The following is a 72,089-nucleotide window of genomic DNA, read 5'->3' as shown; positions in this document are numbered from 1 at the left end:
ATGGATATAATTGGTAAAGGGATGGAGCATTTCAGGAGAGAAAAGGAAATTAAGAAAAAAATCAAATGGAAACCAGACTGAAAAAAATATAATAGCTCTTATAAAACATGTATTGAATGGACATAAGAGCAGATTCAATATTACAGAGGAAATGATTCATGGACTTGAAAATGGTTAATAAAAACTATATATACTAACATTGGAAAAAAATGAAAAAAACTAATAGAGCATCAGTGACCTGTAGGAGAATATCAAAAAGTCTTACACACCTATAATTGAAATATCAGGAGAAATAAAATAAAATAGGGAAGAAAAAGAATATTTGAAGAACTAATGGCTGAATATGTTCCAAATTGGATGATAAACATCCTCCCACATATCCAAGAAGCTGAGAATCCCAAGCAGAATAAGTATAAAGAAAACCACACCAAGGCCCATCAGAATCAAACTACAGAAAACCAAACATAAAGAGGAAATTTTAAAATAGAGGAAAAAAGGCACATTACATACCAGGGATCAGTAATAAGTGACAACTGACCTCTCACCAGAAATGATGCAAGCCAACATATAATGGAATGAGATTTTTAAAGTGCTCAAAGAAAAAAAATCTAGAATTTTATTTCCAGAAAAAATACGCTTCAAAAATGAAGTAAAAATAGACATCATTTGTTGCCAGCAGAACTGCACTATAAGAAATGCTAAAGGAAGTTCTTCAGACTGAAAGCAAATGACACCGGATGTAAACTAGGATAGAGAGAAAGGAAGAACACCAAAAACGGTAAGTGTGTGTGTAAATATAACACACACTTTTCCTATTCTCTTACTTTGTTTAAAACTTATTTGAGCCCTTCCCATTTTCCCTTCCTGTTTCACTTCCCATCACATGGCAGTGAGTGGATGAGGGAAACCCAGCAGAGGCGCATCACTGGTCTGCTAGAGAGAGGGCATCTGTATGGAGGTATCAGCATGAATCTACCAACACCGGAGGATCCAGCAGGAGGCCCACTGCACTGTGGTGACAAAGATGGGAGGCCCAGCAGAGGAGCTTCACGGGTGTGCCTGAGGACTCAGGGTATTGGAAGCAGCAGGGGAGAGTTGCATGGGAGTTCATCAGCATGTGTCCTCCAACACCTGAAAATAAAGAGCACCATACAATTAATCCAAAAGAAGGCAGGAAAGAGAAACAAAGAACAGATAGGACAAATGGAAAACAAATTACAAGATGGTGAACTTGAACTCAAATGTATCAATAATTACTTGAAATGTAAATGGACTAAATAAACACTCCAAATAAAAGAAAAAGATTATCAGACTGGAGAAAAGAATAAGACCCAACTATAGGATGCTTATAAGAGACACAATTATAAAGGTACTAATAAGTTAAAAGTAAAATAAAAGACATATTGCACAAGCATTAACTGTAAGAAAACTAGTGTAGTTATGTTAATATTAAAGTAGACTTCAGGATAGAGGCTATTGCTAGAGATAAAGAGGGATATTTCATAACGATAGGAAGGTCAAGTCATCAAGAAAACATAATAATCCTAAATGTGTATATATTTAACAATACAGCTTGAAAATACCTAAAGCAAAAATTGACAGAAATAAAAGGAGAAATAGACAAATCCATAATTAGGGTTGGAGGTTTTCACATGCCTCTCAATAATTGACTGAACAATCAGTCAGGCTATAGAAGACATGAACATACTATCAATTGAGTTAAACTAATTGACACTGGACATTCCACCCAACAACATATTCTTTCTAATGCACATGGAATATTCCTTCAGGTACATCACGTGCTGGACCATAAAAAAAGTCCCAAAGGACTAAAATGATAAGGAAATGTTCTGATCACGATAGAATAAAATTAGAATTTAATAACAAAAAGATATCTAGAGAAATCCTCACCTCAAATATTTGGTAATTAAGCAACATGCTTCAACATAATACAGAGGTCAAAGAAGAAAACACAATGAAAATCAGAAAATATTTTGGACTTAATCATAATGAAAACAAAACATACCAAAAAATATTTGGGACACAGTACTTAAGACGAAAATTTATAGCTTTACACAGATCCTGGGCACTTAGTTTTAGACAGGATCCAGCCATGTAAAAATGGCTCTTTCCATTCAAGATACGCATTGGGGCACATAGTTAGTTCACTGGTTTAATGATTAGCCATACCATGTTGGCAATCTAACTAGAAGATATAACTCCAGCTCAGTCAGTCAATTTGATATGTAAAGTTGTTTTTGGGGGGGGCGGTTGGCAGCTGGCCAGTGCAGGGACCAAACCCTTGACTTTGGTGTTACCAGCATCACGCTCTAACCAACTGAGCTAACTGGCCAGACTGATAAATAAAGTTGTTAACCTCATGAATTACTTTCGAGGATGATTAGATGTTGAATGTCATCCAGATTTACAATTAGTGGTGTGCTGGTAAATCAATTCTCTAGAAAAACAGATCCCTAATTTTTAGTTATTTACTAACATCTGTGTTGTAAATATTCCCACCATGGCTGATTTCCGGCTATGAACGGTTTAACAACTGGTTAGCATAATTTCTCAATATTTAACAATTGGTTTTGTAAACTGTTATGAGCTGGCTCTGATGCTTTACTGGTAGTTTTAAAAAAATGATTAATTTCCAGCCAAACACAAGATTTGCATTCTACATGCTACATAGGTTATCATCCCTAGCAAAATCAGTATTTTGGTTTTGAAACAAATATCTCAATGCAACAATACAAAAGTCATAGGTACCTTTTCTTCAACCATCACGTTGATCCATTAATAGGAATCAACTAGTTACTAATTATTATATTTAAATAGAAAAAGCTCAAAACATTGGCCAAATAGCAGAATGGATTCAGTAGAAGAGGACATTTGCAGTCTGAATTACCAAACTAAGGGCCTGGGCAAGAATAAAGATAAAAAGAAGTAAAATATATTAAAGAAAATTTTAAAACTTGGAAGATAGGTCCAGGAAGTATTTCAGAACTAGAGAAGATGGAAAGTAAAGGAGAGAAAATCAGTGAAACAAAAAACCCCAATAAAGTTCTCCAAAATTGGAGGCAGACAAAAGCCTTCAAACTGAAGACAATAAAGACCATAAATAAAAAATTCTATGTCCAGACTCATCAATGTGAAATTGAAGAACATCAAGGATACAGAGAAAAACCCCAAGCTTCATAATAAAAGAAAAAAATAAAAAAATTAGACATATATGCTATTTCATTTATTAAAAGCTTAATGTTGAAGGCAACACCTATCACCTATATAAAGACCAATTTTTTAAAAAGTTTTTTTATGGCTAAAACAGTGATTTTCCCTCTAAGGAACTGGTCAGCTTTTAACGTATGTTTCTTTTTCCTTTAACTTTGCTTTTAACATATGAACAATATGAATAATGTAACTGTTTTCTGTGTTTATTAAGCTGATTGGACTATCAAAAGCAAAATCAGCTCCACTTTAATAAATATGTAAGATCCTATAGTTCTTCTAATCATGCACAATTTTTAAGAACCGTTATTACCCATCTAGTTTCACCCAGATCTTGATCTTACATTGAAAAAATACATTTATCCACAGTTTTGATTTTTAAATATATTTTTTAAATTTTCACTAAGAAAGATTTTAATAGCCTTTCTCTAAAATCAATGAAAAATTAAAGATCTAAATGGAAAGACATCCCATGTTCATGGACTGGAAGACTTAATATTGTTAAGAGGGCAAAATTCTCTAAATTGACTACAGATTCAATTCAATCCCTATGAAAATACCAGCTTGCTTTGTTACAGAAATGGACAAGCTGGTCCTAAAATTCATAGGGAAATGCAAGGTACCCAGGATGGCCAAAACAATCTTGAAAAAGAAAACAAAGTTGGAAGACTCACACTTCCTAATTGAAAAAGTTACTACAAAGCTACAGTAATCAAGACAGTATGGTACTGGCTTAAGAATAGAAATATAAATCAATGGGATAAAATTAAAGTCCAGAAATAAATGCTACATTATGGTCAACTGATTTTTGACAAGGGTGATAATAAAATTCAATGGAGAAGGACTAGTCTTTTCAACAAATAGTGCTGTGATAACTGGATATTGGTATGCAAAAGAATAAAGTAGGACCTCTACCTCATACCATATCCAAAAATTAACTCAAAATGGATCATAGACTTAAATGTAAGACCTAAAACTATAAAATCCTTAGAAGAAAATACCAGCATAAATTTTCAAAACCTTGAATTAGGAAACTGTTTTTTAGAGGTGGAGTATACTAACATTTATAAAGCAAATGTATTTCACAGAGCCTAGCTTCCAAAGCCCTGTAGTTTCAGGTATTACCTAACTTTTTAAAATTACATATAGAAATGTTAAGCTTGCAAAAGACAGGAAACTTTCCCCAGTCTAAAGTCTTTGTTGTACATAAAGAATCGTAGCACAGCAAAATTGCTGGCTCAACGACAGACGTCCTTGGTACAGGTTAACCTAAGTTACTTGATGGTTATGTAAACATACTGAGGAAACTGCTGTAGGAAAAGACAGTATTTGCTAAGAACAAGCTTTTGTTGGTGGATTGACTTAACCTTTTGCAAATTGCATTATGGAATGTCACTTTGTTATTTCCCTGATGTTATCAGCTTCTATTGTTAAACTATACTTAGCCATAACTCCACTTATGTTCCTTTTCTGTAACTTTCTGGCCTGGAGAATAAATACTGAGACAGAACCCCAGTTCAGGGTTATTTTTCCAAGGAGGAATGCTTCTCTCTTGAGGGTTCCTGGAAAATTAACCACTTCAGGGCTTCTCACTGCTCAGAAGACGTAGGCTTTGAGTAATCCTTTGCATCTCCGTCACCCAGGGGGAGAGAGGTGAAAAGGAGAGTGCAAAACTTAGGTATGACACCAAAATCACCATCAACAAAGAAAACACAGATAAATTGGACTTATCAAAATTAAAAATGTTTCACAGTCAAAAAAGTGAAAAGACAACTCACAGAATTGGAGAACATATTTGCAAATCATATATTTTACATAAGAGACCCTTATCAGATATACGAACTCTTATAATTCAATAATAAAATACAAAAAACCCAACTAAAAAATAACCCAATTAAAAATGAGCAAAGAATTTGAGTAAACATTTCTTCAAAGAATATATACAATAGCCAATAAGCACATGAAAGGATGTTCAACATCATCAGTCATTAGGGAAGTGCAAATCAAAATACAAATCAAAACCACAATGGAGGGCCGGCCCTGTGGCTCACTCAGGGGAGTGCAGCGCTGTTAGCGCTGAGGCCGTGGGTTCGGATCCTACATAGAGATGGCCAGTGCACTCATTGGCTGGGCGTGGTGCAGACCACACCATGCCAAGGGTTGTGATTCCCTCACCGGTCAAAAAAAAAAAAAACCACAATGGATATTACATAGCCACTAGGATGGCTGTAATTAAAGAGACAGGCAATAACAAGGGTTGACGAGGATGCAGAGAAATTAGAACCCTCATATATTGCTGTTAGGACTATTAAATTGAGGAGCCACATTGGAAAATAGTTTTGTCAATTCTTTGAAATGTTAAATATAGTTACCATCTGACCCAGCAATGCCACTCCTAGGTACATAAAAAAAAAAAAAAAAAGGAAAATAATACACAAATGTTCATAGCAGCATTATCTATAACAGCTAAAACGTGGAAATAATCCACATGTGTAGCAACTGATGAATGAATATACAAAATGTGGCATATTCATCAATGAAATATTATTCCACAATAAAAAAGAATAAAGTATTGATACACACTACAACATGGATGAGTCTTGAAAATATGCTACATGAAAGAAACCATTCACAAAAGACCACATGTGGTATGATTCCACATATTTGAAATGTGTAGAATGGGCAAATCCACAGAGATGGTATATTGGTGGTTGCCTAGAGCTGGGGGACAGGGAGAATAGTGAGGAGAGAGGAATGGGGGGATGCCTGCTAACAAGTATGAGTTTTCTTTTGGAGAAGATAAAAATATTCTAAAATTAGATTGTGATGATGGTTGCATAACCCTGTAAAACATTACTAGAAAACATTAAATTGTCCACTCTAAATGGATGAATTGTATGGAATGCCAAGTAAGGAAAAAAATAAATAATTCATCTAGGACTTGGTCATTTTCTGCTGCTTTTGCAAAATGGTTCTGCTCTGTCCTGAGAATCTTCTGGACTCTGTTTTAATTCTCAAGTTAGAGAGGGATGAATCTTTGGTCCTGGGACCTCTTCTTTATCTCAATAAGCCAATTACTTCATGGGAGCTGGAATCTGCTGCATCAGTGGCAAATTCTCTTTAGTTGAGGCATTTTCCTTGGCTACTAAATCTCCCTTTCTTGCTGGAAACTAACTTTCATTAAAAACCCAAAGTAGACTGTCTATAGACTCTAAACAGGTAACAAGGGCCCAAAATACTGACATATACACAAGGAACTCCACAGCATGAATAACAGTGTTTAAACCAAGCACTCTGCAAAAACAACAACCCCCCCCCCCACTCCCGTTAATTCCATGATCATACCTCAATAGCTCTTCTATAAATATCTCTTCAAAAATTAAAAAAAATAATAATAATTTTTAAAAAATCTCCTCGAAATCCCTTGGTACAAAACACTTCGGTGCTTGGGAGTAAAACATGTTTCAGGAAAAGAACACAGGATATGGAACAAAGCAAATGAGGTTCAGTTTGAGCTTGTTCAATTGCTGGTCATGTGATTTAAAGCAAGGCACTCCACTCTACTGAGCCCGATGTTTTGTTTGTGGTTGTTTATTGGCAGGTGGCTGGTATGGGGATTGGAACCCCTGACTTTGGTGTTATAACACCACCCTCTAAGCAAGTGAGCAGCTAACTGGCCAGCCCTTGTTTATTTTTTTTAATGGTGATGGAAACATGGACCATATGGAGTGCTCATAAGGACTAAAGGAGATATAGAAATGAAAGTGCCTACTAAAGACTCTTAAAATAAGAAGCGGAAAATAGAATGAATAAAAGAAGGGTTTATCAGAATACTGCCTTGTTACCAGAGTCCCCATCAACTCTTCAATCTGAAGGGACCCACATCCCCATCTTTCTGTGCTTGGAGGCATTAGGGTCCCCCTGGCCAGGCATTATGTGGGAGCAGAAGAAAAGGGGGACAATCCAAACACAGAACCACTTGTGTGGAATGATGGGGATGAGTGCAAGTGTGCAAAATCTGTGATAAGCCTGCCACTAAATTCCAGAATCCTTGTCTCACATAAGCTTCCACTGCGCATGACTCTGGAAGGTCTGAAAACTCTCTACCTGATTATCTTGGTGGCAAGGGTAGATGGCCTGGAAAACTGGGTATTATTCCATCATTCTCTCTGAAAGTAAGTTAGGAAGACAGAGAGACATGTATGCCCGTGTGTGTGTGCATATGTGTGTGAATGTAATATACAGCAAACAGGAAATGAGAACATCAATTTCACTTTTAAATACAGGCATGAATGAAAGAGGAAATAGAACCCAACAATTTATTAAGTAACTAATTCAGCAGAGTTCCTCCCCAATATACAAGAAACAAAATGTTCTTAGGAGTTCTAAATTAGTTAATACATGTAAAGAGCTTAGAACTGTGACTGGCACATAAATATTTAGTAAGTGCTAGTTATTGTTCTTATTACATATGATTATAGAAAATCAGAAAATGCATACAAGCTAAAGAAACAACTACTATCCACAAGGCCACTACTTCAAAGATACCTCCCTCACAAAAACCATGCTGACATTATTACAAAAATGTGATCCTGTAGTCTTTTTAAATTTTTGAATTGATTTTCATGCCAGTGAACATATTTTCAGAGCATTCAATACACTCACAGATTCGTTATCCTATGATATCATAGGCCACCCAATCAGTTCTCAATCACTGGCCCCCAAGCAACCCTTAACTCCTCACCCCATCACCTCTACCGATCCTCAATCATCAACTCTCACAGGGTCTCCTTAGATGTGAATCGCAGAGGCTCCTCAATGACTCATGCCTAGGTACCTCCAGTCCTTTTCTCCACAGTCCACTCAGTAACCCCACAGACCAACCACACCTGATATCCAGGCGCCCTAGTCCCTAGTGGCTGACCCGGAGCCCCCTCAAAGACCTGCCAATCAATTCCACAGCTCCCTAATCAATGCCCTTTCATCACATACTCCCATGAACCCTGCAGTTCCCAATCACTAAGACCCACTTTGCCTCATCACTAACTCTCACACAACCCTATCACTTATACCCACAGTTCCCATCACCGACCCTCAAAATTATTAACCCCACAGAATTCCTAATGACTCATCTTATTGTCCCCAAAATTTCCCCAATTGTACCAAATCCACCATGTCCCCAATACAACATTCCCATAGCCCAACTACTCACTACCAAATGTCACCAATCTCTGAATCAAATCATTCATTCTATAGTTCTCCAATCACTTACTCTCCTATGATTAATACCCAGGCCTCCTTAATCACTCAGCCTCATAAGACTCCCCAATCAATCATACTTAATGGTTCCTAGTGCCTTACCCTTCAGGCATCCTAATCACTGATTTCAACACCCCAGTCATTCATGTAAACTGCCATCCTCACTCATTTCCCCCATGAGCCTCTAATTACTGACACACACAGCAAACCCTCATCACCCAGTCCCACAGGCCTCCCAAATCACTCATCCCTAAAACACAGTAATAAATGAGAAAAACCCTCCCTCCAATAAGGAAATCCACAGTCTGCCCATCCACTGAACTCTCACAGTCCCCACCAATCCTCAAACCATACAAAACGCCAATCATCCACCCCACAAACATTAAACTTTAAGGTCCCTCCAAAAAGCGAATTCCACAGTAGCCCTTCACTGACCCAATCAAGCACCCAATTTCTGCTCCACACACAAACCCCAATCACTGACACCCTCAAGGCACCTCATGTCCAAATCTTCACACCTCCAAATCACTGACACCTTGGGAACCAACTCGGACCCACAGCTCCACTCATTCACTCCCTTCAGGATCTCCGAAGCACTAATACTGAGCATCTCCCCACTCCTTTCCCCTAAAGCTGTCAGATCAGGGTCTGCAGACACCTCACCGCCGACCCATGGACCCCCAACACTGGCCCTACAGACCCCCGGCCACTCCTCTCCACAAACTGTTAACCACGTGGCCCCGCCCAAGCCGTGGAGCTCGATCAAATCCACAGTCCCTGTCCGCTGTGCGGCTCCCCACACAGGTCCCCAAGGCTGAATCGCCCAGTTCCCAGGTCCCCAGGCACGCGGCCACGCCTCGAGCTCCACGTCTGACTACTCCCAACCCCCGCCCCCCGCAGGCCGCCACCCCGCCGGCCGAGGACGCGCGCATGCGCCGTGGACTTTCCTCGGACCTGGTTCAGGCGTGCAGAACAGCCGTCCCGGGACCCCAGCGGGCACGAGGGTCGCCCCCGTCCCACAGACCCTTACCCCTCCGGCCAGCAGCGCCAAGGCCGACGCCACCCGACTGCGGCAGCATCCGCGCAGAACTACACTTCCCAGAGTCCCACTCGCGCCGAACTACATTTCCCAGAGCACTCTGCCGCGTGTCTACCCTCCAAGCCCACGTGGGCGGTAACCCGGAGGAGCCGTAGTCTTGCCCTGTGGTTACTGATGTGGGAAACTAGATCCCGTGGTGGAAACTGGATTCCCCAACTACCATAACATAACAAAAAATAATGGAAATCAATGAGTTAGTCATTAAATTAAGGAAATTGGGAGAAAACAAAATACAACTCCGGGAAGAGGAATAAATTCAACATATAGCAGAAGTTAAAGAATCAAAAATGGGAATGACTAAAACCAAGTAAATACAGTTCTTTGAAATTTTATGTAGATAATCATTACAAATCCAAGTCAAGGAAAAGGTGAAAAGTGCACAAATAAATACACAATATTGGGAATGAGAAAATGGAATTTTAAAAGACTCGGAGCACACTCCTTTTTGCCTAACTCGATTCCAATAAATTTGGAATTAACATGAAATGAATTATTTCCAAGTAATACTTAGATAACCATAAATAAGAGATAGAAAACCTTACAGAACAATAGCCGTTGATAAAGTGGAAAACTTTTTCAGACATGCCATTCCAAAAGCACGTTCTAACTGGTTAGTGTTTTCAAATCTTTAATAGGAGGTAATTCTAATAATAAATTGCTGCACTTAATGTAGAAATAGAAATAATGTAGAAATTCCGCTTCATATTACAAAGCTAGAATATCTCAGATATAATTCTTAACAAAGATAACATTAAAAAAACCAACAACCAACAAACCACCTATAGATACCTATGCAAAAATAAGAGAAAATACTGAAAAACTGAACTGGAGTATTCATTAAAAATACACCATGACTAAGTAGGGACGTCTCCAGGAATTCAAGAATTTTTCAAACTTAGGAAAACTATTAATAAATTCACCATATTAATATATTCACCATATTAATATTAATATCATCCCTATAAATGGCTGAATATACATTTGATAGATTATAATGTACAGCTAGATTTTTTAAAGCCTTAAAATTGGAATTCTTATATGTTAGCTTAACATGATAAAAAATAAACATTAATCTCATAATGGAGGGGGATGCAAGCATTATCACTATATCAGGAACAAAACACTATTGCCACTATTTTCTGTTTAATTTGTAAACACTTCTTAAATCCACAAAAGAAATGAGAGTAATGTAGAGACTCCCAAGTATCTATTACTTCCAAATTATTAAAAAATTATACTGGCTCATATTTGCTTTTAGATATTTTAATAAAAGAAAGAAAACATTATGTTATCAGCTGTTCATTAGCTTCATACATCTGTCCCACGTATCAGTCCCATCCTCTTTAGCCATCTACCCTCCTCCCCAGCTCAAGGAGAGATGGTGTCCTTCTATTCAAGGTAAAGTTATGTATAGCTTTACTATATAAAGATTATAGGTAGTAATTTTTTCTGTTTTATTTTTAATTTACACGAATGGTAGGTGAGATGTATCATTGTTCTAATCATTTTTTTTTTTAACTCAACATTAGGGTCCAAGACTTGCTTGTATGGATGAATATAGATATAGTTCATTCATTTTAACTATTGCATAGTGTTCCATTTTAGGGATACACTATAATTTACCTGTACTCTTATTGTTGGATATTTAGTGTTTTTTGTTGGTTTTTAGTTTTTAGTTTTGTTTTGTTTTTGCAATAACCTAGCCCAGTCAGCCCAGGCACCACCATGGACAAACCTGCAATTCAACAAAGTTGACTTGTTGCAATGAGGGAGGCTGAACACCAGAGGAACCATGGGGCATATCATTAAACTAAGGAAAAATTTAATTTTAAGATTTAGGTGAAAGGTGGGATTTGGGTGAAATTTAAATTAAGCAGTGTTTTGATAACAAAACAAGGCTGTGCATAAACGGATCAACATCAGGTCAGATTCTTCAACCCCTCCAAGGATTTCATTTATCTATTATTTAATTTATTTTTTTATTGAACATAGTTGGTTGTACATATCTGTGGAGTACAGAGTTGAATATCAATACCTACGTGTAATATGTGATGCTCAAATCAGGATAAGTTGTATATTAAACATTATACAATGTAATCATAGTACATGGGCCTTTACCAAATCCTTCCTACCCACCTCTTCCTTCCCATTTCCCACCTTTGGTTACCTCAGTACTGTTCTCTAGTATTAAAAGTTCAATGAGGGGCTGGCCAGTTAGTTCAGCTGGTTAGAGCAAAGTATTGTAAAACCAAGATCAATGGTTTGGATCCCCATACTGGCCAGCCATCAGAAACAAGAAAAGTCCAATCATATATTATTGTAATTGTTGTCCTTCCTTCCTTCCTTCCTTTCTCCTCTCTCTCTCTTATTTATTTTTTAGTTCCCACTTATGAGTGAGGGCATGTGGTATTTCTCTTTCTGTTCCTGGCTTATTTCACTCAACACGATTTTCTTTAAGTGCATCCACATTGCTGCAAATGGCAGTATTTCATTCTTTTTTATGGCAGAGTAGTATTCCATTGTGTATATATATCACATTTTCCTTATCCAGTCATCTGATGACAGACATTTATGTTGGTTCCAACTCTTGGCTATTGTAAATAGAGCTGAATAGAGGGTTTGTTGTATATGGCTTTTACTGTGTTGAGATACTTTCCTTCTATACCTAATTTGCTGAGAATCCTTATCATGAAGCAATGTTGAATTTTGTGAAATGCTTTTTTGCATCTATTGAGATAATCACATGGTTTTGTCCTTGATTTTGTTGATATGGTGTATCACATTTATTGACTTGTGTATGTTGAACCATCCTTGCATCCTGGGATGAGTTCTACTTGATTATGGTGTATAATTTTTTTGACGTGTTGCTGTATTCTATTTGCTAATATTTTATTGTTTTTTTTTTTGCATCTATCTTCATCAAAGATTTTGGCTTATGGTTTTCTTTTTTTATTGTATCTTTATCTGGTTTTGGTACCAGGGTGATGCTGGCCTTATAGGAAGAGTTTGTGAGAATGGCCTCTGTTTCAATTTTTTGGAATAGTTTGAAGAGAACTGGTATTAATTACTCTTTAAAGTTTTGGTAGAATTCAGCAGTAAAGCCATCTGGTCCCAGGCTTTTCTTTGTTGGGAGACTGCTGATTACTGATTCAATCTCATTGCTTGCTATTGGTGTGTTCAGGTTTTCTATTTCTTCTGGTTCAGCCTTGGTAGTTTGTCAAGTCACCTATAAGGGGTCCCCATCAGACTAACAGCAGACTTCTCAACAGAAACTCTATAGGCCAGAAGAGAATGGGATGATATATTCAAAATACTCAAAGAAAAAAACTGCTGGCTAAGAATACTATACCCAGCAAGGATATTCTTCAGAAATAGAGAACTAGTGTATTTCCCAGACAAAAATAAACCTGCGAGAGTTCACCACCACACAACCAGCCCTGCAAGAAATCCTCAAGGGAATCCTGCATCTGGAATCAGAAAAATGATAATCACTACCACAAATATACAAGAAAGAACAAAACTTACTGGTAGAACAAAAATACAAATGAAAAAGAGAAACTAAATCTTACCACCTAAAAAAACCAACAAACATAGAAGACAAACAGTAGAAGGGGAAGAAAGGAACAAAAGATACTTAAAACTTCCAAACAAAAATAGATAAAATGCCAGGAATAAGACAATATCTTTCAACAACAATGCTATATGTAAACAGATTAATCTCCTCACTCAAAATGGCTGATTGGATTAAAAAGCTAGACTCAACTAAATACTGTCTACAAGAGACTCACCTGCATGTAAACACACACGGATTTAGTGTAAAGGGATGGAAAAAGGTATACACAAATGGAGCAGGAGTAACTATTCTTATATTGGATAAAATAGACTTTAAACCAAAAACTCTAAAAAGAGACAAGGCCACTATATAATGATAAAGTGATCTATCCAGCAAGAAGACATACAATCATAACTACATATGCACCCAACATCAGAGCACCTGGATATATAAAGCAAACACTATAGACCTAAGGAAAGAGATAGACCCAAATACAATAATAGTTAGGGACCTGAACACCCCTCTTGCAACACTGGACAGATCGTCTAGGCAACAAAACAACAGAGAAACACACAATTTAAACCACACCTTAAACCAACTGGACTTGGCAGATATCTACGGAACATGTCATCAAGGAAGGGGATCCTCAGACCTACAGGATCAAAGAGCCTTCCCAGGCAGGGGAGTTTGTTATGGCCAGTCTGTCTGCTGTCTCCATTGCCTCTGGTCAGGGGCGGTGCTTTCGAGGCCTGGCTGCTTGCTGTTGTGGCCCCCGTTCCACCAGTTCTTGCCACCTGCTTCCCTCTTGGTGGAGGAAGATGTCTCAAGACAACCTGCAGGGAACAAAGACTTCCCAGATTGTGCTGCTTTCTGAAGCTGGACTCCTCTTGCCAGTTTCACCCACCCCTTTCTCTGCCCCTTCACAGAGTCTCTCTTAGTGGGGGAGGGAGGTCCTGGTCCTGACAGGAAGCAGAGCTCTCAACTTGGACTCTGGTGGACCCCCCTTGCCAGTCATGCTGGGTGGCCTGACCTGTCAGAGGGACTTACATTTAGTCATGGACAGCCTTTGGCTACTAGGTTTGGGCCGCTTGGTGGGCTGGGGTGTGTGCACAGGAGCATGTGTGTGCGTGCCTGCGCTTGCTGGGCAGGACAGCCTTGTGTCCAGCAGGTGTTGCTCCTCCAGGCCTGGGCTCCCATACAGGTTCTCGCCACCTCTCAACATTTTCCTTTGGGTGTGTCTTAAATTCGTTCCAGGGTCAACAGTTGTGCTCAGTGAGGAGAAGCAGGGAGAAGTGGCCTATGCCTCCCTTCTGGACTGGAACTCCCTTTATCTGTTTACTGGGAATTTGAATGAGGGTGGTGTCCCCACCTCGTTCCCAACCCTGGAGACAAAGCCTGAAATCTTCCACCATTAGCTGTGGAAGCTCTAGGCGTTTCTGAGTGCCCCTCATCAGACTGAGGGAGTTCACTTCTAAAACGAATTCATTGAGAGCTTTTATTACGAATGGACGTTAAATGTTATATGCTTTTCCTGCATCTATTGAGGTGATCTTACAGTTCTTTAGTCCGTTAATAAGGCGATTTAAAGGGACTGTTTTTAAAATCAGCATTACATTTCACAGACCACTATTTGTTTCGATATATTACCTTTTTTGATAGAATGCTGGAACCCTTTTGACTACTGTTTGAGACATTTTTTGTGTATGTTCATGCAATCTTTCATTTTCTTTTCTTGTATTTGGTCCTGGTATTAGGGTAATACTGGTCTCAAATGAGTTGAAAAGTGTTTTCACCAATTCTATTTTCTGTAAAAGATTGTGTAGAATTGGTACCATTTCTTCCTTAAATGTTTGGTAGAAATCATCAGTGACAAAATCTGGGACTGGAGTTTTTGTTGTTGGAAGATTTTGAACTATAAATTCACTTTCTTCAGCAAATATAGAACAATTTAAGTAATGTACTTTTTCTTGGGGTAAGCTTTGATAGTTTTTGTCTTTCAGGGAATTGGTCCATTTAATCTAAGTTGTTGAATTTATAAGCCTAGGATTAATTGTAGTATTAATATTACTTTCCTTTCCTTTTTTCTTTTTCTTTTTTTGGCTGCTGGTCGGTACAGGGATCGAACTCCGGGCCTTGGAGTTATTGGCACCACGCTCTAACCAACTGAGCTACCTTAGCTACCAACTCAGCACTACCTTACTGTCCTTCTAATTTAGTACTATCCATAGTGATATCTATTCTGCCACTCCTAGAATTGTTAATGTGTGTCTTCTCTTTTTTTTTAGTCATTCTGGCTAGAAATTGATAATTTTATAAAGCTCTTAAAAGAATCAGCTTCTTATCTCTTTGATTTTCTGCACTGTCTTTCTATTTTTTATTTCATTAATTTCTGCTATTTTATTATTATTATTATTTCCTTTCTTTCCTTTGCTTTGAGTTTAACTTCTTTTTTTATAGTTTTTAAGGTAGGCCCTTTTCATTTTTAATGCAAGTATTTAATGCTATGGGATCCTCTAAGTACTGCTTTAGCTACAGTTCATAAATTTTGATTTTTTTTTTTCATTTGCATTCAGTTCAAAATATTTTCTAATTTCCCTTGTAACAACCACTTTGATCCATGCAATACTTATACAAGTAGTATTCAGTTTCCAAGTGTTTGAAAATTTTCCTGTTATTTTTCTGTTACTGAATTCTAGTCTTTAGTGGCCAGAGAACATAGTTGATATGATTTCAATTCTTTGTGAAGGTTTGTTTTATGGCCCAGGATATGGTCTGTCTTTATCAATGTTCCACACGCACTTGAAAAGAATGTGAATTGTGGTCTTAAATGTTCTACAACTATCAAGTTGACTGAGAGTGTTGATCAGGTTTTTAATTTCCTTGCTAATTTTCTATTTGTTCTATCAGTTACAGGAGAGGACTATATCCAAGAATAATTAATTGTATCCAAGTATAATTAATTGTATATTTTAAAAATTTTCCTTTCAGTTATATCTCCTTCAGGCTCTCTTTTAGGTGCATACATACTTAGGATTGTTATGCTCTCTGTGTAAAGTGACTCTTTTATCATAATGAAATGACCCTCTTTATCACTGGTAATATTATGTTTTCTGAAATATATTTTATTTGGTATTTGATTACTGCTGCCTGGTATGTCTTTTTCCATCCTTTTAAACAGTCTATCATTGCATTTAAAGAGTTTCTTATGGACAGGATATAATTGGATCTTGCTTTTTTATCCAGTGTGACAATCTTTTTTTATTTTTTATTTTTAAAAAATTTTTGTGACAATCTCTTTTAGTTGATATGTTTAGACCATCCACATTTACATAATTACTCATATTATTATATTTGACCTACTATTTTATTAAATGTTCTATATTTGTCCCTGTAATTTTTGTTTGTATTTTGCCTTTCCTGCATTCTCTTGAATCATTTTGTCTTCTGAGTGCATCTCTTTGTGTAAAATCGTACTGTAAAAATTGAGCAAAGGGGAATATTGAAGTATTTCTCCTGATTTCTGGTAGAAACTGTATTTAGGAATTACCAAATGATACTAGTTGATGAGGAAAAGCTCTTCTTTATAGAAAAATGCCCACTACTAAATATAGAAGAAATTATACAACCATTTCTCTACACCTGATGAAACTACTGATTCACTCACATACACAAATAGATGCTGTAATCATAAGGTAAAAGGATCATGGGGAACTGGATATTTAGTGAATGCTACATCATAACTCCACAGACTGTTTGCTGATCATAAGGACAAAAACACAACTTTATGATGTAGATATTAGGATTTTATAACCTGACCCCTCTGGTTAGTCTTAACCCACCCAAAATCTGTCCAATTAGAAATCATGTGTTCCTAAACACAATCCAATGTGAAGTACCTATTACCCCTTAGGGAGTATTCTAGCAAATGAAAAAAAAAAAAGTTTGCAAATCTTGAATCTAATTAAGAGGAAATATCAGACGACCTCAAGTGAGGAACATTCTATTAAAAGGCAGGGAGTGACAACAGTCTTCAAAAATGTCAATGTGAAAAAGCAAGTCTGTGGAAATGTTTAAGATTATATAAGACTCAAAAGACATGAAATCTAAATGCAATACTTAATCTCAGATTGAATACAGTTCTCTGGGGGGGGGGAATTCTTTTTAAAAAGGACATTACGGGCCGACCCCGTGGCACACTCGGGAGAGTACGGCGCTGGGAGTGCAGCGGTGCTTCGCCGCGGGTTCGGATGGCCGGTGCGCTCACTGGCTGAGCGCAGTGCAGACGACACCAAGCCAAGGGTTGCAATCCCCTTACCGGTCACAGAAAAGACAAAAAAAAAAAAGGACATTACTAGGTCATTTGACAAAATTGTAATATGGACAATAGACTAAATAATAGAACTGTATCACTATTAAATTAGTTGATAATTATACTAGGGTTATGTAGGAAAATAGCCTTTTCTTAGGAAATACGTACTTGAGTATTTAGGGGTAAAGGTCTATGATACATGCAATTCTCAACACCATACATACACATACACATAAGGAGAGAGAGGAAGTGGAGGGCGGGGGACAGAAAGAACATACAAATAAAGCAAGTGGGGCTGAATTGTTTACAACAGGTAAATCTGGTAAAAGGTATTCAGGTGTTCTATGTACTATTCTTATTCCTGAAATGTTTCTGTAAGTTTGAAATTATTTCCAAATGTGTTTTTTTTTTCCAAAAAAGAAATAAAATGGTCAAAACAAATGCATGTCATTGAGAAATATCAGAATGCTGGGGACAAAAACAAAACCTAATAATCTTCCAGGACATGCAAAGGATTAATAATCAAAGACTTCATGCTGGAAGAAGAAAATGGCACAAAGCATTCAAACTTCTAAGAAAATTTGCTTACATAGTCATGTCAATAATGAATATTGCCCTAACCCAAACTGCAACACAACTATTTTGGAAGCATGGGGAGATGGGAAGGGTGTATATGTGGGAGAAATAAAGAGAGCCAAATCCTCAACTCCCATAACAAGAAATCAGTGGATAGTGCCTCATGATATAAGCAAGACAGGAGGAGAAAGAAACTGCATTTTTCTCATATCACGCCTGGTACAATAATTTCTTTCTTTTTAGAGGCTTAAAACAATAATCCTTTATTAGGTCTTGTGGTTCCTATGGGTCAGGAATTCAGGAGGCATCTTGGTTGGGTGGCTCATGCTCTTGGTCTCTCATGAGGTTGCAGGGACTGCAGTCATCTGAAGCCTTGATTGAGCCACTTTGAAGGTGGATCTCACGTTAGGCAAGTTGATGCTAGCAAGTTAGTCCACATGGGCCTCCAGAGCCTGCAATGAGAGTCCTCACAACACGGTGGCTGACTTCTGTAAGAGGGAGCAGTGCAAGAGACTAGGGTGGAAGTTGCACACATTTTATGACCTAGCCTCTGAAGTCACACAGCATCACTTCTGCCATATTTTATTGATCACATGGGCCATCCCTGAGTTCATTTGGGAGGGGTCTACATAAGGACATGAACACCAGGAGCCATCCTGAAGGATGGCTATGACAATACGGTTATCACATCTAAAAAAATTAACAATTATTTCTTAATAGTAACAACTATGTAGACACTCTTCAAATTTTCTCAATTTTTGCTTCAATCAGGATCCAAATAAGTTTCATATATTGTAATTTGACAATATGTAACATAAGTCTCTTTTAGTCTATAGTTTCTCCTTTCTTCTTTTTTTCCACATGTAATTTATTTGTTGAACCCATAGAGGTTTTTGAAGAAGAATAAATGAGGCAATGTAATAAAATACCTACCATGACACAGGCTTGCCAATGGCCCATATGCTGCCTTCATGTGAATTAGAGGAAGGCTCTTCTTCCTCAAGAGAGGACATTAGTGCACAACCTGGACAACTATCCTCGTCTGGCCCTTGATGGGAAGTGCTAGCTCTGGGTGCAATAAGTAGCACACAGCTTAAATTCACCTAAGGGGTGGTTCAATAATCAAACCTTAAAAACCAGTGGTCAGAGTATCTGAGTCTCATTTAGGAATCAGGAAAAGCTGCTGCTGCTGCAGGATCAGATCTCCTTGATTTGTTCCAGCTCTGCCCAGGATGGCTTTCAAGAGGTCTGGAGAGTGCAGTTCTGGCAGCTGACACCCAAACACCCCCCAATTCCACTTGCTCACATGTTCCAGATTCCAGGCACATGTTACTGACAGCTGGCATGCTCTTCTCCTTTACCACACCCTCCAGATGAAGCTGCAGTGTTCACTTGGGAGTCGGGTTAGGAATCTCAGTAAGGAGATTCCTCTCAGCTATAAAGGAACTGAGCTTCCGAGAGTGGCAAATGGACAGGAGGAGCGGCCTCTGGTGATACCTGGACCATTAACAGGAAAGGGTACAGTTGCACACATGATTGTGTGCCAGTGATGGTGTGCGTGCATGCATTCTTCTCAGAGTGTACAAGGCCTTGTAGGCCAGAGTGGATATTTCCAGGAGGGGGATCTCCACTGCTGTTTCCCTCTGCCAGGAAGCCCAGAATTTTCTTAGTTTCCCTATAAGTAAGATTATGTCCATGAATGGCATCCCTCTGATGAGGTGTGTGTAGTGTACAACCTGGATACCTATACGTGGCAGCACTGCTTGGATTAACTGGTGGTTCTCCCTTTTCACTGGTCTGCTTCCTTTAAACAGATCCAAGATTCCTGAGGCCCCTGGGTACATTCTATCATTCCAGTGGAATGTTCTTTTCCTTCCAGTTGTGGGGCTCTTCACTCTGCTCTCCTTGGTTCTCTTTTCAGGTAAGATGTGGAGAAGGAACATCTCCAGCCCTCTAAGCTGTGGCCTTCCCAGAGACCTGGCATTGGAGTCCTCTCCTATTTGGAGTCCCTGGAGTCCCTCCTACTCCTTTTCTACTTGGAGACAATGTTTATTAGCTTGAACCACAGTTTTGGAGGCTGGGAAGCCCATAGTCCAGGGGACACATCTGATGAGGTGACTCTATAGTAATGCAGGGTGTCACGTGGTGAGAATGGCAGAGCAGAGAGAGCTGGTACAATAATTTATTTGTAAACTATATGCAAGTGCCTTAGCCCAGGCTGCCATAACAAAATACCATAGGCTGGACGGCTTAAACAACAGACATTTTCTCACAGTTGTGAAAGCTGGAAGTCCGAGATTAGGTTGCCAGAATGGTCAGGTTCCAGTGAGGGATCTCCTCCTGTCTTGCAGATGGCCACATTCTCACTGTGTCCTCACATGGCAGGGAGAGAGCGAGCAGATCTCTGGTGTCTCTTCTTATGAGGGCACTAATCCCATCATGAAGGCTCCACCCTCATGACCTCATCTAACCTTTACTACCTACCAAAGGCCTCATCTCAAATACTACCACTTTGGGGTTGTCTTCACCATATAAATTTGGGGTGGACACATTTAGTCCATAACAGCATGCATGTATTTGATGAAAATAAAAATAAAATAAAGCAGCAGTGATAGTTCTTGTCTTGCTTTAATTTTTTCATTAAAGGGATTTCAGATGGATTAGGTTTCATCAGATCTAATGTTTGATGGGTACCAAACACTAGCAGCAGACTTAGAGAGCTAGTGGTTTCTATTCTTTCTATTCTTGGGATTTTTATTTTTGTTTTTCATTTTTCTAAAGAAAATTACGATTGAATTTTATTATGTATTTCTATTTTTACCTTTAAATCTATTATTTATTATTATTATTTTTTAATTTTGGAGGTTGGCTGGTACAGGAAACTGAACTTTTAGACCTCGGTGTTACAAGGCTGAATGTATTAACAGTAATAAATTTTCTAAATTTAACCCATCATTACAATCCTAAAATAAACTCTTCATTGTTGTTCTTAATATATTGTTGGATTCAATTTACTAAAGTTATTGTGGGTCTCTTTATTAATGTGCAAAGTGAGTTTGGTCTCTATTTTCTGAAAAAAGTATTCTTTTGGTCTAAATTTTCAAACTGATTAGTCCATAGTTTTATAGCTGCTATAGTTTCCTCTGATAATTTATCAAAACCTTTTCATTATTTATATGGTTTATTGCTTATTTTTCTCAATCAACTTTTTTGAAGATTCATCATTTAATGAGACTTCAAATAACCTGTTAATAATTTTGTTAATAATCTCTATTATATTTTTACTTTTCTAATTCACTAATTTCTCCTCTATTCTTTCCATTTAGCTAATTTAATGTACTGTTCTGAAACTTTTCACAGCATCTTGGGCAAAATCTTCAATACCCATTACCAGTCACCTCAGCCTTCCTTTCACCACCAACTCTGCCTCTTTCCTTCTTTTTCAGGAGCTCACATCAACACCTTGTTACACACCCAGGGAAGACATACCCACAAGACTCCAGCCACCATGAAACTCACTCTTTGGCCCCAGCTGCTCCTTTTAGGGTATGCGTAAATCAATTCAGTTGTTCCAGTTGTGCTTTTCTATTGAGCATTTTTGTTTTTCCATGATTATGTAACAGCAAGGATAATTATTTCATTGTTAACAAAGTGATTATTTTTCAAATTATAAAAACAAGACGTGATCACGGAACATGATGTAGCAAACAGACATATAAAAAAGAAAAGCACTGCTTTCAATCACACTTCTCTGAGGCAAGCAGTTTAAATCATGACATATCCATTATACTAGCACAGCTGGCTAATCACTCTAATGACATGAAAACCACTAGTTATTTCTAAAGTCATGTTTATTAATATGTAATTTACGCAAAGTAAAATTCACCTTTTTTTTATATCAAGTTGTATACATTTTGACAAATGGATAATTGTGTACCTAACACCAAAATATAAATCACTAGCTTTTAATATTATTTGAACCATGTAATTATATTTATCAGTGCTTTAGAAAACATGCCCACATAATTTCCTAGAAGCACAGACCAAATGACAGCTAAGTGTTTGCTGTTCTAAAGAAGGAGGGTTCCAGAGGAGGAGACAAGTAACAGAAGTGGATGGTCCTGCAAAGAAGGGGGACAGTGGACAAGATCAGGCTGCTGATATGAAAAATGGCTCACACTCCCCTTGAGCATAAATAGACAAGAAAATAAGCAGCCTCTTCAGGTGTGAGTGATTGTAGAATCTCAATAGGACATCACCAAGGTCTGAAGTAGGAAGGGAAAGATTCCCAAAGAGTAAGTCTAAATCCGGGACTTGAAAGGCAGAAAAGGTTCAAATTAGAAGAGAATAGATTTCCAAGAAGGGATTCTGGGTACTGATGGATCAGGAGGACGATAGCAACAGTAACTTGGCTGGGAAACTGCTGGACAAGCATAGCTAACTTGAGACGAAGGCAGCAGTCTGGGTCAAGCTGGGATAAGGTATAAAAGGTGGGAGTGGATCTTGTGCCCAAATCATGCCTCCCTGACTGCATCTTAGCTAGAAGACCTCGGCCAAGTTGCTGAACCTCTGCCTTCATTTCCTCAACTGTAAAATTGAGATGATAATAATAGTTTACTTCTGGAGTTCGCAAACATTGTTTACTTAAGGAAGGGCCAGATTGTAAATATTTTAGACTTTTTACACTTTGTGCACAACAAGGGATTAAACTAGATGATCATAAAAGGCCCTTCCAACTCTCATATTCTGAAAGAGTGGAAAAAATTGGCAGTAGCAGAAAGACCCACTAGTAACAATGTTTATTTGGCCTTATTTGGTGTAAGACATTCTGGGTACTTTATGCTTATTGTTGCATTCAGTCCTCAGAACAATCATAAACAGTATGTACTGCCGTTGTTATCTTCATACATTAGAAAGCCAGGACTGAGAAGTAGTGTCTGAAGTTATATACATAGTAGGTGGCATTTCCAGGATTTGCACCCAGGCTAAGCCCACCATCTGACCGCTACATTCCACTAGCCCTTTACTGTGGGCTACAGCAATTGTGCAGAAGTGAATCATTAGTAGGAATGGTGATGGGAATAGACACATGTATTGAAACAAGAATGGAATTTGGTTCCAGACTACACATCAGGAAATGCGTAAAGAAGAGGACTTAGGTTTCCAGTATGAGAGGCTGGAATAAAGTTGGTTCCAGTGACAAACTAAGACAGAAGGGAAGGACACCAGATTTGCAGCCTGGAAGGGGAGAAGTTATGGTGAATGGAGACCACTTATTTCAGAATTATGAGGCCTATTATGTAATATTTTTTTCCTTTTGTCCTTTGAAGAGCCTTGGAAATTGCTAAGGCGGGTGTTATACCTACTTTAGTCAATACTTTTTTGATTGGAAGAGAGAGAATGCCAACAAAAACAGAAAGGAAAATTAATTAGGAAACAAAACAGAAAATTCAAGGGTGGAGATAACCCCAGGGACAAATGGATCCACACCTCAAATGAGATTATCAGGACTTTTCTCTTGCTCATTCTTTTCTCATCTCCACTTCTGTCTGCTTCATTTTAAGTCTTGGAACTTTTCATCCTTACAAGTAGGGAGGAAGAATAAGAGAGCTCCCCACCTTCTAATTTTCAAACCCAAAGAGAGGGCACTTCTCCCCAGTGTCCATTTATACAATCTTGGCTAATTTTGTTTGTCAACTTGAGTGGGCCATGGGACACCCAGATTAGCATTTAAATTGGTGGTCTCTAGGGCTTGAGTAGAACAAATGGTGGAAGAATGAGGAATTCACCCTCTTTTTTCTGCCTGTTTGAGGTAGGATATCTCATCTTCTCCCACCCTTGGACTGGGATTTATACCACTGGCCTTCCTGGGTCTTCAGCTTGCAGACACCAGGTCATGGGATTTCTCAGCGCCACACACACACACACACACACACACACACACACACACACACACACACACACACACACACACACACACACACACACACACACACACACACACACACACACACACACACACACACACACACACACACACACACACACACACACACACACACACACACACACACACACACACACACACACACACACTCTCCTACTGATTCTGTTTTTCTGAAGAGTCCCTAATACACTTGGTAAATACACTTCTTGAGTCATATGCCCCAAACCTGGGCAATTGCTGTGGCCAAAAATATAGACTACAGGTTTGGCCATCTAAGTCAGACAGACACAGTTGCAGTAAGGATGGACGGGCCATGATTCCTAGGTCCTAGGAACAGAATAAATGGTGGTGGAATAGTTTCCCAAGCAAAATAAACTGGACAGAAATCATAAGAACAATACAACCCCATTTTAATTTCATAGATTTGGAAAATAAACCCCCCAAAAGCTTAAGTAATTTGATCAAAACTTCACAGTAGTAAAATGATTAAATAATATAAATGAAGCATGGCTTTTGTGCTGCTGATTTTTGCAGACCCTCAATCTTTCTGGCCTTAGTCTACAAAAAATGTCAGCAAGGATTTTGAGCTACTTGAAAAACATAGCTGTTCTAAACATGGGTGAATACAGTGTAATTAATAGTACCATCATAATGAGTGCTTAGTTTCTAGAGGAATAGACTTGGGTTCAAACCCAACGTCTGCCACTTGGCAGCCATGACCTTGGTACATACTAAAGTAGCTCAGAATGAGTGATGAGCTAAACATTGAGTGAGTAAAATATGTGCAGAACTAGTGCAGAGCTTACCTAGCACAAGCACTCCCAAGTCCCCAAACGGTGCCACTGCATCAACAAATGCCAGAGATAGTGGCTCGCTTCTTGTTCCGTCCACTGGAAAACCTCTCACAAGGCAAAAGCATACGTGTATCCCCACACTCAGATGATAACCAAGATAGGGACTTGACTGTCCTCATGCAAGTGGGGTAGAAGGTGTTAAGACAGGAAAGGAAGCCAGGGACAGACCCATCTCATCATGCGGAGAGCATGGGACATGGAGAGATGGAGTCTGGTTCACGCATTACCACTGCGTGGTCTTTGGCAGGATACTGCCCATCTGTTTAATGGGAACTTGAATTGGGTGATATCTGGTGCAATTTCTAACTTTAACTGGGCAGAATTCTACCCAGACCCTCCTCTCCAGAAGGCACAGGATGGATTAGGATAAATCTTATATACTGTGCTCCATATACTTTTCTTGGAAGTTATGCTTTTGGTACCTCTAAACTATTAGTGTATTACTCATTTAAGCCTCAAAGGATTAGGGGAGTCCTCAGTTTAGTTTGTAAAAAAAGCAGGTCATTTCCCTTCCGTACAGACCCCAGCCTTGTAAGCTAAGTGGAGGGCACAGCATTGATCTTAACATCACTACTGATGACTGAATTGTGAGGTGCCTTTATGTTTTATGCATATCTGGATTATAACATGTTGGAAACTCGTAAGAATTATTCAGATTTAGTTTGGGATACCGAATAGGAATGGAAGCCAGAGTTTATTAGCAAATTGTTCCCAATGATAACACTCACACATGTTAATTCATTAAATAGTTTACTCAGTAAACATATGGGTACAGAGATTTTCTTTCCAATCACAGCACAGAAGGAAGTGTTGGCAACAGGTCTGAGCTAAGACAGCTCCCCCAGCACCAGCCAGTGGGAACAAATATCCACAGCTTACACAGGTGCTCCTCACAGCATGATGACAGCCAAGCGTTTCAGTGAGCTGTTTGCCCCATCCTTGTGAACCATGGCCGGTCCCAGATCTCAGCTATCATCATATCTTGACACATTCCACTCCATACAAGCACATGATACATGATAGGATACAATGCACATAACGTTCACGCCCTCAGAGTTGCCTCGGATCATCCTGGTTTGGGGATAAACCTACACTACCATCCAGACAGCGGCAGCGGCAACACCCCAGTGTTTAAATGATCACTCTGTAATGAACACTAAAAAGTTAATTCGCTTCCCCCCACCCATTATGAGTTTGGCTTGACTTGGCTTTTATAAGTATTTGTAATGATAGGAATGCTTTAAACGAGAACCTCAAGTCATAAATGTCCATTCACTTGTGTTTTTCTTTTCCTTTCACCTTAAGCAGTGAATGCTTCTCTAGCTGCCTTCTCTTTGCTAGGCCTTTAATGATTTAGGTTTTGTTAAATAAATCTGGTGTTCCCTGGTTTATTTATTCTTAGTATTTTGAAAGTAAAAGTCTCAATGACAAGATGTTACGACCTACTTGGATACAATGAGTAATAATTGTGTTCCAAGTTGCAAAGATCCCACAAAGAAAATAATTATCAGACAGCATCACCAAATTCACAGATTTGGCCTCAAAACAAACCTACTATTTATTAAGGTATGTGAGTTGATATGAAGATGTGGTGTTGGAAGAAAGTGTGTAGAGGGAAGCACACTTTAGATATATCTTAGTTGAATTTCATTCTTTTTAGCTAGTCATGAGACGTTATGTTGCCTGCTTCTACATAGCAGAGACCACAGGTAAACAGGATTTTCTAAGATAACGGGAATGCGAATGGCCTTTCCCTTCACTATGTGGCAAATAAAGGGGCCACGGGAGAATCCTGATGGTAGAAACCGCTTTACTCTCATACACAGATCATTATAGAACTATCACAAAGAAACGATTACAGGTAACTCACAATTCTGTATTCCAATTATGCACAAGTCTCAAAATATTCATTTCATTCGCTAGCTAGTTTCTTAAAGACAGGACCAGAGTGATGCACAGTTTATTAGCGCAGGCTACAATGTGAATGGTGCCTCCTGGAGTTGTCCAAATATGAAAACCTGCATAAAGATCTTCAAAGTGAAGATTGAAATGCAAAGCCATTGAAATGCAAAGCCAGCTAAAAGAAAAGACACCCCTGTGTAGCCAGAAGGCAATCACTTCCCTCACACCCAGGAGGACACAGTGGTTGGGCAAGAGCACATAAAGGGAGGTGAAATTCTTTAGGGAGATAGTTAAATGATAGGGGATGGTGCCATGTACACTGGGCCTCTCTGCAGTCTATTTCAACTTAATTTATTATGCTTCATGAGATCATAAGTGAAGCAACTCTGGTTTAACCTTAGAAAAGTCGATTTTCCTTCTGGCACAGTATTTGTGATGGAAGCTGATGGGAACGGGGGTGTGGAGCCTTTGAAGAAGTCTCTATAGTGATTTTGTCTACCGAAGTGGAAAGTCTTGCCCATATGTTACAGATTACACGAACTACACTTCATAAAGAACAACAGAATGTGGACAGGGATATTTTAACTGCATCCTTCCCTTCTTTCTTCACTCATTAACCAGCTATCTTGTTTCTTAACCTAAATAACAATGCTTTTTGTAGGTCATTTGGCTAACCCTTATCAGAGGTAGCATAAGACTTCATAAGCATTTTGGTTCTATTACTGAAGACCGGTTTGGTAATAACTACAATCTCATTTACATATGCAGCAGATAGTAACAGTCTCCAGAGCCATTTACACATGTAGCAAAAAGCACACAAAGAAATTTGTTATAATTTCTACTGTATTGTTAAAATACAAAGAGAAAAAATTAATATCTAGTGTGGAAAATCTTGACAGATATCAGTCTGTGCCCTGTGAGGCTCATGTACCAGTTACTGATGCTCGGTTTTATTAAATGCTCATCATTTATTTAACAGATGACAAGTTCAAAATAGTAACTCAAGAACATTTAAAAAATGGACTATTTACAGGTGTATTCAAAATTAGAGAAAGCCAAGCACTGATCGGGAAGCACCCAGAAGTAGTTTATCTCTCCTAAGTCTGAAGAGCAAGAGAGGGAATGTTGTTAACTGAAGCTGGAGAGATCTGCACCCACAGAAGAAGGGTTGCCCACAGGGAGCATAAGACTTCATGAGCATTTTGTCACACAAAAACCACCAACACTGGTCCAGTAGGTAGAGAGGAAGAGATAATAAATACTGCAATCTCTCTCTCCTCCCACCCTCTGATCTCTTAATCGTTCTTCTTGTTGTTCAAACCCAGGAAGAAATCCCAGGGAATCAGCCTTGAGAGGTGCACAGCAGAGAAGGGAGGAAAATGGATCTGGAGAAGGAGAGTCATCAGCACATCCACGGATCCACAGCACATACAATTCCTGTTGAACAGCTGCTACAACACAAGTCATCCCAGGCCCTGAGGAAACAGTTTTCTGACTTGGAGGATGCAGCCTTTTAAAATATTTTTAAGGGTTCATACTTAAGTGCTATTGTTGCCATACATGCCAATTCCAAATATATCATAAGCCCAAAATACGTTATCATTGCTTTGGCTTTAAGCAGTCAGTTTCCTTTCTAAAAAGATTTAAAAATGAGAAAAACATCTTTTATATTTTCCTACATAGTTACCATTTCCAGAACTTCATTCCTTTGTATAGATCCAAATTTCCACTTTGCATTATTTTCCTGCTGCCCCCAAACTTCCTTTAATGTTTCCTGCAGGCAGGTCAACAGGTGATAAATTCTCTTTGATTTTGTTTCTATGTAATAGTCTTTACTTTGCCTGTGTTTTTGATGGAAATAGAATTCTAGGCTGCAGAGTTTGTTGCTGCTGTATGTTTCAGTAATTTAAAGATATGACACCATTGTCTTCTGGCTCTCATGGTTCTGACCAGAAGTATGCTGCCACTCTCTGTTCCTGTGTATGCACTGTCTTTTTTTTATTTTTCTCTCAGTGCTTTAAAATTGTTCTTTATCACTGGTTTTCATCAATGTGACTATGATGTTCATTGCTGTGATTTTCTTTATATTTCTTCTTCTTTGGGTTCTTTGAGCTTCTTGAATATGTGGGGTTATAGTTTTCATCATATCTGGAAAATTTTCAGCCATTATTTATTCAAATACTTTCTTAAAGTTTGTTTTTGTTTTTTGTTTGTTTCAAATACTTTTTTATGTTTCTTCTTTTTCTCTCTCTCCTCTGTGACTCCAGTTACTCATAGATTATACCACTGTAACTGTCCTCCTGTTCTCTCTCTCAACTTTTTCTCTCTGACATCATGTGGATAGTTTTAATTCTTATTCTTCAAGTTCATTGATTTTTTTTTCTTTTTCTGTGTCTAATCTGCTCTTACTTCCACCTGGCATTTAAATTTTTTTTTCAGATTTTTTTTTTCCCCCTAGAAGTTCCATTTGGGCCTTTAAAAATATATCTTACACCTTGGGTTCCAACAGATTTGTGTTTTCCCCTGCTTTATATTTATAATGGCTATTTTAACATCTTTGTTTACTAATTCTATCACCTCTGCCTTTTCTGGGTCTGTTTCTATTGGTTTATTTTTCTCCTGATTATGAGCCATATTTTCTTGCTTCTTTCCATGCCAGTAAGTTTTCTAGATGCCAGACATGTAGATCCAGAGTAGCTTTTAGTCTAGGGCTAATTACCTTCACTATTAAAGCAATACCTGAATTCTACCTGATGCCCATGTGTTATGGATTATTTCCACTCTGGCTGGTAGGAACATTAACCATTCCCGGCCCTGAGTGAGCTCCAGGAATTGTTCAGCCTACTGCTTTCCAGTGTTTTTCCTGGTCTCCGGAAGTTTCTTTTCACACATGCAGATCAACACTAAGGGAAAGGACTCAAGGTGACTCCTCAAAGATATCTGGAGCCCTATCTCTGGGAAGCTCCCTTCTCTCCAGTACTTACTCAGTACATTCTAGCTACTGTGGCCTCCCTAAATGCCAATCCCATTCTTCAGTTCACCAAGGCTGTGTTTACTCCCTTCCTTGATGCAGTGGAATTATGTCCTCCCAAAACTCATTGAAGTTTGAATTGTGTCCCCCAAGTTTTATGAATTAGAAACTTAGCAACCACTGTGACTTAAGAGTGTGAGAAATCCTATTACAGTAATTGAAAGGTGGATCCTTGAAGAGGTGATTAGACTCTGTTGGACCATGCTGTAGTGAATGGATTAAAAATGGTGGTCAGGGGCATGGTTCTGAGGACTTTAAAAGAAGAGAAAAGAGAGTCTCTCCAGATGGAATTTGGACTTCCCAGCCTCAGAAACTGTAAGCAATAAATTTTTGTTTCCTTTCTAAATTACTCAGATCCAGGCATTTTGTTATAAGCAACAGAAATGGACTAATACACCTGAATTGCAACCTGGTAACTGCCACCTGGGAGCAGATTGGGCAATTGTAGGGCTCACCTCACTTTGACTACTTTCTGCCAATGATTACAAACCTGTGTTTATCATATATCTAAAAACCATTATTTCATGTATATTGTATAGTTTCTAGCAGTCTAAGGAGAGTTAATCTAATCCCTGTTATTCTACCATGGTAGAAAGCAGAAGTCTTCACACTTAAGTAAACATACCTACCATTTAAAATTGACTAGTTTTTTTAATAATTAATATACATGAACACAATAACTTCCTTACAGAATCATTTCAATAGTGTCATGCTTATCAAATTCTTCAGATTATTAGGACTACTCCTCAGTATGAAATCTCTAATATTCAGTTTTTCCTTTCTGTAAGCACTCTCTAGTGTTAAGTGGGTTGTACTTTCTTGATGAAATCTTTCACTCATTTGCTACAACAATAGACTTTTTCTCCTGTTTAGGTCTCCTTTTTTTTTTTTTCTAAAAGATGACCGGTAAGATCTTAACCCTTGACTTGGTGTCAGCACCATGCTCTCCCAAGTGAGCTAACTGGCCATCCCTACATAAGGATCTGAACCCTTGGCCTTGGTGTTATCAGCACCACACTCTCACAAGTGAGCCACGGGCCAGCCCTTAGGTCTTCTAAATGTTTAATAAACAGTGACCTTTGACTGGAAGCTTTATACTATCACAATATTGATACGATCACTTTGATGAGTCATCCAATGTGTAATGAGTTGTGTCTTCTGGGAGACAGCTTTCTGACACTGTCAACTTTTTAAAAAAAAATCTCTCCTTCCTGAATTCTGTTCAGTGACTCTGGACTCCCCAATTAAAGCTTTTTTTTTTTTTTTTTTAAACAGTCATTGCCTCAGTAGGGTTTCTCTCATATGTGTGTCTTCAGAAGTGTGAGAAGGTATGACATCTATTAGCAGGCTTTCCACATTTGCTGCACTCATATGGCTTCTATATCATGTGATTTCTCTGATGTATCATGAGCTGTGACTTCCTGTTGAAGGTGGTCCCACATTCACTGCACCCATAGTATTTATCTCCTGTATGAATTCTCTGATGCCTCATTAGGTGTGACTTTCTAGTGAAAGACTTCCCACATTCACCACATTGATAGGGTCTCTCTCCTGTATGAATTCTCTGATGGATAATGAGCTGTGCCTTCTCAAAGAATGCTTTTGCACAATCACTGCATCCATAGGTTTTCTCTCCTGTATGATTTCTTTGATGCTTAATGAGCTGCACTTTCTGAACAAAAGCTTTCCCACATTCACTGCATTCATAGGGTTTCTCCCCTGTGTGGATTCTCTGATGCCTAAGGAGTTGTGGCTTCCAGGCAAAAGCCTTCCTACATTCATTGCACTCAAAAGGCTTTTCTCCAGTGTGGGTCCTCTGATGATGAATGAGACTTGACTTCTCGCTGAAGGTTTTCTGGCATTCATTGCATTCATAGGGCTTCTCACCTGTGTGTGTTCTCTGATGTGATATCAGGCTTGACTTCTGGGTGAAGGCTTTCCCACACTCTGTGCACTCATAAGGTTTCTCCCCAGTGTGAGTTCTCTGATGTGTTAGGAGTTGTGACTTCCCAAAGAAGGTTTTTCCACATTCAACACATCCATAGGGCTTATCTCCTAAATGAATTTTTTGATGTCTTATTAGCTCTGACTTCTTAAAGAAGGCCTCTTCACAACCACTACATTGGTAGTTCTTCTCTCCTGTGTGAGTTATCTGATGTTTAATGAGCTGTGGTTTCCTGATGAAGGCCTCACCACACTCACTGCATCCATAGGGCTTCTCTCCTGTATGAATCCTCTGATGTCTAATGAGGAGTGAGTTCCTGCTGAAGGCTTTTTTACACTCACTACATACATAAGGTTTCTTCCCTGTGTGAATCCTCTGGTGAGTAATAAGCTGCGACTTCCAAAAGAAGGCTTTTCCACAATCACTACATTTATAGGGTTTCTCTCCTGTATGCACTCTCTGATGTGTAATGAGTTTTAATTTCTGGGAGAAAGTTTTCCCACAATCACTGCAACTGTAGGGTTTCTCTATTGTATGGGTTATCTGATGTCTTTTGAGCTGTGACTTCCTGCTGAAGGCTTTCCCACAGTCGCTGCATTCATAGGGCCTCTCTCCAGTGTGAGTTCTCTGATGTAAAATGAGCAGTGACTTCCTACTGAAGGCTTTCTGACACTCATCACAGACATATGGTTTTTCTCCTGAATGAGTCCTTTGATGGAGAGTAAGCAGTGACCTCTGTGAGAAGGCCTTCTCACACTCACTGCACTGGAAGGGCTTCTCTCCTGTGTGTGTTCTCCGGTGGATGATAAGCTGTGACTTCTTGTTAAAAACTTTGTCACATTCCATGCATAAATAAACTCCTGCATGTGTCATAGGACTGGTAATGAGCCACGACTCTTTGCTGCTGGCTTTTCTACACTTACTGCAATTACAGTATTTTATTCCACCATGGATTCTGTCAGGTTTGATATAGAATAACAATTTCTTATTGAGCTCATCAAATTCCTTTCTTCCACAATTATTTTTTGGAATAAAAAAATCAAAAGGATGTTTCAAACTTTTTTCCCCTGTGCCACACTTATGGGGTCTCATTCCTAAATGAAAAAAGTTTATGCTTGAATTAAATATTTTTCCCAAAAGATCATATTCATGGCCTCTCTGCATACTTTTAAGCTTGTCTTGATTATCTTGATGCCACATTTTGGAATTATTATCTAGCCAGACTTCTAAAAAGGAAAAAAAATGAACCATACTGTGTAATTCCCTCAATGATTATGCTTATTGAATAAAACTTCTAAATTGGAGCCCAGGATCCCAGTCCAAAAAAGAAAAAAGAAAAAAAATCCCGTGAATAACATCTACTTATTGGGCATTGAAAATTTTAACATAAGTGAAAACAGATCTTAAAATTATAAATGTTTAAAAATATAAAATTTTAAATAAGGAAATATGAAATATACTCAAAGAATAGTGATAATGAGTTAAAAGAATCTGGAGCAATTTCTAATCAAATACTGGAGTGGTTAATTTCTTTACTGAAGAATAATCGACAATTATCTACTACATGTCTCAAGCTTTGTTAGTAGCAGGAGATCAGGGAAGAAGACAGGTTAAGTTCCCCACCATCAGAAGTTTCACAATATAGTGAAGAATGAGAATAACAAGTACATAAAAAGCAAGATTACATTGTTGAATGGTATAAAAGAAGAAATACTGCATATGATACAGAGTAAATATAGGATATCAACTTTACATCTGAAAGATGTGAACTATTAATTTTCTGTAGTATTATCACATTTAAAAAACATTCTCATTCAAGATCACCACCTGAATTAATGACATCAGTGTCTTGACCATCACTAAAGCTAGTTTATGGAATTATCCAAGAATTCTCCAGAGCTCAGTATCAACAATTTTATTTAAGGTTCTTGACATTCATCCCTTTTATTTTTTTATTTTATTTTATTTTTTTTTGTCCTTTTCGTGACCGGCACTCAGCCAGAGAGTGCACCGGCCAGTTCTATATAGGATCCGAACCCGCGGCGGGAGCATCGCAGCGCTCCCAGCGCCGCACTCTACCAAGTGCGCCACGGGCTCGGCCCATCCCTTTTAAACTGGATCTATAATTGAATCTGTAATCTATATATTGAACATATAGATTATACTAAATATAATGTTATCAATGGAAATTATTCCAACTCATAAGAACTGTTCGTATAATATTAGGTCAGATTTTTTTCACCCTATGAGAACAACTGTTTGCAATTTCCACAACATGAATATTGAATATTGAATATCTTAAAGTGATCTTTTAAAGGTTTGTTTACTTTTTGATATCCTTTTCTAGCAATTGTGAAGTAAAATTCCCAGGCAGTACTCTGCAAGATGAAAGATTTGGCAAGGTTTCAAATATAAAGCAACTACCCTTTTCTGAGGGATAATATTTTGTCAGGAAAAAAGCCTCATCTAATTCTCAGACATCAGAATTTCAGAGGAAGAACCAACTAAGAGCTGCTGATATAAAGAAGAAAGAAAGGAGGAGTCAATGTTTTAGGCATAAATGAGTGGAGATGATAATACTATTCATTGAGATAAAAAAGACTATGGAAAGAAATCTGGCAATCAAAACAAGAGTTATATGTGACATATAAATTGTGAGATCCACTTGAAGAGTTTACAGAAAGTTGTTTTATAAAATGTGAGAGCAAAGAAAAACAATCATTTAAAAATCATATCAAAAAATAAGATTAAGAAATATATTTTTCCAAAGTGATAGATTAAATGATATCAAACAGTAGTAAGGCAGTTTATCTACAAACTTAAAGGTTCAGATATTCAACTGAGTAAAAAACACCTTTAAGAAATTAAAAAAAAAAAACTTGTCATTTTGGAAGACAGGTGGACCACATTTTATTGGTGTTACATACGGTACACATATATTACTCTACTCTGTTTCTGCCACAGTCTGATTTCTACAACCTTCATTTCATCCTGTTTCTCGAACCTTTATTCCTGCTTCCAGTCTAGCTCCCAATCCTAGCCTCCACACAGCATCCAGTAATTTTTACAAAATGCAATTAGGCATTTTCATCCCCTGCTTAAAACTCTTTGAAAGTTCAAACTTCACCATGGCATGCACACCCTTGCAGACCTGCCTTCTTCCAACCTCTTCAACTTCATCTCATAACATGGTCATGTGCCACATATATGGTGGTAGTCTGAGTGAAGGCTACATAGATGGTTTGTGTGAGCACACTCTCCGATGTTCGCACAATGATGAAATCACCTAAGGTGCATTGCTCAGAGTATGTCCCATCTTTAAGCCAGGCAGGACCATGCTGACTCCTTGGTCACACCAGATTCCTCCCTGCTCCTGTGATCACACAGACCTTTTCTGCCTTTGAACCTCTGCATCTGAGGTTCCTTTTATTTGGCATGTTATTCCCAGTTTTTACCATGCCTGGCTCTAAACACCATTTTGATGGCACACTAACAAATGCCCTGTTTATTTCCTTCATAGTACTCATCAAATAGGTAATCATTTTACTTCTGTCTCTCCCACTAGAATGTAAACCCCATGAGGGCAGGGAACAGGTTTGTATTTTCACTGATGTACCCCATTGTGTAGCACATAACCAGGATAAATATACATGTAGGATAAATATAGTCACCCCTCGGTATCTGTGGGGGATTGTTTCCAGGACTTCCGTTGGATGCCAAAATCCGTGGATGCTCAAGTCTCTGATATAAAATGGCACAGTATTTGCATATAACCTACGCACATCCTCATGTATACCTTAAATCATCTCTAGATTACTTACAATACCTAATAAAATGTAAATACTATTTAAATATCCATTTTACTGTATTGTTTAGGGAAGAATGACAAGAAAAAAGTCTGTACATATTCAGTACAGACACAATTTTTTTTCTGAATTTTTTTTGTTTGGCTGGCCTGTACAGGGATTGAACCCTGGACCTTGGTGTTATGAGCACCACATTCTAATCAACTGAGCTAACCAGCCAGCCTGAATATTTTTCACCTGTGGTTTGTTGAATCCATGGATGCAGAACCCACAGATACGGAGGGCCAAGTACTTTTCATTTATCACTGAACTTCTAAAGCAGTTCCTTTCTGTAAAATTAATCTTCATAATTAACTGTACATTTTAACACAAATACTTTATGTTCAAATACTGAATTACTGAGTATTTTACAGTTTTATATTTTCTTCTAAATTACAATTCTATGCTCCTACAAGGTTATTTCATGACTCTTATTTCCTTTCAGTTCCTCTCATCCCACATAATAGCAGTGGTTCTAAATTAATGGAGGAACATAAAGTCTATCTTCACAGCTTTTCTAAACCACATATACCCAGGCCTAATAAACCATGTGAACAGTGCCTGGACATCTGTAATTTGAAATATCTGCCAAGGTAGGCTGACACACATGCTCAGATGGAAAACTTCATATAGAAGAGATACACAATAAATAAGCAAGATCCTGCCTTACCTAGCTCCACAATAACCAATTAATGAAATAGTTAATGATTACGCACCACAAATTCCATACAGAACAGAGAAGAATAAGTTACTGTTCACATCTCTAAGTGTGAAAAAACCTTAGGGCTTCATTGGTTAAGGAATTCCAGATAATGTCTGATCAGGCCTGAGTTCCTATAACAAGATTTCAGAAAAGGCTGGGAGTCAAGGAACATTCACTGGAGGAGAAAAGAGATCAAACCAAAGAGAAGGGTAGTGTCTAAATAAGGAAAGCATACCATAATCAAAGGCCCAAATGCAGAGAAAAATGTATAAAAGACAATTAGGTAGAAACTACTTAAAATGGAGTTAACCATGACTTTTGGGCATAGAAAAAGAACTTGATAGATAAGATGTTGCCATACCATTCAGTTCTTCAACATATATGAAGTTTAAATATCACATAGCAGGTAATGGGGAATTTAAACTCACTGGACTATTGATGGGATGAGTGAGAAGCTAAACATCAACCATACCAGAAAGATGCTCTAGAAGTTGACTTCAAAGTTCTTAGTCTACACAGAGGAAGGGAGGAGGCTGAATCTCCTTACTCTATTTAAGGTGTTAGATTTTTATTCTATGTCCATGGACTCACCTCTATTCTCTCTACGGGTTTAAAACAGAAATCTTCCCTATACCGACCATCCATAAAAAAAAAATAAATAAATAAATAAATAAAAATAAAACAGAAATCTGTCACATTATGGAAAGAAAAGAAAAATAACAATTTAAATTAAAATAAGCTCAAAGATAATCGGTGTCATCTGAAACAAGAAAAAAATATGAATTCTTAAAGAGGAGAAAAGAAGCCTACATTTATAGGTTGGACTGGGGGCTGGGAAGAAGGAAAAGGAAACTAAAGAAGCTAGAGAATACCTTTTCCAAGAAAGCAGGGTCCTAAATGATTGGCCATCAATCTGTACCACTGTTTAGAGAAGAGGGGTATATTTCATCACAAACTCCATGCAGAGAAGACACACCCAGATGTGGAGACCAGGATACGGTGCATATTAATTAAAATCATGAAGAACTCACACCACCAATCTTGAGTCAACTCTAAAGATTTAGAAACTTTAAGCAGTTTTATAAACATTTTGAAAGTGTCCACCTGTCATCAATAACTTGAGATTTAATTTTCATCGTAACCCATACACCTGAGTATTTCTTACCTGAAAAGTTTTGACTTAGGATTTCTCCACCTACTATCCATGGCTCTTTTTGCTCCAACTTGAAAATCACATCAGGTCTGATAATTTGATAACCTGTTAAATGGAAACACAGAGGACGTGGACCCAATGGCTTGGGCTGAAAGACTTAAACATGAAGATTATTTTACTACAAAGGCTGTGAAATAAAATAAGTGAATAAAACTTTTCAATAAAACCTTTCATTCAAGTGAATAAAACCTCGGATTTCCTTAAAGAAATTAAAGAACCTTTGACACCTGAAACTTATATCCAAAATCATGAGGTCAAGGGTTCAGACCCCTTTACCACCAGCTGCAAAAAAAAAAAAAAAAATCAGTTGACACCTCAGAGGCCCTACAGTTATTGAGCACACACTAAATTACATAAGAAGAATGTTCTTACCCAAGAAAACTAAATTGCTATAGTTCTCCAACATCACATCTCTGTACAAGTTCTTTTGAGTAGTATTAAGTAGCTGCCACTCCTCCACCGTGAAATCCACAGCCACATCCTCAAACGATATCTGGAAAAGCATAGCCCTGTTAGATCTGAAGTGATTCGTATCAGGTTTTATGGGCACAGGCTTTCTTCTGTTTGTGGTACATAGTCTCCATGATAGCCCTAGTGATCTTTGCTCCTGGTATTCATGTTTTTGTGTAATCCTCTCCTTTTGAGTGCGGGCAGGACTTACTGACTCACTTCCACTGAGTGGAAAAGGGCAAAGTAAGGGGATGCCACTTCCAAGATTAGGTTGTAAAAGAATGTGATTCCCATCTTGTGAGCTCTCTCTTGCTCTCTCTGGGGGAATCCATCTGCCATGTTGTGAGGCAGCTATGTGGAGAGGCCCACGTGGCAAGGAAATGAGGCTTGCAACACCCACGTGAGTGAGCATGGAGGGAATCATACCCCCACTGCAGCTCTTCTCAATATCTTGATTACTGTGCCAGGCGAGACCCTGAACCAGACCCAACTGGGTAAGCAATGGGCAGATTCCTAAACCACAGAAACTGAGACATAAATGTTCATTATTTTCAGCCACTGAGTTTGGGGGTAATTTCTTACACAGCAATGGATAACTTATGCAATATCCTAATATCTCATTATGCTTTGAGGGAGAAACAAAGATGTTATTAAAATATTTATTGTAGGGCTGGCCAGTTAGCTCACTTGGGAGAGCATGGTGCTGGTGACAACAAGGTCAAGTGTTCAGATACCCAGACTGACCAGTCACCAAAAAAAAAAAAAAAAATATATATATATATATATATATATATATATATATATATATATATATATATATATCATTGTGAATTAATTCATCCACCTACCCACACACCCATTGAATAAGAAATCAGAACAGGCTGTCTTTAAATAAGTACAGTGGTTCTCAAAGAAGGTGCTGTTGGCATTTGAGAACAACTCTTAGCTGAGCAGGACTGCCCCATGCAATGTAAGACCTTCAGCATGACTGGCCCTACCTGCTCAATGATAGTCATATCTCTCAATCACTGTCAAAACAAAAACCACATGTACATATTTAAAACTCTCTCCTCCCTTCAGGGGTGGTTCTGCTCCTATAGATATCTTCTGAAATGCATATATTGAGCAATTAAGTGTCCAGAAACTGTAACAGGTACTAGAAATATAAAGATAAGAAGAAAAAAATCATATTCTTAAATACATTTTAGTCTTTTCAGGCCAGCGTCAATAAGTGTCACAGGGACTATGACACAAGTATATACAGGGTATGGGGACAAAACAGGGATAAAAACATTAGATCTGAGAACACTGGTTTAGGCGATTTAAAGATAGTAAAAGATAGTAAGGCTTATGATGGGTATTAAATCCTGGCTACAGAGGGGGATGGGAGAACAGACACTCCTGAAGCAGCAGCATAGCAGAGGCATTGAAACAAGTGTGTTTCATTGGCCATAAGGAGTTCAGGAATGCAAAAGAGGGTGTGGGAGAGTGAGGGCGGGGATGACCGTGGTCTCTTTTACAGTGAAAGTGGGAACCTAAAGAGGTAAGCAGAGGCCAGCTTTCACTTAAACTCAGGTAAATTTGAGCATTCTAGCTACAAAGGACAGAAAAAAGGAGAAAAGCTTAGAGCAAGCCCAAGAATTGAGGCCTAATAGGATATCTTCGATCGTAAAACTGGAACCCCTAAAGGGTATGCAGTGTTTAGATCAACGAAAAATAAACAACAAAGAGAGAAGAATTAATTGCTTGCTTCAAACCTTGCTGTTACATGGATGGGTTAAAAATTGTCTCCTGAGAATTCATAATGACAAGCTACCTTTATATGGGTAAGTGGACCAAATTCACAGTACAGATGTGTTTTGCAAAAATCTCAGATACAGAAAGTTTTAAAGTGGTTTGGGGTTGGAAATGCATTCAGGTATCTGGCAGAATCAAACTCATATTCTAGCTAGAAAAAGAAATGCAAATAATTCCCACAAACAAAGTTTCAAGAAAAATGGGTGAAGAATAAAAAAGAAATCAAAATGCACACAAAATAAAGATCATGAGAGAATTCCAATTAAAAAAAATAGATGGGAGAAATATATAAAGACTTGAGATATTTGAACTACCAACACAGAATATGAAATAAATATCTTTAATATGTTCAAAGAAACAAAAGAAGTTAAAGAAAGTATGAAAAAGGATCAAGAGACTATAAAATGAATAAGCAGATTTGAGAAAGAACCAAACAGAACTATTAGAAATAAAATACATGACAAATGAAGTTAAGAAGTCAATGGATGGTCTTCAGTAGATTAGATGAAATAACCAAACTGGAAAATAGATCAGAAAAAATTCATAATAAAACAAAGACACAGAAATGAAAAATGTAAAGCATCCCCAACTATATGCTGCCTACAAGAGTTGCACATTAAAGACAAGAAAACATTGAACATAAAAAGATAAGATATACCATAAGCAAAAGAAAGCTAGCATGACTATATTAACATCGGTACAGCAGACTTAAAAACAATATCATAAAGTACATTTCAGAAAAAGAAAGATTATCAGGAATAAATAAGAATGTTACATAATGATAAAAGGTTCAATTCTCAAAGAAGACATAACAACTCTAAATGTGTATGCATATAACAACAGAACTTCAAAATACATGAGACAAGAACTGATATACCTGAAAGGAGAAACAGACAAATCCACAATAAAAATAGAAGTCAACACTCCTTTCTCAGTAAAGGATAAGATAAAGTAGTCAGAAAATCATTAAGGATATGGGTGATATGAACAGCAGTGTCAATAAACTTGACCCAATTGATTTTATACAACATTCCACCCAACATTAGCTAAATAAACATTATTCTCAAGTACACATGAAATATTCACCAAGTTAAAACATATCTTGGGTCATAAAACAAACCATAACAAGTTGAAATGAACAGAAATAAAACAATATACATTCTTGGACTATAACAAAATTAACTAGAAATCAGTAACACATGTCTAGAACACCTTCAAATATTTGAAAATTTAAGAACATATTTGCAAATAAGCCATAGGTCAAATGAGAAATCACAGGGGAAACTACAAAAATATTCTAAATAAAAATGAAAAGATAACATGTCAAAATTTGTGGGATATAATTAAAGCAGTGCTTAAAGGAAACTTTATTGTATTAGGAAAAAAGCTCATATATTAAAAAAGAAAAAGACCTAAAACCAATATCCAAAACTATCATCTTAAGAAACTAGAGAAAGAAACTAAAACATGCAAAAGGAAAAAAATAATGAAGAATAGTTCAGAAATCAATGAAATTGAAAGCAAATAAAAAAGATAGAGAAAAATCAACGAAACACATAGCTCCTTCTTTGAAAGATCAAGGAAATTGATAAACCTCTAACCAAGCTAACCAAGAAAAAAAAGGGGAGAAGATACAAACTAACAACATCAGGTATGAAAATGGGGACATCACTTCTGATTGACAGACATAAAGAGAATAAAGGAATACTATGAACAACTCTATGCCCATTAAACCAATTACTTAGATGAAATGGACCCAAATCCTAAGAAATATATAAACTACTAACAGTTACTGAAGAAATAGATAACTTGAATATCCTCAACCTTGATGTTATCAATACCATACTCTACCCAACTGAGCTAACCAGCCAGCCCTCTATATCTATTAAATAAACTGAATTTGTGGTTAAAAATCTTCCAGTAAAGAAAACTCCAGACCCTAATCATTTTATTAGGAAATTCTACCAAACATTTAAGGAAAAAAAGGATACCATTTTACAAAATCTCTTCCAAATAATACAAGATGAGGGTATACTTCTCAACTCATGTATGAGGCCAGCATTACCCTGAAACTGAAACCAGACAAAAATATTATGAGAAAACTACATTAAATTAGAAGCAAAAATCCTCAAGAAAATATCAGCCAATCAAATCCAGCAATATAAAAATGTTAACACATGATGACCAAGTGATGCTCAACCCAGGAAGACAAGGCTGGCTCAATATTAAAAAATCAATCAATGTAATTCACCATTATTAACACCCTAAATAAAAAGAACCATACAATCATCTCAATAAATGACGAGACATTTGACAAAATTCAACATTCATTCATAATTAAAAAAAAAAAAAATCAGCAAACAAGGAATGCAAAGGAAATTCCTTAACCAAATAAATGATATCTATGAAAAGCATAGAGCTAATATCATACGTTCATGGTGAGACAAATGCCTTCCCCCTAAGAGCCAGAACAAAGCAAAAAAGTCTTCTCTCATTACTCCTATTCAACACTGCACTAGAAGTCCTTGCTAGTGCAATATGGAAAGAAAAAGATATGAAAGTTAAAATAAAACTCTTTATTAATAGGTGACATTTGTCCATGTAGAAAATGCCAAAGAATATACATATCTACTAACCTCACTCCATACCTACCTCCTGAAACTAATTAGTGAGTTTAATAACGTTGAAAGAAGGGCTGGCCCGTGGGAGAGTGTGGTGCTGATAACACCAAAGCTACGGGTTCAGATCCCTATATAGAGATGGCCAGTTAGCTCACTTGGAGAGTGTGGTGCTGACAATACCAAGTCAAGGGTTAAGGTCCCCTTACTGGTCATCTTTAAAAAAAATAAAAAATAAAAAATAAATAATGTTGAAAGATATAAGGGCAATATACAAAAGTCAGTTGTATTCCTATATACCATTAATGAACAACTGAAATTTGGACAATTTTTTAAAGTGCCATTTACCACAGCAACAACAACAACAAAAGTAGTTAGGAATAAAGCTATAAAGAGATAACAAAACATTTGCAGGATCTATATGCTGAAAACTATAAAACACTGATGAAAGAAATCAAAGAACATCTAAATAAATGGAAAGAGATACCATGTTCATGGATTGGAAGACTTCTTGTTGTTAAGTGGTCATTTCTCCCTGGATACATCCATAGATTCATTGCAACCCTAATTACAATAACAAGTTGTTTGTAGATATTGACAAGCTGATTCTAAATTGTTCATGGAAAGGCAAAGGAACTAGAATAGCAATAACAATGATGGAAAGAAACAATGATGGAAAGAGAACAACGATGTTGCAGGACTCACATTACTTGATTTCAAGACTTCCTATAAAACCACAGTTATTAAGACAAGATAGTATTAGTGAAAGGATAAGTACACAGATCAAGGGGCCAGAATAGAGAGCCAAGAAACAACACCCCCCCCCCAAGTATGCTCAATTGATGTTTTACAAAAGTGCAAAAAGTAATTCCAGAGAGAAAGAAGTATCTTTTCAACAAATGATGTAAGAACAATGGGATACTCACATAAGCAAAAGAATAAATCTCAACACATATCTCATACCCTATATCAAAACTAACTCAAAATGGTTCACAGACCTAAATGTAAAACATAAAACTTTAAAGCTTCTACAAGAAAACAGGAGAAAACCTGCATGACCTTGGGTTTGGCAATGAGTTTTTAGATACAACATCAAAAATCTGATCAATTTAAGGAAAAAAATTAATAAACTGGACTTTTTGAAAATTAAAAACTTTTGCTCTATGAAAGACACTGTTAGGAGAAAGAAAAGATGTGGTGCAGACTGGGAGAAAATATTTGTGAATCACATATCTGCTAAAGCACTCATATCCAGAATATACAGAACACTCAACCATGAGAAAACGAACAACCCCATTTCAAAAATGGGCAAATGATCTTAGACACTTCACCAAAGAAGATATATGGATGGAAAATAAACAAATGAAAAGATGTTCAATATAATCTGTCAATAAGTAAATGCAAATTAAAACTATAATGAGATACTACTACATATCTATGAGAAAGCTAAAATTAAAAAAAAAAAATTCAACTGATACAGAGCCACAGCAATTCTCATTCACGTGGTGGGAATGCAAAATGGCACAGCAACTTTGGAAAACATTTTGGCAGTTTCTTATAAAGTTGAACATAGACTTACCATACAACCCAGCAATCCCACTCCCAGGAGAACTGAAAGTTATGTTCACCTGAAAACTTATATTTGAACCTATATGCAGATGAACATTTTATTCAGAATTGCTAAAAAGTGGAAGCAGTCAAGATGCCCATCAATAAGTGAATGCGTAAACAGACTGTGGTGCATCCATACAATGGGGTACTATTCAGTGAAACCACTCTGCAACAGACAGGAACAAACTGTTGATACGACATGATGAGTCTCAACGATATGATGAGTGAGAAAAGCCAACGTCAAAAGCTTACATACTTATGATTCCACTTATATGACATTCTGGAAAAGGCAAAACCAAAGTGACAAGAGGACAGATCAGTTGCTGCAAGGGAGTAGGAATGAAGGAAGACGTGACTACAAGGGGGCGGCACAGGAAGTTCCTTGGGTGATGGAACCCTTCTGAGCCCCGACTGTGATGCTGAATACATGAACTGATACGTGTTCTAAAACTCATACAACGAAGTCAGCTCCTGGTTAAAAACCTATGTGTGAATTTTCAGGTCCAACCATCAGCAATTACAAAGGCTTCACCTGGACAGGGGAGAGCTGCCCTTCCCGCAACAGATGAGACAATGCAAGAACTTTCCATGAGAGATTATGTAAACCCATTTTAAAATCTTTTAAAAATTCAGGCTTTTGTGCTAACCAATTCTTAAATATGATGCATCTTTCTGGTTAAGTTATATAAAAGTATTTTTGTCCTTCTTGCATACAAAATATCCAGACAAGAAAGGTCTGGATGAAAACAACTGATGATTAAAAAAAAAATTTTTTTTTGATTACTAAATGGGAAACACTGATAATAACAACAGAAAAATGAAACAAAACCTAAACCGACACCTGGGGAGGCACAAAGAAGGGGAAAGAACATTGATGATCTTTATTTTTCAGACTTGTTCTTAAAAGCTTTCTCCTCCTCGTGAAAAAAACAAACAAAAGCCAAAATGAAAACTCCCCAGCTGCCTTTCTAAGCTCCTGTGAATGTTGTAGATTTATGATGAGTGCTGAGTCTAGGCCAAAGCTTCCTGATGGTGCTGACCAGGGTGGCCCAGCTCCTACATTCTCCACCAGGACATCTCCAGATGCTGTCCACACTCCAGCAAAGTGTAGAGGAATAAACTGATGTCATGGACAAATAAAATGGTTTGGAACTAACTGCCCCAGGTGGTCCCTCTGAAACCAAAGACTAAACTAAATTATCCAGACTGGATTAAGAACCCCGGGCCGGAGGCCCCACAATGGGAAGCCCCCTTGGGAGGCTTGTTAATCTGACTGCCTGATTAACGTATACCCTGCTTGGGGTGCCCCAACCTTGTAAATTCCGTTTCCAGAGGGACCACGAGTGCCCCTCAGGATTGTATTTCCCGGTGTACCCTATCATGACACTGTCTCACCCTGGAAGACATCTAGGTCAGTTTCAACTTACTGGCCAGAGTTCCATGCCTAAATTGATGCCTCGGGCCAGGTAAAAAAGATACATACAGAAACATAAGAAGCCTCCTGGCTCACTAATGGGCTATGAGATGCCTTCCTGGCAAGGTAACAGTTGAAACTACATTCAGTCCTCTGGGCCTAACCATTCTGCTTGGAGCAATCTTCTTCATGGCCCTGGTCTGCTATTGCCTAAGACTAACTACATGGTTATTGTCACAGCCCCTCAAAGTCTGATCTCCTAGGGTCATGATGAGGTAGCCTATTTCACATTCAGTTCCTGAAAAATCAAGGATTGGAGTTGAGGAGTTCTGCTTCTGGTTAAAAGCCTAGATGTGAATTTTCACATTCACCTGGCAGGCCCCACAGGGGAAAACGGCCCTCCCACACCATACTTGGTGCACAGCTGGAGTGCGCTACAGTCTCTGACGGGAGCCAGTCAAGGTTCGTGACATTACACATAGTTGCCCAGATGCCTTCACTCCTGTCTCTTTATCTGAGGCCTTTGGCAGAGGCCTTTCTCGGGTGCTTTTGTCAAGACTCACTATGGAGTGTGTGAGAACCTTGAAGACAGTTTCCCACTCCCAGCCCAGTTTCCTCCTCCCAACCCCAGGGTCCATAAAACTGCTGGAGCCTTTTGTCCAGGGCTCACTCAGCATTGGGCGGTGAGATGCCCTCACATCTGCATGGATGGACCTGACCATTGGCCAGTGTGTGTTCCCAGGGGGGAAAACGGAACTGGGGGAAGGATGGGGGGACTCAGTCTCTTGTATATACCATCACAGTTGTGATGTAATGAAGTAGCTTGTTGCTTTAATTGACTACTCCAACACCCAGCAACTCAGCTCTGACATACAGCTGTACATCAAAAAAAGGGAAAGTCAGTGTTACCGTATATTTATTTAAACGACGACAGAGAAAAATAGAGAAGGAAGAAAAAGAGTGAGTGGGAAAGAGGTTAGCTAGGTGAATAACAATCCCTTCAACAGGTGAAGGGACACTATAGTCTGTTTCTTGCATCAAGAAAGTATGGAAATAGGGCAGAAGGCACATCCCGGCATGCCAAGCTGCTGCCAACAGGAGCAAAAACATTTCTACCTAAAGTGTACCAAAATTCCAACAGAGAGTGTATTTCTGGGGACCATTTGAAGGTTTTGTGATGGCAATTCTGCCAGAGGATTTAAGTCTCTTTCCTAACTAGAATCTAAGTGGGATGTGTATTGAAGGCCCCTGTTCTCGATGCCCAAAGAAACTGTGCTCTGAGTTCTTTAAATTCATACCTTTAGCTGACATTGAGGAACCCTGTAAGAAATAGTCCTAGGAAATGTTTATTTTTTATAGGGCTGCTATACCACCTATATAAATAGCTATCAAAACATTTTCTTCATGTATAATTATCAGGAAATGTTTGCTTCTCCTGAGTAACTGTTTTGCTTTTCACTTTTGACAGAGAAAAACATGTAACAACTCCTGTTTCTCTTTCTGTTACGGCTTCTGGGAATATCTGAGAAAAGCTTATAGCTCAACTCTGTAACAATGAAGGACCCTATTTCTTAATTACCTGTGTTCCAACTCTAAGACTTTTGTATGATTTTATAATCTACTCTGTGCTTCTTTTGTCATCTTCTTTCCCGAGTTTATATTTTCTCTTATGATTTAAATGTATTAGATCTTTCCTGTTTGTTGTAGAGATTCCTGTAATCCTCATCACATGGGAAAACACTGCTAGAGGATAAACAAATAACTCACCTGTGACTTGATCATTTTCTGCTGCTCTTAGGAAATCTGCTGTTTTGTGACTTTTCTCCGTCCTGACACTCTGGAGAGAGGCCCCTGGTCAAAGGTCTGCAAACTGAGAATGCATCTTTAGTCTTGAGGCCTCTTCTTTCTTGTCTTACACAAATTGTCTTGTTCCTGAGGGCTGTGGCCTGTGGACACAGTGGAAATTTTATTTTAGATAATATAATTAATTTGGGAACCTAAATCTTGGTTTTCTCTTGCTGGAAACCTATTTAAAGCCTCAGACTAGATGTCTGGTCGACTCACATCAGGGTCATTGAGAAACAGGATGGAATGTGAGCTACTGGCATGTCTCCAGTGAGTCTGACCCACCTGATCTGGGCCAGGTCTACACAGCACACTGCACCTAACACTCCTGGCTCCCACCCTGAATGCCAGATTGAAGCCACTCACCTCCTTGGTTCTAGCAAACACCCCCGAGGGGAGCACCATGACACAAAACTGCTCAGCAGAGACATTTAGAAACTCTGGAAATACAATGATGCCTCACGTTCCGCAGCAATATTTCCTTAATGGAATTATTTGCACAGGTGCTACAGAGTAAAACTCATTCCTAGGCAGGACAGTAAACAGAAAACGGCTTTCAGACCAAGATGGTGAATTAGCCTGGCATGTTGGCTTCCTATTCTCAGATTGGCCCTGGAACAAAAGCAAAACATAGATCAGAGGAAGTAATAGTAAGAAAGAGAAAAAGAGAGACCCTGGGGGAGACTGAAGGCTATGGTGAAGTTTATGTGTGGGTTTTGGGCTGAGCAGGGCCTGGCTGCAGCCTACAGCAGATGGTAGCCAGACAGAGGCCTAAGGAAATCTTTTCTGTTGCTTCTACCTCAGTTCACAGTGGGATAAATACTGCCTGTACTTTCCCTCAGAAACCAGCAGTACTAGCCCAGGCCATATGTTTCCAAAGGGTAATTGAGAAAGATCAAGATCCCTGCTGAAACATGGTGGAAATGGAGACCATCAAGTTAAGTGACGTAAGTCAGGCACAGAAATCCAAATACTGCATGATCTCACCCATTTGTGGAATAAAAAAAAAAAAAAAAAAAAAAAAATGGTTCTGATAGAAGTAGAGAGTAGAATAATGGTTACCAGAGGCTGGGAAGGGAAGAGGTTAGGGGGTGCAGGGAGGAGAAGAGGTGAGTTAATGAGTACAAGGTTACAGGTAGATAGGAAGAATAAGTTCTGATGTCCTAGGCTGACTAGAGCTAATAATATTATACTGTGTATTTCTAAATAGCTAGAAAAGAGAATCTTGACCATAATCCCCACAAAGAAAAGAAAAATGTTCAAGGGATGGATATGCCATCTACCTTAAGTGAATTGTTGTATGATATATGCATGTACTGAAACACACTATACTCCACACAAATATGTACAATTAAATTTTAAAATAAAAAAAGATTGCTGCCAAGTTAAGGAATCATGAAAAAGGCCAGGGCGGCCCAGCTGCTGTTGGGTATTTACTCATCTCCTATTTTCCAGGGCTGGCAGATGGTGACCCAGGGAAACTACCCCACAATCTGCCTTTTGTAAGAGTCTCTAATCCCTGATATAGGAGCTGCCTGGAGGGGTGGCAGGACACAGGAGGTCCCAGTGTTTCCTAGGGTCTACACTGTGAGCCTGGGAGCCATGCTGTTTAACTCACCAGAAGTTTCAGAGACTATGGCCTGGCCTTTGCCCTTCCCTAGTGCATATCACCAGATATGCAGGATGGTAGCTAACACCCCTGGGGGAACATGTGCTCACAGGCCTGTAAGTATAAATACAGAATGATAATAATTTCCCTTGTGAAAAAAGGGAAAGAGACTTGCCCTACTGCTTTTCAAAGAGCATTTACTTTAGAAAGTTATAATTGTAAATTCTTTCACTGCCCCTTTGAGAAGTATGTAAATCTCTTTTAAAGCTAAAAAAGGCTTTGCCAATTTAACAACCCAGGAGTGATTTTCTAGAGGACCTGGGAGTCATCTCTTTTAAGTTATCAAGGAAGACAGCATCTCCCTCCTGCCCCATCTCCCAGTTTCTGTGGGAGGGCAGGAGCCTAACTTCAGCAGTGCCTCACTCCAAGCTGTAAAACAACCTCCTGCCACAAAGATAGGAGAGGTTTATTTCTCCTTTGGATAAAGACAGTTACCAGTCTGGGTCACCCCAATTACCAGGTGAATTAGGATGAACTGTGTGTGACAAATGGTGCCATCAAGTTCTCTTACTTGAGGACTCGCTACTGTTTCTCTTGAGACCACATATGCATGGGTTGTTAGAAAGGGTGAGCATTCTGTCTTTGCAGTAGTCAGCAAATTGCCTGTGATGTACATGACAGTCTGGTTTAATTTTTATTCAATAATAAAACTGGTTTTTTTTCTCTTCTACTTTGGTGAAGAGGTTTTCTGGGTTGGAGATTTTAGTTTCAATTATTTCCCCAACAGGCCAAATAACCACATAACTATGTATAATTGCTTTTTTTTTTTTTTGAACCAGTAAGGGATCGCAACCCTTGGCATGATGTTGTCTGCACCATGCTCAGCCAGTAAGTGCACCAGCCATCCCTACATAGGATCCGAACCCGCAGCCTCGGCGCTATCAGCACCACACTCTCCCGAGTGAGCCACGGGGCCAGCCCTATAATTTTAAAAACTTTTAAAAACTATTTTAAAATAAAATAGTTTAAAATAAAAGCTATTTAAAAAAATTTTTAACACCACAAACTGCACAACAGAAATCATCTTAAGCAGAATTATTGGAAAAGCCAGACCAAGACTTATAATAAGCATAATAAAATAAAAAAGTATTACATCCTGATGTGCCAAATACTTATGCGTTTACTTCATTCACTGCCCATGAACCAGGTCACTTACACTCAACCAGATACACAGGGTCACGCAAGGATGTTTTATTTCCTTCATAAGAATAAACCTGAAGGGAAATGTCCAAAAAAAAAAATTTCCCATAAACATGGGGCCAATAGGGACAGAAATTCTACCCTACATAATAAGCCTGCTAACCAAGATTGTCTAGCGCCTGCAGTCTGCACCTGTGGACTGTGGTCTAGTGGCCCAGGAATGGCTGCCCACCACCCCCGAGCTCTTAGTGCTGAAGCAGGTCCCGCCAGAGCACACGCTCAGTCTCCACAGGCAAGGGGCTGAGTCTAGCTGAGGAGACTGAAGGAGAGGGACAAGGTCAGTGGGCACCTTTCCAGAAAATAAGTTAAACTGAGCAAGAAAATTTAGAGCAAGAGCTCTTTGGGTCTTCAATGTCTCAAATAATTATACAGTAAGTTGAGACTGAAGTCTCCACTCATCTGCCTCAAACAAGAGAAGAAAGTTATGACTGGATGTTAGAAAATACTAAGTTTTGCCTCAGGGCAGCTAACAAAAGAGCAGAACTAGACACTGTAGTGTCTGAGCAGTCACTACTAACCCCCAGATTTGGGCTGAGGGCTGGAGGCAAACTAGACAAGCCCTATGATCAGGCATGTACCACATCAGGAACCCTGCAGTGCTTGGCCAGCAAAATCCTCATCTCCTGCAGAGAGCAGGGAGCAGAGGGGACACCTGAACACTGCTTGGTATTGACCTAACAGTGTAGACTAGTTCCTGGGATCCCTGAAGTCTCCCTCTTTGTCATAAAAAGGCAAGACTCCGGCAGGGAGGGGAGAGAGTTCCCAATGTCAACAAGGTAGTGAAGATCTTGCAGGACAGTTAAGAACACAGTCAGCCTGGAAAGACAGGCTGAATTTTGAGTTCTGACCCAATACATTGGTAGAGGGTAGAGCAAGGACATGCAGGGCAAAAAGAATTCCTAGATAAAGTGAGAAGGGAGAAAAATGGCCTGGGTTTTGTCCATTCATGGGAAGAAGACTTAAGGTCAGATTTCCCAAGTGAAAGTGTACTTTCTCTAGTCCAGATATGAAGGGTGTGTGGCTTGAGGCAGATCTCTCAAGAAAAAACATCTTGAAAGAGCCCAGAGAGCAACATCCAAAGCAAAAGCAGCTCCTCCCAAGATGCCCAGGGAGCTTCTCCAGACTCCTGACCACAGAGGTCGGGGGGTCTCAACAGTCTAGGATGCCCAGAGAGGAGCCCTACCTGAAAAAAAGGACTCCAGAGTCATTGCTATCCAAAACTGAGGTCCCTGGGATCAAGGTCCCCTTCCCTAGAAGCTTCTGTTTAGTTTGGGCCTCTTTTGAGTTGGTGCAGAGGAGACCTTCTCCAGCTGTTTCCACTGGAAAAGGGAATGTGCCTATTGTACTAACATCCAAAAGCCCCAGGATTTCAACATACTCCCACTGGTGTCACATCCACATCAAGTCTCTCTCATTCACACACATATATACATATGCACACCACTCATACACACACACACAAACACATATACATACACACACAAATATAAACACATACACAAACACACTCAGATGTGGAATATACTAAAAAGCATATGTACTTCACAGGGCCTGGTTTTCCAAAGCCTTGTAGTTTCAAATATTGACCTTGCAAGGACAGGAAATTTTCCTCAGGCTATAAGTCTCTATTGCAAGATAAGAATTGTAGCACAGCAGGTTGCTGGCTCAAAGACAGACTAGTTACTGACTGTTATGTAAAGATACTGAGAAAGTACTAGAGGGAGAAGGAATGTTTGCTAAGACCAAGCTTGTGTTGATAAGACCACTTAATTGCCTTACTGAAATGTCATCTGGCTTGTTTCACTGAAAGTTACCAGCCTATATTGTTAAACTATAACCCCATCTTTGTTCTCTTCCTGTAGGTTCCTGGTCTGGAGAATAAATGCAGGAAGAGAACCCCAATTTGGCATTAATTTCCCGAGGAAGGGATGCCTCTTGCTTGAGCATCCCCAAGGGAAGTTAACCACTTTGGGGCTTCTCATTGCTCAGAAGAGATGGGCTTTGAGTAATCCTTTGCGTCTCCGTCACCCAGGGGAAGTGGGGTGACAAATCCGTGGGGGGTGAAGCAACACAAAGCAACACTCAGACACATATAAACACTCACATAACACATTCACACACACTCACAAATGCACACATAAACACACACACTCACACATACATGCTCATACATACATATATACACACACATACATCAGTCTCATTTATTAACCATAAAAGCAATAGTTGCTAAATGCCTATTACATCCCAGGCACTGTTCTGGACACATGGGAGTGACCACCAAACAAGACAAGATCTCTACCCTCTAGAAAATACATTCCAGGGTAGGAAACAGATAAAGTAAATAAAATAATATTAGACTGTGAATGCTCAGGATAAATGTTGAATGTGACAGAGTAATGGGTGGAAGGAGATATTCCTTCAGAACAGTCAGAGAAGACCTGTTGGAGGAGAGTGTGGGAAGACCACACTCATCAAGAAACATCAGACGAAGAGCTGGAGGTGATCAGATATAGAGGAGCACAATGGGGTATAACTAGCAAGAAGAAACCACAGAAGGGGAAGACTTTAAAGCCAATGGAGTCACTGAGAACTGCTAAGGAAGGAAATATTCATATAATAGGAGTAGTCACTGATCAACAGTCACATGCTACAGTGTGGGGCCATAAGACAAAAAAGAATATGGTTATTTAACAGAAATCCCTGTGAGAGATTTGCCTGAACCAACACATGACCAACTTCCAAATCCACAAACACAACCTTCACAGGTCCCTCAGTCACATACATACCTCCACAGACACAGCTCCCACCCCCATACCAATCTTCTAAATCCACAAGGCTCCTGTCACTCACAGTGACCACCTGAGAATGCTCCAGCTCCATATCCCAAGCCCTCCCCAGATTGCTGAACCCAACAGAGCCCCTGCACAAATCTCAGACCACACAACACCGAATCCCGTAAAGTCCACTATTACTTATGCCAAGTGCCCCCACCACCCCACAGGACCACAATTATTTCACAGGCCACTCAATCTCTCCCCAACAGGCCACTCCTCCAGGGCCTTCTATGGGGCACACACTATGAGTTCCCCAAACTCGTCCAGCGAAGCCCCAGTCAGTGACTCAGTGGCCCTACAATCTTCAGTCTCCAGAAACATCCAACCACTGACTCCACAGACCTGCAAAGTACTGGCCTTCAGATCACTAATCACATATACCCAAAGGTCGCTGACTTCTAACTACACAATCACTTACCACCAATGGCAAGCAAACCACTAAACTCCCCAGGCTTCCCTCTCACTCTTCACCAACAGCTCCCCAATTTCTCACCCTCATGCACCCCCACACCAATCAGACTCCCACAGACCTGCTTGTCATTCATCCCCAGATGCCAAAGGTCAAACTCCATAAACCCTCCAATTATTCTTCCTCACAGACCCCCATTACTCATCCCACCAGGTACCAAATCACCTCCAGTACCCTCACACTAATCACTCATCTCCAACCCCTCAAATAACAAAACCAATCCACAGGGCATGAATCAATGAAATCCAAAGTTTCTCCACACCTTCTCCCCAAATCAATGATGCACACAGGTCCTCTCCACAGTGCCCCCAAACACTGACCTCTGCTGTGGTCATTCCTAAGTCACACCAGGTTCTCAGTCACTCAGCCCCAGGGACCAGCCACAGTCATCCCTGCAGGCCCCTGGACTGATACTCACCCCCAGAGCCCTCATTGCTGACTCTCACAAGGCTTTTAAACAGATGCCTAGATACCCAATCACTGGCTTCCCAAAACCCCCATTTAATAATCTCCACAGATTGTGCATTCACAGACAGACTAGAAACTGACTCAGTGAAACTCCCAGAACACCACAGAACTCCAATCACTCTCTCCTACAGGTGCCCCAATCAAGGATCTTACAGAGCTCCTTCCCCCCATCACTGACATCCTCGGACTTGCTATCTCATCACCACGTACCACCTAAATTAGCCCCCAATCACTAAACCCCAAGGGAACCCCAATCCCTCATCCCATAGGGCCCCCAAGCATTCACCCCCATATGACACCCCACTCCATGCTCACCCGCCATTCACTGACACCCCCACAGGCTCTCCCGAAAAAGCCCCCACCTCTGCACAAACATCAATACCCCAGGCCCCTCCAATGGCTCCAATTACTACCCCCACTGGCCAACCATTAACTTATATGCAGACCCCCTGTTACCGACACACAGTACCCCAATCTTTCCTCAGTTATAAGATCTCCAAACACAGGCCTAGAAAAGAACCCCAACCACTCACCAGCACTGGCCACCCCAGTCATTCACCTCCACTGAGATAGCAAGCATTGAACTGTCAAATAAAAAACAAATCCAGAGTAAAGAAAGATTTTATTCCAAAGGATTATTGGGGCAAAGGGGGAAAGGAGAAGGGACTATTGCAATAGGAAGAACACTGACACCATAAGATGTGTAAACATCTTTAAAAGGCAAAAAAAACAAAAACAAAAACGGGGGGGGGGGTCTATAATAGAGAGGAGTAAACAAGGTTAGAAAGAACCAGGTGTGGTAAAGTGGGATGAAAGGGTGGGGTGATCAGAGAGTAAATGAGAGAAAGTTTTACTCTGAGGTGCCTGTTCTCAGGACAGGTTGTGTGCTGGCTCAGGCTGAGGGTGGGCCAAAGTTTAGGGAACTGGGGGAAGGAATGAAGCTTAAGCAAAGTTTGTTTAACAAGCATTTTGCTCCGACTGATTAGTTGGGACAAGTAGTTCAGCTAATCCCTGTTGAGGCTAAGAATGAACATTTGGAGCATCTGTGCCTGGCCCTGTCACAGGTGAACTAGGAGCATCCTGGGGGCTCCTTGCAGTGAGCCCTCTCCTGGAACACAAAAGGAGTACAGGGCTTAGGTGAAATCTAACTGTCACAACCCACAGGCCTTCCGGTTAATGAAATCCACAATCCAACCATTCGGATGGAGTCTTCTCAATTCCCCCAAAACAGACCCCCCGCAAAAGCCTATCGTTCACCCTCTCGAGGCATCCAAACCATTGACGGCCACAGTCCTCATCACCGGCTCCCTGCCCCCCAATCCTCAACACGCATCCCCAGTGGCACATGCTCGCTCCTCCCACCACTCCACCTTCCCAGTGGGTCACCCAATTAATTCCCTCCACTGGCCTCACGCCCGCTCTTTGAATTTCGGACATTCCATTATCTGTCCCTCGAGTGTCCCTAGACTAACCAGCTCCACAGCCCAGCACGACCCCTCGTCACCCACCCCCACAGGCGGCCCTGCCACAGACCCCAAGTCTACCCCCGACACCCACAGTCCCTGCCCCGTCGTCGCCCGTAGCCACAGACCGGGTCCCCGCGCCCCGCCCTGTGAAACCTCCGCTCCACCCGGCCCGCTCAACGCATGCGCTGCGGGGCCGCCCCGCGGGCCTTCCTCGCTGCGGAGCCGGTTAGTGAGCGCGCCGGTTCGCCCAGCGGTCACCGCCGGACCGGGGCGGACACGGAGGCTGCCCCAAACCCCGCAGCCTCGCCGTCCCGCCCCCTCCCGCACACCCTTACTCCTCGATCCTCGCAGTGCCGAGCAGACGCGGCCCGACGGCGGAAGTATCCGCGCAGAACTACATTTCCCAGAGTTCCGCCCGCGCCGAACTACATTTCCCAGAGTGCTCTGCGGGGCGCCAGCCGGATCCGCCGATTTGAGGTTTGACTGTGACTCCACTCGGCGGCTGCTTGGAGACGTCGGTAGCCCGCTATAGCGCCCGCCGCCCTGCCCGAGCGAGCCTGTCTGTGCGAGAACGTGAAGGAGACGTCTGCTTCTTTTCCGTTTTTGACCGTAGGTGTAAGTAACACAGGTAAATTTTAGTACGACCATTTCAGCAGTACTGAGCAAAAAGAATGAAAAAAATGCAGTGAGGAAATTAGGAGGCAATAAAATATAGTTAATATAAAAGCAGAAATTAAGAAATTAAAGTAGATAAAAGCTAAACTTGATAAGTTCAAGTTTTTTTTCCAACGTGTGTTGTGTTTAAGTGGTTTTTTTAAAAAAAGTAATTTTTTTTTTTTTTTTTACATTCTAAGATGGGGAGGCGGAGGCGGAAGTGGGGGGAGGGGAGGGGCTCGTCCGTCCCACGGGTGGCTCCTTCGCTGGCCTGGCGGAGAGCCTGGGGGCGTGGCTGAGACCTGGGGATCCCCTCACCCCACCCCCTCCATCTCCAGCTCGGGAGCCGGGGGCTTCCGGCAGCGGATAGTTATCGTTGGGCTGAGTCTACGCTCTTAAAAAATATATGAGCATACTAAAATTATTTACCCCAGAAATGGGGAGAAACAGGAATACACACAATTGATAATGAAAAAATGTAAATAGCTGTAAAGAGCAAATTACAATATTTGCGAAATAGTATTTTGCTCAAGTCTGTGTTAATAAATTTAAAGTTTAATGAGATAGATGATTTAAAGCAATAGATAATTAAGAAAATAATATCCTTTTAGATATTTTAAAAGATTTTTTAGTTCCAAGCACGTATGTTTTGATTGGTGAATCCTCCACACTTTCAAAGAATATAATTTTTTCCAGAAAATTTCCAGAAAGATCTAGGTAGAAGAACATCCCTTCTTAACATGAAGATTGCAAAATACTTATACCGTAACCAAAGACAGGATTAGAAAAACAAGCAAATCTATAAATTAATCTTAGTTATATTTATGTAAAAAATCCTGAAAAATAGCAAGTGTAGTCAAGCAATACATTTTTTTCCCTTAGCTTTTTTTTTTTTAATTTTAACTTACACCAATGTGTATTGTACATACTCATGGGATACAATCTGATATATTGATACATAAATGTGTTGCATAATAGTCGGGTCAGGGTACTTAATGTGTGAATCACCTCATGCATTTATCATTTCTCAAGCAGGACTCTTAAAAATATATGTAACCATGCAGAAACCATTGTAGGACTGTATAAGCTACTGACATAATTCACCATACAATAGATTAAAGGGGAAACATGAATCATCATCTCAATAGATGCTGAAAAATCATTTAATAAAATCTAGCCTAAAATGTGTGTGTTTTTTTTAAACTTACTCATAGAAGTGTTGAGAGATTAACTTAACATGTAAAAGTATGTCTCATAAATGGATAACACTGTAGGAAATATTGTCATTAGAAACCATAAAACTATTTGAAACAACAAACCAGACCCCATAAACATGTACAATGAAAAAAAAAAAAAAAAAAAGACAATACCAAAAAAAGAATTTAAATATGTCACTAATAATTTTTATATTGATTACATGTTATATGAAAATACTTTGGCTATATTGGGTTAAATTTTAAAAATTAAGATAATAAAAAGTATAAAACTATCACCACTATTGTGGGTTTACATTGAGAACATTTTAAAAAACAAAAATACAGAGGTTGAAATAAATAGTAAAATGATCAACTATTTATGTTTTGTAATATTTGATTCAGATCCTTCTTTAATCAAAAAATAAAACCAAAGCTCTGACCTGTTGGCTTTGTTGGTTAGAGAGCAATTTTGTAACACCAGCGTCAAGGGTTTGGATCCCCATACTGGTTGGCTGTCAGAAAAAAAAAAATTCACACATTCCTGATATTCATAGGGTTTGTCTTGACTATGACTTTTTTGATGTTCAGTAAGGCTTGAGTGGTGATGGGAAGTTTTCTTGCATTGCTTACCATTGCTGGTGTGGGGAAAATAGAATAATTTAGTCAGGCTCCCTTGGCTCAGGTCTGGCTGGGGAGGTGGAGCAGCACATTTCTTGTAAACAAGTTGTGTGTGGGTGGAGTTAGTGCACATGTTCGCCAATGTATCTTTTTAGTTTTGTAGCTATTGTGTGTTCTGCAGTTTGTGAAGCAGGCTGGCAGCAGAGAGCTCATGTCTCAAAATAGAGCATGTTTACTCTGCTGGCAGCTGCTCAGTTTTCAGTTTTACTTTGGACCTTGCTGGTAGCAGTTGAGTTTCTGAGTTTCTCTTGGTACTGCCTAGCTCATAGACGTGTGTGCTGAATAAAGACTGTTCCTACTTCAACCAAGCCTCCAAGGACCTTTTTGCTGGTTACCTAGCTCGTAGACCTGCGTATGAAGGGTTTGTGAACGGGCTCGAGAGGTCTATGAGCTCCAGACTCTAGCCCTAGCTCCACAATTGGTGTTGTTGGCAGGATTACGCTACAATTGGCATAGTCGGTGCAGGATTCTGAGCAGGTACAGGAGCCAAGAAGACCTTGAAAAAGGAGGAAATGTGGCTACTATTGAACATGTCATGCCCTGTGACCACTTTCCTGTTGACTGGGATCTGGTTGCTGCTCACTGTAATGTAAGGCAGCATAGACCATGCGCTGAAGCGGAAAGCCCCTTGAGAGGGGGAGGAAATGTGGCTGTCTTTGAGCGTGTGTTGCCCAGTGGCCACTTTTCTGCTGACCGGAGCCTGGCTTTTGCTCACTCTGCTGCAAACTGATCAAGATTTGAAGCAGAAAGCCAAGTTGTTGGCGGATGACATGCAGCTACTGGAAGATTCAAAGTGGAAAGCAGAGTTGTTGGAAGCTCAAATAGATGTCCTGGAGGACGACATGCAGTGACTGGCCACTTCTGCTTCTCATGCCAGGGAGCACAACTAATGCAGTGGTGAGTTGGTGGAGACCATGCGTCCCCAGGTACTACCTGTTGTGCATCAGAAAATGAAACATGAGCAGCCAATGGGACTGGGCAGACAACCAGTGGGCAATCCACAAGTGACCCAATTTACCACCTATATCCCATATACCCAGGTTGAGTTAGTTGACTTCGGGAGACAGTTTTGGCAGAAACGGGGAGCCCTTGGCTGCTTTGCTGTTGCAGTTATGGGAACTAGGGGTGAATAGTGTGATATGCACTGGTGAGGATGTGGAAAAATTAGCCTCCATCACTATGCACCCGTTCCTGAGGCAGCAGCTGCCGAATAGCTGCAGGTATGCACCAGGGCCAGGTGATCACTCCTTAATGGAATGGTGAGTGCAGCTGCCCGAACCGTGTGGGCAAATGCTGGAGAACTGCCCAAGGTTCTTAGTAAATGGCAAACATATGCTGAGTTACTTCAAATCATTGGAGAGCTGGGAATGCAGCAGTCCATATTTAATGTGAACACTCGTGGCCCAGACAACGAAAATTTTACAGGCAGCATTAGAGACACATTACTGCAGAATGCCCCATCAACATCCTTTGGGTCACTCATGGCCATACTGGTCTAGTACATTGGTCATCCTATATATGAAGTAATGACCATGATAGCCAGCTTGGGTGAAGTAGAGGGGAGGAGACAAGCAAAAGGGGGCTGAAAGGTGGCTAAGACCAAACCTCCAAGAAATACTCAGGATTTTATCCCAAAGGGACCAAGCAAGACTAGCCATAAGCAGATGGGGCTTGACTTGCTTGTAGCAGAGGTTGATAAAAAGAAAATTGACAGGCAGCCGAATGCAGTCCTGTTTGCTTGTGGCAGCAATTGTGCCCTGAACAGTGTTTTACTAAACATCCAGAAACAGGTAGCAAGTTATGTTCAGTGGATTTAAAAGACTTTTTGATTGCTCCTGAGGAGGCAGATGAAATGTTCAGTTTTGAATAGGGAACAGGCCAAGGTACTCATCTTTTGGGGGCAGGTGAGGACCGGAGGCCTCATGTTCAATTGGCAATACATTGGTCAAGGACAAATTTCCACGGTGTTTTGGCATTGGTAGATACAGGTGCAGAATGTAGCCTGATATATGGCAATCCAGATAAGTTTCCAGGGGCACAGTTCGTATAGATGGCGATGGAGGACATACTACTGAGGTTAAAGCTGTGTCATTGCCATTGGACATAGGAAGATTACCTCCTCATGTATATACTGTATATATATCTCCTGTAGCTGAATACATCTTGGGTATGGATGTACTTTATGGTTTGCACCTGCAAACAACAGTTGGAGAATTTCAGCTGCTAACACAGATAGTAAAGCCTGTGTTACGAGGATATGCTAAACGTGACCCACAGGTGTTACCCAAGCCAAGACGTGTAGTTAATGCAAAACAGTATTGCCTACCAGGAGGACATGCAGAGGTAAGTTCTACTATATTGGAATTAGAGAAAGTTGGCATTATTCGTCCAGCTAAGAGCCCATTTAATGCTCCGGTATGGCCAGTGAAAAAGCCTGATGGTACCTGGAGAATGACTATAGATTATTGAGAACTGAACAAAGTAGTGCCTCCTTTGCATGCAGCTGTGCCTTCAGTTCATGACTTGATGGATCAGCTGACAACTCAGCTGGGGACTTATCATTATGTATTGTACCTTGCAAATGCTTTTTTCTCCATTCCAATCTCGGCTAATAGCCAAGATCAGTTCTCCTTCACATGGGAAGGAAGACAGTGGACCTTTCAAGTATTGCCCCAAGGTTATCTGCATAGCCCAACCTTCTGTCATGGTTTGGTGGCTGGGGACCTAGCCAAGTGGACTAGGCCCAACATGGTTACAATGTTTCACTACATTGATGATGTGTTATTAACTTCTGATACTCTTTCAGATTTAACCCAGGCAGCCCCAATGCTCCTAAGTCATTTGGAACAATGTGGGTGGTCCATGAACACAGCCAGGGTGCAAGGACCTGGGCTGTCAGTCAGATTCCTGGGAGTGGTCTGGTCAGGTAAGACAAGAGTCATCCCAGAAGCTGTTATAGATAAGATGCAGGCATACGCTCAACCCACAACTGTAGCTCAGCTACAGACATATTTGTAACTTCTGGGGTATTGGAAAGCTTTTGTATCCCATATGGCCCAAATGGCACACCCACTGTATGCATTAACAAAGAAAGGAGCCCCCTGATATTGGACTGAGGAAGTAGAACAAGCTTACTGGGCTACAAAAAGGGCAATACAGCAAGTACAGGCTTTACAAGTGGCTGATCCCACTAAACCTTTTGAGTTAGGCATACATATAACCCAGGAGGGGTTAGGTGGGGTTTGTGGCAGAGACAAGACCAATTCCGCACACCTATAGGATTCTGGTCTCAGCTCTGGAAGGGTGCTGAAGTGCACTACACCCTAACAGAAAAGCAGTTAGCAGCTGTGTATTCTGCCTCGATAGCCACTGAAGCTATCACAGGAACTGCCAAAGTCCTAGTAAGGATGACATAACCCATAACAGGTTGGGTGTGCACATGGGCCTCCAACCCAAAATGGGTGTAGCTCAGACTCCCACTCTGTCTAAATGGGGAGCATATATAGAACAAAGCACTGTGTCAATGAGTCTTCTGTCCAAAGAGCTCCAAACTGTGCTAGGCCCAAAAGAGGTTGCAGATGAAAATTTGACACAACCGTTACCCCTGGAGGTGGAGGCTACACCTTTCCATGAGGGACAGGGACCTATCACAGAGCAAGCTTGGTATACAGATGGCTCTAGCATGGGAACTTCAGCATTGTGGATAGATGTTGCTGTCCAGCACACAACAGATACCATGTGGTATGAAAATGGTACAGGGCAAAGCAGTCAATGGGCTGAACTGAGAGCAGTATGGATGGTGATAAAAAATGAGCCGGGGCCATTAACCATCTCTACTGACAGCTGGGCTGTGTTCAAATGTCTAACCCTTTGGATCTCTACTTGGAAATATCAATGGCAGATGGTAGGCCACCGACCCCTGTGGGGACAAGCCATGTGGCAAGAGTTATGTGAATTGGGACATGAGAAAGAAGTAACTCTTTTCCATGTCACAGGACACTTCCCCTTAGCCAGTCCAGGAAATGATGAAGCCGATGCCCTGGCTAAGGTAAGATGGCTGGAGAGAGCCCCAGCTGCTGATGTTGCCCAGTGGTTACATCAATGAATGCAGCATGCGGGCAGTAAAACCATGTGGATGGCAGCTCAAAGATGGGCCCTGCCTATAAAATGGGAAAATATAGTGAATGCCTGTCATACTTGCCCAGTATGTGCTCAAGAGAGTCCACACCCCTGGTGGATGCCCCATACAGATGGGCAAATAACTCGAGGAAGGGTGCCCCTGACTCAATGGCAGGTGGACATTGTCAGACCACTGCCAAGGTGGGAGAATTTCAGATACATCTTCACAGCTGTTGATACAGCTACTGGTCTACTGTTTGAATGGCCTTGTAAGGCCCCAGACCAGGTAAACACTGTGAAGGCATTCAATAGGCTTACTGCTATGTATGGCTGGCCTGTAGTTATAGAGTGATAATGGAACCTGCTTTACTGGACATGGGGTTCAGAGGTGGGACTCCCAGTTATCCATTCAGTGGAAGTTACATGTGCCATATCATCCCCAGGTAGCGGGAATGATTGAATGGTACAATGGTTTTTTGAAAAAGGGACTAAGGCTATCTACCCAACCACCATCCCTAAAGGGGTGGACACGGCAGTTATAGCCGACAGTATTCTAAATGAGAGACCCCACAGGGCGGGCCCTTTCCAGTGGAAGCTCTGTTGCATAGGGCTACAGCACTTATACAACTGCAAGTCACTACTAAAGATAAGCTTTTGAAGCCAGGATGTGGTAAAAATGGAAATATTCTCTTACTGGCCCCAACCTGTTTGCAACAGGGACAGACAGAACAATGGGAAAGGCCTTGGAGAATAAAAGCCCCCCACATACACTGGGTTGGCTTAATAGGGCCTTGAGTAAAAGGATTAGAGGAAGGCTTTCAAGTCTCACATTGGGTGACAAGTACCTAGCCTCCTCGAGTAAAGGTAACATAGCCTGGAAGAGATAAGCACTCTATTCTAAAGGGCACATTTGTATTGTCATTACGGCCAATTTTGAGTTCCCCTATACTGTTACATGTAGAACCTATAGATCCCACGGTGTTAAATAAAGTATGGTAACATAAACCAGGTAAAATACCTATTCCTGCAACCATCCTTTTTCAGGATGGCAAACTGGCATGTATCTTACCAGAGGGGCAAGAGCTTACTCTATTGGTACCAATAATCTTTCTGTCTTTTTGCCCATAGTGTTGTGGCTGCAGGCACTGCACCAGAGTCGACAGGGTACACACATATGTTGGTGTGATCATCTACTGAATATGCACTGAACTTCATTCACATCAGTATGACTACAAGATTCCCATGGAAAATCACACCAATGATGACTACCCGGACATGTGCGGGTAAAGGACAGAACTACAGGACAAGCCTTAAGTACACACCTTAAGGCATATTGAACAGACAATAGGTTGTATAAATAAAAGGGTCATTTATCCTTGCTAAAGGAACATCACAGAAGTTTTTTAATGCATAGGTTGTATGGCAAGGGACCCTGTAGGGATGGATTGTAGGGAAAATAGAATTTAGTCAGGCTCCCTCGGCTCAGGTCTGGCTGTGGGGGGGGGGGTCGAGGAGCACATTTCTTGTAAATAGGTTGTGTGTGGGTGGAGTTAGTGCGCATGTGCACCAATCTATCTTTTTAGTTTTGTAGCTATTGTGTGTTCTGCAGTTTGTGAAGTAGGCTGGGGGCAGAGAGCTCATGTCTCAAAATAGAGCATGTTTACTCTGCTTGGCAGCTGCTCAGTTTTCAGTTTTACTTTGGACCTTGCTGGTAGCAGTTGAGTTTCTGAGTTTCTCTTGGTACTGCCTAGCTCTTAGATTTGTGTGTGCTAAATAAAGACTATTCCTACTTCAACCAAGCCTCCAAGGATCTTTTTGCTGGTTCCCTAGCTCACAGACCTGCATGTGAAGGGTTTGTGAATGGGCTCGAGGGGTCTGTGAGCTCCAGACCCTAGCCCTATCTCCACAATTGGTGTCATCGACAGTATTACGCTATAGCAGGTCTTTCCCGGAATGGAGGTAAATCAGTGAGTCACACACTTTGGCAAGCATCACATTCACCTAGCAAGTTTATTAAAAATACAAATGCCCAAATGTTGTCATCTGGGTAAAGAACACGTTTTAATCAGCTACGTGATTCTGGTGAATCCTAAACTTTGAGAACCACTGGATAAGGTAAAACAAAATAATATAGGAAAATATCATGGAGTTAAGGAATTGGAGAAGTCAATTTGGAATCATATTCTTCACTTTATGTCTGTGATCAGGTAATAAGTTGTGAACTCTTCCACCTAGTCTCTAGTCTTTCCCACCTCCAAAACATTCTGTATCTGTTGTTAGATTTATATATTTTCGGTATCAACATCACCGGTGCTAACAAGAAGCCTTCAAGGGCTCCTAAGGCCTCTGCCCTGCAACCATACACGCTTCATAGTGACAAGAGTAACAATATCTGTAATAGTAGATGACATTTACTGAATATTTATACTTAAACCCAGTGGCCACAAAGCTAGTTAGTAGTAGAGCAGAAATTCAGGTCTGAATTTTCTAAATGCAAAGTTGTAATCCATTAAAGAAAAATAATACAGATCTATTCACTTAGGGTCTATGTGAAATTTTAAGATCAAATTTACAGAATGAAAAAAGCAAAATTTTCTAGCTGAAAAAAATTTAGGTCACTCTATCTCCATGTACCTGATTCAACTCTGAAAATTGTTATTCGTATAAATACTACTTTGCATCAAATTGAGCACATTTTCTTAAATATAAGTACTAACTCTACCCAGGATATGTCTTACAGTGGTTTTGCCTAGTTCTGCTTAAAAGTTGGCTTTTATAATAATAGGCTGATTTTCCTGCATAGTTACTACTTTTAAAACACCCTTAGGCAGAGTTTTTGCCAGGGAGTTTCACTGCCTTACATGCTGTAGTGGGTGCTCTGGACTCTCATCTCCCCAGATGCCAGTTGTGTTGCCTTCTAGATTACAAATGAGTCTCTCCCTGTGATTTGCCCTCAGCCAAATGGGGCTGCCACACCCAAAACTAGCCTCCTCTTTTGAGTTAGCCTTTATCCAGCAACTGATCAGTGTAGGAGTACAAAGTCGTGTCTGTGCCCCTCGCCCCTGCTTGCCTCAAATTTGGACATCTCTGATGGGCCAGCTTTACAGCTCCTTGTGGGATTAGCTGAGGCCTCTGTTATAAGTGTGTCACTGTTCAACTTTTCCCTCTGCCCAGTCCTGCTTCCCTCATTCCCTCACAGTGGTCATTCCTGAGCTCACTCACTCATAAATCTCCATTACAGAGTCTGTTTCCTGAGAAACTCGACCTGCTGCATGTGATACTTGTTGTTCCAGCCAGTTTATAAGCCTCTGTAGCGAAGCAAGTTTGTTTCATCCTTTGCTGACTCCCTCAGTGTTAAAGTCCTTATAAAGGCTTATATAGTAGGTATTCCACAAAAACACAAGAAAGAAAGGGGGGTCAGGGAAACTGAGGAAGAGAGGAAACTGTTATGAAAAGACAATTTCAAAAATGGGAAAATGATTTTCCTGGGCATATTCCATACAAGTCAAACAAACAATCAAATATCTAGTGAAAGCTACTGTTTCCAAAATTGGGAACAAAAATAAATATGAGCACTTTCTTTTTTTAACTAGAGCCTTAGAATTTAAGTAGGAAAAAAAAAAAAAAAGAAGAAGAAAAGAGGAAACAAGAATGATAGGTGATATGAAAGCCGTAAGGGATAACATTTGTGATTCTAATTACAAATGATACCACAGTTCATGAATATGGTGAGATCAAATTCACTGGAATAGAAAAGAATGAATTTTTGGAGACTTTGAGATAGGACCTAGGCATTGGAAATACGTTAAGTCCTTCCTCATGCTGTGACTTTCCCATTATACAGGGTTAATTCATGTACCAGGGGAGCCAATAATTTCAGGACTAGACCTGAGGAGTACAGTTTTTCCCTGTGGTCCATCCATTCCCTTTCTTCTGATAACTTATCTCAGTTTTTCTGTGGGAAACAACCCTTCTCCTATGCTTAGTCTATGTAGTTTCACTGAAGCTTCAGAAAATGAACTTCTGGTTTTACACAGTGGACCAGGGCCTGTACCGGCCAGCTGCCAAAACAATCCCTAAGCTAAGTCACTGAAACATACAGAAGCAAAAAGAAAAATATAGTATTCACATATATTTATCCATTGTTGCAACTCCACTTTTTTTTTAATGTGAGTAGATGTCCCAAACATTGTCCCTAATCTTCTATGAACATAATGGTTATTTTTGTCTTGTATTCTATCATGTCTCACACACCAAGATATTCTCATTGTTCTCCACTGGTCTATATACTGTCATTAATCATTCTTACAGGTGTCTATTTCTCTCATGCTCTTTTTCCAGGACCTCCTTCCATTCCCTTTTACCTAAAACTCACCACAGACCCTTTTTCCTAAAGGTACTTCTGCATTGTTTTAGGCCAGCTTTACACCATAACAAAAGATTCCTATAATTATGAATAAGGAGACTTGGATTAGCAGGAGACTGGGTTTCCTATCTAACATGGACAGATCTGGGAAAACTGTATTATTAGGGAATATGCATTTAGGCTTATGTAGATGAAATAAGATGGCAAGCCAGATAGAAGTATAGCCTAAGAAAGGTCTTAAGTGGTGAGTGAGTTTGCTTTAGTCAGATAACTGGGAATGGAATACATATTTGGGACTTTGTAAAAATACAGTTTGTTGGGAATTTTATTAGGCTATAGCAGTGACTGACTAGCTCTGGGTTCAGATAAAAAGGGAAGATTAAATTGGTGGTAAATGGATTAAAGAAAAGGGCTCAGGACTTGGATTCCTCATGATCCAGAGTTTACATTGTAGTTCCATCAACTACTACCTGTGTCTTTGGGCAAATAACAAACTTTCTCTAAGCCTGTTTCTTCACAATGAGCATAATTTAAAATTTTTCTCATAAGAGTTGTTTTAAGAATTAGTAATGATGGAGATTAAGTGACTAACACAAGGAAAATAGTGGCTGCTGTTCCTGCTTCTTCCACCAGAATTATGGAAAAGAGTCTGGCAAAAATGAAGAAATAAGATGGCTTGAAATCATTCTGGTGGATTCTTTATGAGCAGGTCAAGCCAGAAAGCCATAAATCTTTGTAGCAATGTCTTGTTAATCTTGACTCTGTGTAATTACCCCCCAAAGATTAGAAATGGATGAAATAGAGAACAGAAAATCCATAGAGAAAATCAATGAAACAAAAAATTGTTTTGGGGGCTGGCCTGTGGCTCACTTGGGAGAGTATGGTGCTGATTACACCAAAGCCACGGGTTCAGATCCATATATAGGGATGGCCAGTTAGCTCACTGGGGAGAGCGTGGTGCTGACAATACCAAGTCAAGGGTTGGGTGCTGACAATACCAAGTCAAGGGTTGGGATCCCCTTACTAGTCATCTTAAAAAAAAATGTTTTTTTGGAAAAGACAACAACATTGACAAAACTTTAGCTAGATGGACTAAGAACAAAACAGAGAAGACTCAAATTACTAAAATCAGAAATGGAAGTGGGAACATTACAACTGATTCTATAGAAATGAAAAGAAATGTAATAGAGTACTAAGAACAGTTGTTCACTAACAAATTGATGAACAAATTCCTAGAAACACAAGACCTACTATAGAGCTAAGACTGGGGTCTGGAGCTCACAGACCCCTCAAGCCCACTCACAAACCCTTCACATGCAGGTCTATGAGCTAGGTAACCAGCAAAAAGTTCCTTGGAGCCTTGGTTGAAGAAGGAATAGTCTTCATTCAGCACACACAACACTATGAGCTAGGCAGTACAAAGGAGATGCTCAAAAACCTAACCGCTACTGCCAGAGTCCAAAGAAAAACTGAAACTGAGCAGCTGCCAGCAGAGTAAACATGCTCTTTTTAGACAGAGCTCTCTGCCGCCAGCCTGCTTCACAAACTCAAGAACACACAATAGCAATTAACTAAGAAGATACATTGGTGCACATGTGCACTAACTCCACCCACACACAACTTGTTTACAAGAAATGTGGAGGGAGCCTGACTAAATTCTATTTTCTCTACATCTTCCAAGATTAAATTATGAAGGACTAGAAAAATTTGAACTAATACCTGTTCTTCTGAAACTTCCAAAAAATTGAAGAGAAGGGAAGACCTCCTAATTCATTCTATGAGCCCAGTATTAACCTGATACCAAAGCCAGACAATGACACTGTAAGAAAAGAATACTACAGACGAATTTCCCTTATGAACATTGATGTAAAAATCCTCAACAAATACTAGCAAACCAAATACAGCCATATATTAAAAGGATTACACACCATCACTCAGTGGGCTTTATTCGTAAAATGTATGGATGGTTCAACATATGAAAATTGACTAATGTAGTACACTACACTAACAGAATAAATGGGAAAAGCCACATATTATTTTAATTGATGCAGAAAAAACATTTGACAAAATCAACACCTTTTCATGATAAAAACACTCAGCAAATTAGGAATAGAAGGAAACTACATCAACATGATAAAAGCCATATATGAAAACCCCACAGCAAACATCATACCAAATGGTGAAAGACTGAAAGCTTTTCCTCCAAGATTGAAACAAGGTAGGAATGCTTGCTTTCACCACTTGTATTCAACATAGTACTGGAAGTCCTAGCCAGAGCAATTAGTCAAGAAAAAAATTAAAAGACATCCAAATTGTAAAGGAAGAAGTAAAGTTATTTCTGTTTGCAAATAATATAATCTTATATGTAGGAAACTCTAAAGACTACACTAAAAACCACATTAGAACAAATAATGAATTCAACAAAGTAGCAGAATACAAAGCCAACACACAAAAAGTTGCATTTTAAAATACTAACAATGAACAATCTGAAAAAAATTATAAAAACAATTTCATTTACAACACCATCAAAAAGAATAAAATACATAGGAATTAACTTAACCAAGGTGATAAAAGACTTTACAATGTAAACTATAAAACATTGCTGAAAAAATTAAAGACATAAATAATGGAAACACATCAGATGTTCATGCACAGAAAAACTTAATATTGGTGTCTGAGTGTGAACTAACAGTATAATGCCCAAATAAAGAAGGCAACTCCGTATGGCTTACAAGGAGCTTATTATTATTATTATTGACAGGTGGGTACTTACAGGGATCAGGTGGAGTACTGATGCATCCGAGTGCTATAAAGCTGCTTTCTCTGTAATCTGGGGTGGGGAATGTGGGAGTTGAAGCTTATAAGGGACTTAACAACAAAAGTGGTGCTATGCCAAAGAGAGAAAGGCAGTGGAAGTAGAAGATTCCCAGGCGCCTCACAGCTTCCTGTTACTTATCTTTACAGTTGCTGGCATCATTCCCCTTATCTTACACAAACATAACATTCTCTTCCTTTCCCTTCCTCAATTGCTAAGCAACCTGTGCAGGGGAAAGATTGTAATTATTGAGGCCAGAGCTCCAAAGGCCATGAGGATGGAATGAGTTATGACTAGCATTCCTACAATTGTTAAGATGTCAGTATTACCAAAAGCAATCTACACATTCAATGCAATTCATACCAAAATTCCAATGACGTTTTTTGCAGATGTAAAAAATTCTTCCTAAAATTCATATGGAATCTCAAGGGACCCCAAATAGCCAAACAATCTTTAAAAAAGAACAAAACCAGTAGACTCACACTTCCTGATTTCAAAACTTACTACAAAGCTACAGTAATCGAAACAGTGTGGTACTGGCATAAAGACAGACAAACCAATCAATGGAACAGAACAGAGAGCCCAGAAATAAATCTTTGCATATGTGATCAAATGATTTCTGACAAGGGTGCCAAGATCATTCAGTGGGTAAAGGACAGTGTTTTTGACAATTGATGCTGGGAAAACTGGATATCCACATGCAAAAGAATAAAGTTGGACCCTTACATAATACCATATACAAAATTTAACTCAAAATGAATCAAAAACCTAAATGTAAGACATAAACCTATAGAACTCTGAGAAGGAAACATAGGGCAAAAACTTCACGACACTGGATTTGGCAATGATTTCTTTCTTTCTTTTTTATAAGATGACTGGTAAGGGGATCTTAACCCTTGACTTGGTGTTGTCAGCACCACGCTCACCCAGTGAGCTAACCAGCCATCCCTATATGGGATCTGAACCCGGGGCCTTGGTGTTATCAGCACCACACTCTCCCGAGTGAGCCACGGGCCGGCCCGGCAATGATTTCTTGAACATGATACCAAAGGCAGCAAAAGAAAAAAGCGTACAAATTGGACTTAATGAAAATTAAAATTTTATGCAGCAAAAGCCAATATTAACAGAGCAAAAAGACAACTAACAGAATGAGAGGAAATATCTGCAAATCATATATCTGATAAGGGGTTATATGCAGAATATATAGAAAATTCCTAAAACTCAATAACAAAAGACAAAGAACCCAATTTTAAAATGGGGAAAGGACTTGAGTAGACAGTTCTCCAAAGAAGATATGCAAATGGCCAATAAGCAGATAAAATGATCCTCCGTATCACTAATCATTAGGGAAATGCAAAACATAACTTCAATGAGATACCACCTCACACCCATTAAGATGGCTACTAAAAAAACCAAACAAGCAGAAAATAAGAAGTGTTGGTGAGGATGTGGAGAAATTAGAACTTTTGTGCACTGTTGATGGTAATGTAAAATGGTATAACCACTGTGTTAACCAGTATGTCAGTTTCTCAAAAAATAAAAAAATAGAATTACCATATGATTTAGCAATTTCACTTCTGTGTATATACCCCAAAGATTTGAAAGCAGTGTCTCAAAGAGTTTTGTATGCCCACATTTATAGCAGCATTATTCACAATAGCTAAAACATAGAAGCAACACAGATGTCCATTGATGGATGGATAAGGAAAAAGTGATATGTATGTATACACAATTGCTCAGACTTGAAAAGGAAGGAAGTTCTGACATATGCTACAACATGGATGAACCTAGAGGGCATGTGCTAAGTGAAATAAGCCAGTCACAAAAAGACCGATACTCTGTGATTTCACTTTTAGGAGGTACTTAAAGTAGTTGAAATCACAGAGACAGACAGTAGAACGAAAGGTGGCTACCTGGGGATTGGGGAAGGGACAAATGGGAAGATATTGTTTGATGGGTGCAGTTTCATTTTTGCAAGATGATATGAATGTATTTAATACCACTGAACTGTACACTTAAAGTGGCTATGATGGTAAATTTTGTTATGTGTTTTGCTTTTGGCAGCTGGATGGTACAGGGATTCCTGGATTTGGTGTTATCAGCACCACTCTCTAATCAACTGAGCTAACCAGTCAGCCCATTACATGTATTTTAATGCAACAAAAATTGGAAAGAATATAAAATTATGTATAATAATACATGAAAACTACTAAGCATCTCTGGTGGTGTCTGTCCATCATCTCCCACCCTGTTCAAGAGTGGCTCCTCTCTCACTACAGGCACAGATTCTGCTCTGGCTGTATTTTATATCCCTGCAGCCTCCATGCAAGAATGGGCATGGGACCCATACAGGTTGATTAGACCCTTTCTCCTGAAATTTGAATCTTGATTGGAAGTAAAGAAGCATAAACTATGTGGGGCTGAATAATGTAAAAATACCACTCTACATATATATAATCCTGCTACAGACATCCCTAAATGTACCCTGTCTTTACGTATCCTTCGTTGTAAGTTACCTAGTATACTTCCAGTAAAAGTATTTTCTTGGTTTTTCATTTATTTATTTATTTTTTTTCCTTTTGGCTTACAACTGAGGACAACTTAGTGACAAATTATACTCTTGGCCTATGGATCGTGCATGTTACACTCCAGTGTGTATGTTTTCCTAACATAGCACTGCAATATCCAGTCTCTGAGAGAGTCAAGAAATGGCATAGAAAGACTAATAAATCCTTCTGGGAATGGCTACAGCCCAAAGATGATGATGGATCTTTGCATTTCTTCTGTCCCCTTTTTCTGTTCTCCCAGAACATGCAAATGCCATAAAGAGAAATGAGCTGTGGCATTCTCAAAAATGCTGCTTGTTTCTTATTCACTGTTCATAGCTTAAGGTTTCATTGCTATACATATTATCAAGGAAATTACTGAAAACTTGCAATTAAGTGTTTGCCTT

General features: G+C 39.6%; 1 protein-coding gene and 1 long non-coding RNA gene across 2 annotated transcripts; one reads left to right on the top strand and one right to left on the bottom strand.

The window, feature by feature from the left end:
• Positions 1 to 31,061: 31,061 nt before the first annotated feature.
• On the bottom strand, positions 31,062 to 55,697 carry ZNF605 (zinc finger protein 605). The gene is made up of 6 exons (XM_063085588.1): positions 55,644 to 55,697; positions 47,566 to 47,811; positions 47,122 to 47,300; positions 37,837 to 37,957; positions 37,417 to 37,509; positions 31,062 to 32,929 (listed from the first exon to the last, which is right to left on the bottom strand). The coding sequence occupies exons 3-6, from the start codon at positions 47,134 to 47,136 to the stop codon at positions 31,137 to 31,139; spliced, it is 2,022 nt and encodes a 673-aa protein (XP_062941658.1). The 5' UTR covers positions 47,137 to 47,300; positions 47,566 to 47,811; positions 55,644 to 55,697; the 3' UTR covers positions 31,062 to 31,136.
• Positions 55,698 to 55,803: 106 nt separating this feature from the next.
• Positions 55,804 to 63,719, top strand: LOC134369274 (uncharacterized). Its single transcript, XR_010022603.1, has 4 exons — positions 55,804 to 55,936; positions 58,099 to 58,733; positions 60,643 to 60,762; positions 63,084 to 63,719. It is a non-coding gene; the product is annotated as an uncharacterized LOC134369274 (long non-coding RNA).
• The last annotated feature ends 8,370 nt before the right edge of the window (positions 63,720 to 72,089 follow it).

This window comes from Cynocephalus volans, chromosome 2, assembly GCF_027409185.1.
Source record: "Cynocephalus volans isolate mCynVol1 chromosome 2, mCynVol1.pri, whole genome shotgun sequence".
Taxonomy (NCBI): domain Eukaryota; kingdom Metazoa; phylum Chordata; class Mammalia; order Dermoptera; family Cynocephalidae; genus Cynocephalus; species Cynocephalus volans.
This window is presented reverse-complemented; position numbering and strand designations above follow the sequence as displayed.

Coding starts and splice junctions, on each gene's coding strand:
- ZNF605 (XM_063085588.1), bottom strand. Junction 37,510..37,836: donor TAGCAATTTAGTTTTCTTGG/GTAAGAACATTC, acceptor TCCATTTAACAG/GTTATCAAATTATCAGACCT. Junction 32,930..37,416: donor CCTAAGTCAAAACTTTTCAG/GTAAGAAATACT, acceptor TTTCCTTTTTAG/AAGTCTGGCTAGATAATAAT.